At 42.0% G+C, this 72,089-nt stretch overlaps 1 protein-coding gene across 1 annotated transcript; it reads right to left on the bottom strand.

Annotated features, from left to right (window-relative positions):
* Positions 1-14,740: 14,740 nt before the first annotated feature.
* On the bottom strand, positions 14,741-48,577 carry T265_00467 (hypothetical protein; the record flags this gene model as incomplete). Its single annotated transcript, XM_009164240.1, has 3 exons — positions 14,741-16,895; positions 33,686-33,860; positions 46,692-48,577. The coding sequence occupies 3 exons, from the start codon at positions 48,575-48,577 to the stop codon at positions 15,459-15,461; spliced, it is 3,498 nt and encodes a 1,165-aa protein (XP_009162504.1).
* Positions 48,578-72,089: the final 23,512 nt, after the last annotated feature.

The raw sequence follows: 72,089 nt of genomic DNA, 5'->3' as shown, positions 1-72,089 counted from the left end.
TGTAGTGGTAATGTGCCACATCAATGCCAATGATGGGGCACAAAAAATATTCTCAATTGATCGCTGGTCACGCTCTGAGAACGAAGATTTCTGAATTTGCTTGCTGCAGCTGGACATCAAGCGGCTAAGGACTTCAATAATCGCCAGAATCCAGGAAGGATTAAACTGTTGAAAAAAGCTCGCTAAAAGATTGAAAGGCCCGTTTGTTTTTACCGACTGTCGAGGGATGGTCGAGAGTCAAAAGCCGTAAACGGTGCTAAGCTTCGGATGCGGCACGAAACGCCCAAAAATCTTTGAAATAGGCCGGGCGCTGACGCCGACCTAACCGAGTCAAATGGAACATCGGTGACAGGCTCGCGATCGTTTAAAGGGGAGGAGTATACTGGTGTTTACTTCTGATGAAGCGTGCAAGTATGCTCAGGTCTCATATCCACATCAATTAAAAATGAATATTACTACGTAACTCACTGAAATGCTTTTCAATGTTTGCTTGGTATTGTTCAACCGGTGTCATAAGTTCGAATTCCATTGGTTAATAGTCGGTGGATGTCTGGAAAAGTTCGAGAAAGCGTGTGCAGATGTTTACCTTTCAGAAACTGTGAGTGGATGACATGTTTGATTTTGCGTCTAATGAGTCGTGGTCGCTTAGTTTGTTTTTGCTGATAAATAACTTTGCAGTAAATAGCCTGCTTTTTTAATTGGTAGAGAGTTCGCCCGAATATTTTCACAGGCAGCCTGTATGGATGCGTGTTAAAGTTTAGCCTTGGGCTTCACGCGGTTCACTGGCATGGAACGAGCTAGGGAAACTGAGGGACCCTTTCGGGATCTTTGCATGAAAGCTGTGCGGCCACTATATGCGCGTGGCTACTGCCAGCTTGACAGCCTTCAGTAGAGCTTCAGTAATTGGGGGTATGTGGTTTGGGCCGGTGGAATGTACTCCGGCAAGAAAGAAACCCGAAAGTCTCAGGAGCAAACACTTGCTCTGAAGGCGAATGAATTTACATTGCGCCCCAGAAATTTTAGCCGCAGCCCGGTTCTTTTCGTCAACGTGAAAATACTACCTCTTGAGCTCTGATTGACATAAGAGAGCGTAGCCTTATCAGGCTCGTGGGAAGACACACTAAAACTCCTGCGTCCAGAGCTGTGGCGCCTGTTTGTGTAGCATCTAGTGAGCATGGATTTGGACTTGCCCACGCCGAAAAACAGGCTTTTCGGGACCGTGTGCGGGTGAAGTATCAATGGGTTTAAATCGTTGAACCGACAGAGGAAACAGGTTATTTACGTGGCCTTGCTTTTTTAGATGTTTATAAACATATCTTCCTTCTTTTTCTCCCTCTTCACTTTTGATTTTCGTTTTTCAACTTTCAGAGCCCGTCGTCTATCAGTGGTGTTAGAAAAAGGGATCAGATATATGGTTTGGTATTATGGAGAACAGAATCCAGAACGCTAAGTTTAGTGGTCGGAGCAATTTTACTAAAGTTTGACAAAGCCAAATGGAGGAGCGCTGTAAGAAATATTCTTCCAGTCAGTGTGTAGGCGGATTATTATGCCTCGGTAGAAAAACTATAGCCAGTGGAAAGTTTCATCCTGAGACCATTTTGATGTGGTGCGTGGAGGCATGACAGGAGACAGGCGGTGAAGCTTTGCTTGTGTGGGAGTGAATCAGTGTGCAGTGCCTGCAAGTTGAAGTGAGTTGAAGCGTCCACGCCACTCCTAGTTAATAGGATCTTACCCGGTAGCCAATGGTTCGCTCGGCTATAGATTCTGGTTGAAAAAACTTGGTAAACGCGCAGGCTCCTAACTAAGACCCAAAATAAACCGATTCTGGTAAAGAAACTTCCGTTCCAAACTAGGATTACCTGCCTCGAATACTGGTTCAGGAATGTTAGCCGCGCCTTGGACGCAAGTTTTTTAAAAAACCTTTGCAACCGAAACAAAGCTTTTCAAACCAAAAGCCTGCATTTTGGTACAAACGCGCTCAGAGCAAAAACCATCGTAATCTACCGTCATTTTTCTTTCTTTGTTTTAATTGATCTGCTTTCGGAAATTTTGTTGCTCATTCGACTGTGAACTTGCTGCATTATGCTCATGAAATTATTTCAGATGTAAAACTATCTGAAACTTCCGTCCATTGACAGTGAGTCACATTTTCCGTAATTCGCGATTTCTCATAAAATTAGGCAACACATACACAGCAAGTGGTGTCCACTGATCTTGACGAATTTCAGATGTAAAACTATCTGAAACTTCCGTCCATTGACAGTGAGTCACATTTTCCGTAATTCGCGATTTCTCATAAAATTAGGCAACACATACACAGCAAGTGGTGTCCACTGATCTTGACGATTCGCTTACTTAAACAAATCACCAATATGGATAATTTGCATAATTCCTATACGTCATACCCAGACATTATACGCTGTTTAGTGGCAACCCTTGAAATATCGTAGCTTTCGGGAAAACAATTCCATACTGCGAATACCGAGTGGTGGAATATTGTCAATGATTTAAAAAGCTTAGAAGCTGTGGACCTTAATGTAGAGCATATTTTAGGAGAGAACCTAAGCAGTCTTTACGTAAGAGGTCCTTTGTAGATTTGAAAGCAATTTGGCGGGCAGGATTCCGTAGTTCAATAATATCTGCATAAGCTACCTCGTTATGCATGTTATATAAATTTTAGACAGCTTATGGCAAAACATAGACCCTTGGGATACTTTACTCGGTACTCAGCATCAGGGACACAAATTTGCCATTATTCCTACTTAGATAGACCATGCTGTGTGATAGCTGCGAATCCACTGAGGAGGGAAAATATCTTGGCTACTATATATTTGCGAGTTCTACTGAATACAGGAAGCCACGTGTCTTTTAAAAATCTGGGTTAACTAAGGAAGCGATCGCTGGGTCAAAGATCCGAATTGAGATGCATATGTGAATATTGGCAGCTGATGAGTGGGGGACCTGCTACACATATCACATTGCTGCGCATGACTCACGACTGTTCATTAGTGCGATCGGTGATGTGCCCGCTCTTCCTGTGGAGCACCTGAGCAATGAACATTGAGGAAGACATCAAAGACTTGTGCGCAAGAACCTAGTAAGTATTCGGATGCGTTGTGTTGTCCTATATCCTGTTGAGACTTCAGCATAACTTATCTGGAATATCATAGTAATGGATGGACAAGGAAGTTAACCACCTTTTTTCCTTTGTGTTTGCAGCCATTTGCAGAAGTAAAAAGATGAAGTAAAAGTAAAAAAGAAGCTATAAAACGCTGACTTAAGACAACCCTAATTCTGAGAGGACTTCTTTTGATTACTTGGCGATCTCACACCGAAGGTTACAAAAGACGTAAAACGGAAACCGAAAAACAAGTGCAAAGTTCTCACAGTTTTTATTTTTTGTGGTTCAATTGGTTGCTCATTTATTCTGACATTCACTCTCCGTGAGAACTGATCAGTGAGCAGCGAAAAACGGCGATAATAATAACTATAGTTGATGCGCAGTCAATGCAACCGGCCTTGGTCTGGATCCTTACACCATAGCTTTATAGCTGCTTTGGGACATCATCCGTTGTATATTGCCGCCGAACAGGACTGGCTTGAAAATTATCGTGCAATAAAGATCCATGTGAAAGATATCACCAATGCTATTCCTGACAGGTCGGAAGTAATCTTTGCTTTTTTGCAGAGTCAGGCATCAGCCAGTATGTTCGAATGGGCACATAATTGTCATAAATGTGCAGGAAAATCTAGTGGCGTTTGAATTAACTAGTTTTACCGGGGAGCGTTTTGACGTCCTTTCAAAATTAAAATATTGCCTCGAAAGTTGTCGCTCGGCGGGACAAAAAAGAGCGGATATTCATTTTAAATAAGATCGCTTGGATGAATGGGGAGCCTCCAGTTCATTTTCATGCGGCATCATGTAAGTGAACACAAACAGCAAATTATATTCCGAACTTCAGAGGCAAATTTAACTGCGCCAATGTGCTGAGAAGTAGGGACCAGTCAACGGGATCAGACGCACCCTAGGTCAGGATTTCCTATAAGCCTGTCGTTATTACCACTTAAAGTGTGATAATATGGTTCACCCAACAACATCGTAGTCGAAGGTCTTCTTTGTGCATTTAAGTCCATTTTTCATGCACTAGTGACCTAGTTTAGTCGGCGCAAATGTCTGAAAATTACAAGATCAGGCTAATTCCTCTGTGACTGCAGCTACCTCCCTTAAAAAGGGCATTAGTATCGGCTCGATCTAGTTGGTTGGGAATGTATCTTGTCGTAAGGTAGATGTAAGTAAATTGGAAGAGCACGTGTAATCTTATACACTGTGGTTGAGTGTTCCTTAAGGTCTTCAGCTTGGTGTCGCATTCTGGAATCCATGTAGCTATTCCGGAACCAGCGATACATGCTCATACGCTTTATTGGTGGATCTGCAAAGAAGTAACCATGACCGATTGGTTTTGTTAGTTTACACTACACACAGAGACCTTTCGTAGTCAGCAGGTTACTAAAACATCCGTTTGCAGCTGTTCGTACGTCACGATTCTAGCACAAAGCAATCACGCAATTGAGCACCGTCAGCGCTTGAAAACCTTGGACAGGTAATTTATATTCCCGGTGACGGTAACAATATCTGAGCTATTAGGCCGCCGTAATAAAGCGTTCGGTGCATTTTAATATTCGTCTCCGAAAGTGTAGTTGCTGCAGTCTGTCTGAACGCACTTGGAGGTCCTGGACAGACAATGAATTTTAAACGCTACTAGGTGGGCTGAGAGTCCGTGTATGGCGAATGATCTCAGCGTCTCCTGTCGTGGTGTCCCTTAAAAGCACAACTAGTGCAGATTTTTCGGCCCTTAGGACTCGATCTGCGAAACCATAAATGACATTCTGGTGAATAAAGGAGAAGAATATGAAAGTATGGAAATTGCACTGAGCTAGCAGGAATCGTCATGTTCACTGTTGTATCCTGAGCTGTTAAATGACTAGTCACATCGTGATTCTTGGTACATTTATTGTCTTCTTGATTGTTTACAACCGCTTACATCCACCGCTTTAAGTCTTGAACCACCGGGCCTTCTTAAGAAATCCAATTTCGTTCCAAAGTCAGGTTGAACACTCAATGCATGCTACTGTACTTGTTGCATGTATCGCACACAATGTGTACTTTCGTATATCCCCCGTTTCAACTCTAGGTCAGATATTGTCTACTGGCAGCATTCGAAGATAATCATGTAGCACTAATTGAGCTGTGAGCATTTAGATGCATATGTTCGTATAGCTAGTAAAGTCACCAAACAAGGCGAACGACTTAGTTATCTACCATAAAGTGGACTAATTCACGCATTAAATTGCCTATATATGTTATTTTTCGGTGGTTCCCACCGGACTGTAGGTATTTTGTATTAAACTTCTGTTTATCTCAGGCACGACACTATACTTCTACGAGAAACTCTGTTTTGTATACACACTTTCCTAACCAACACAAGTAACACAGTGGCATATTTATCAACGAATACGTACACCCATTCGACTGGAATACCAAAAACAGTTAATGAAAAAATTTTCAAATGAAATGGTATCTGCCAATTTAAATTTACTCTTCAAATTTCGCAAGTATTCAAATGCACCCATTAAGTTAATTCGACGGTACAACGAATTGCAAACTACTAGTTACAATAAATACACACTGCCGGCAACTTACTTTACCTTCATTTGACTTGAAAAACTTCAGAGTCACTTGGAATTCTTTGACAGCCCACGACCGATTTTATTAGCATTATCATCAGCAGCAGCAACATTACCATGATGACCATCAGGCAGGTAAGGTCTCTAAGTTTCCGTCAACTTTAGGTCATACTGGGGCATAGACAGTATGAACTTCACCAAACCCACTCACTTTCAAACCGAGTAGAAGACTCAGCGCAATATCAAGTGAACCTCCAGCTTGAAGGTTACCACAAAAAAGAAATTCAGTTGGGATTCGTCTAAGTCGCCGGTAAGACCTAATCGGTGAACAAATCAGCGTTAAATTCTTCCCTTAGATTAGCAAAATGTAGAGTTGGACTTTAATTATCGTATAATATTACTTCACTGACGGCACGCGTCATGACATATATCACCAATCAACCGTACCGCGGCTGAGAGCTTGCTTTGAACAGTACTAGATTACTTCTATTGCAGCAGTTGCCCAGATGCGCTGGGTACCAGCTGGCCCGGTTGAACTCTGGAAGGACTAAGATTAACTGAAGTTTTGTGCTACCATCCAGTTGAACGGAGGTTATCTACACGATCACTCACCCACTGCAGTTTTTGTCCGAGTTCTGGGCTTGAAAGTGTTACTTGAACCTGGGTACGGACTACAGCTGTGTGTCCATCACAAAACGTCCAATACCGTTGGCTTTATTCCAGCGATTCCCTGTTAGATATTTGTAAATGCAGGTATTTCCTCAGCATTCTCAGGGAACAAATCAATTACTCTCCAACTATGGCCGGAATACTTGGCCTCTAGCATTTCCAGCTATGAGCCCTAATAGAACTTCGAAAATCACGGATTAGCTACGGTCGTAATATTTCACAGGAGTTAAACCGAAGGAGGACTGTGTGATCCTTTCCAACCAAGAACCGCACAATAGTATTGGCAGCCCTGAAACTATAAAACGGGAGTCTAAAGCAAGTCATGAATTCCATTCTAGGATATTTGAATGCATACGAAACCCCGTTCCTTTGTGATCAATCGAGGCAAGAGTGCCTGTAATAATTAGTCACACTGTGATTGCCTGTGGTCATTTCCGACCACGCAACTTTGTTAAAAAAATTTATTCTGTTTATAGAGACCTAAATGAAGAGCTTTATGCTCTTGTAAACTGTTGCAAACAGCTAACTCCAAAAAAGCAGCGAGAAGTTTCGGTGGAAAATAGCAACAAGACTGTTCTTTTCTGTTGAAATATGCTTACTCATTGGCTACAGTTTTAGCGATTTATAAGATTACCTTTGCAATGCAGCAACACATGGGAAATCAGGTGAAGTACAAACAATCTAACGAAATTAAGGTCTTCATTATGCATATGTGTAATCAGAACGTATCTGAATTTTGTAGCACCATCAGGACAATAAAGTGGGTAGGTAGTACGGTATATATAGTTCGGTCGGCTGCAATCATTCCTGCTCGTATCAGTGTCGAGANTCGTATCAGTTCGAGCAGGCGCTACTCATCGATACACGAGCTGAGAGGTCTACCGCTCAGAGCCAATCACGGGTTCTGTGCTGTTGAGGAAATCTGCTCGTAAAATTGTCTGCTCTGTGTCTGGGTTTAACAGCAACTCCTGCTGCACCGACTTGCCGCCTAGGCGCATTAATTGCATTGACAATCCGTCATTTTTCAGTTGGTATCCACCCAGTGCCCTTATGGCTAGCGTGCACGGTTTGCATTCAGCTTCGTTCCCTCCAGCCTCAGCGATATCCCTGCTCATGTATCACTCAGGGACGGTTTAAAATTGGGACTGTTCTAATGTGAAGGAGCATCAGTAACTGTTATTCACAGACCGCTGGTCACATGTGGCACACGCAGACAGAGGCTATGACAAAACTACTCCAAAGCAATTCGAATCAGTCCAAGAAGATCGATGTCGTTCCGGTTTGACCAAGTAAAAGCTGTTGTGTTTAGCGCCTGTGGTGATTGATATTCGATTGCTGTTCTAATGAGGTCCTGTGTAAATAAGTCACACTAATGGCTGAAGGGTTTCGTAACCAATATCACTGTTGGAAATAGAAACATCAAAACTTTTTTATTCGGTAAACCTAATGCGTGACATCATATTCATGCTAGCCATGTGGCACTGTCGTAAATTACCACTTAGCGAGAACCATACACGAATTTTCACCCTTTAGCAAATTTAAATTCATTTTTGAACCTGTCAAATTGATGAGGCAGCACTCAGGCTAACAGGATCTTAGCCTGATAATTAACTGGGAGTTTCACGGTATACAGTCAGCCACTCACATTTTGAAATGCAACACGTACAGGTGATAATCAGTTTGGCATCGGATTTTCCCTTCTAAAGGGCCGCTAACAAGCGCTGGGAAACGTTGGAAGCGTGTAAATGAGTTTTCCAAGTAAGCCCAGTGTGGTAGATAACACGATACACCGAGTGAATTGCTGTCGAACTTAAGACCCCTGCCGTCCACCACCTAAACGTTGGTGACCGCTTCATTGTATTGCTCCAGAACCTCCTGACCTTAGTACTGTGACATTCATGAACTACCGTAATATAGCTACGTTCGGCTGGATTCAGTTGCTCCTTCTATTTACTAAATCACCCTGAAAATGAGTGCATTCCCCATATAAGAACACAAGTTTTCGTGATTTTTGCTTTCCCCAGAAGGTTGACTACTTGTTAGAATGTACTACCTGACCCTTCGTGAGTAGTCAATTAGAACCAGAAAATCGCGTCTTGACGGGACAAGCGCTGCCCACTCAAAGATCTGTTCATCAAAGTGAAAAGTATTGTCAAGTGTTGAAGTTCCCGATACGAAACTTCCAGTCACACGTAGGTCTGACGATCTTGAATAATACATTAAAGAAATGGATTCGTAAGTTGACGGTACTATTTACACAAAAGTAACCGAAACCAGACAACAAATCTCAATTGCTCACGTTAGTGGCATGAACAAATCTGTGAATCTGTCACTGAACAGCACAGTACGGTGTCAAGGCTCGCAGACCGGACAACGGCGAGCGGAATTTCGGCTCGCTAGTCTGGGTTATGGTCCTCCCTTCCGCTGCCAGCCTCGTGACTCATGCCCAGCATATGGGGCGTGAACACGTGTGGGTAAGTAGGTATGCTACGCCCACCCATTTGCACAGTGTTGAACCGTGTGGTCTTTGGAGTAAGGTGAATGACGGATAGGGTTTAGCAGAACATGTGAAAATAAAAATGGCATGAGTGCAGTTTGCAAATGAATGAGGAACTCATCACGATATCATGTAATACTCAAACCGAGTGGGTCGTTGTTACGTTAAAACCCGAAACTTTGTTCCCATGCCAATGCTAAATGCGGTTTCGTTAGCAAGAGTATTTTTGTTCAGTTATGCATTCTGGTGCAAAAGGATTCTGTTCACTATTATGAAAAATATCCTTCATATAAAAACGCTGTACGATAAAATTAAGGTCCTCCCATAGTTCCCCTCCTTATCAATTTAGAGGCAACTTTTTCGGCCACTAAGCAACGAATACAAATCCTCAGGTTGATTGAATAATACTCAAACCAAATTACACAACGAAAAACTAAAACCCGCTGTAATCCCGCTACAATCCCTTCAAGGAGTATCAGGTCACCATGTTTCCATCATCTGATCTTAGGATCTTCATGCGAAGCCTTGTTATACTTTGTCCCATTCGCGTTTGAAGACGTCCACGAACCCGTTTCTGGAGTCATTTACCTTAACTGTACTCTTTACGTGATCAGCTAATATGATCTTCATTAATCGGTGCGGTTAATATCCGAATTCTAATCTGGAAAACGCAATATTTAGGACTGTAAACTGGAGCGTTTTCTTGTTGAAATATGACCTTGTTTCTGTCTACTTCTGGAGATAAGGCAGAGCACGTATCCATCCGATATCATGCTGTAGTCACCGGAATCCGGTTTACCGTCAAGTCTTGTCAATTTACTCAGCCCTCAGAATGAAGAGGCATTCCGAAATAATACATAGCATGAGTTCCTGTTTCATTGATTGAAACCACTGTTTTCCTGAACAGATGTTTTGGCACTAGTCTCATATATCTGATTCAGCCAAATCGAACTCCTATTCAGTAATAAAAATAGCATTATTGGAAAGATTCTAGCTGACACAAGCCTCATCCCATTGACGAATATTTTGAAATTCAGAAGCCGTAACCTCGTTGTATTTTGTGCTTTTCTGTACTCCGGAAATTAGCGGACAATTTATCTATGACCCGGTGTGTACTATCTTCAGATGAGGGGCGAGCAGTGAGTCAGCTCACACTGAAGCACATGGTTCTGTACGTAAAGTTTGGATGCGAAGAGTAGGACTCCAATGGCCTCGGTAGTCGGAAGATTAAGTCATCTGGTTTCGTTGCACCTGATATACGATTCGAAATTCTGTATCGCGATCAAAGATGTGTCACGTATTGACCAGATGGACTGGGATAGAAATGTAGAATTCACCTGCGCCTCCCTAGGCAGACACTTTTTGGCAGTATTCTGTAATCCTTGTGTACAAGTGCCGCGCCTTGGGACCCATATAAGTGGCATTAATTGAGCGCTTCAATTTGCAAACAACTATCGTTGAGGTCAATACTAGCTATTTGGTAAACTGTTTGGTCATTTAACACCTCTGTGGTCAAAACTCAACCAATGAGAAGTGGATTATCTTTCATCTCGTAGAAATGCGTACCGGCAAACTGGACAGTCCATAGGGGAAAATAGGTGCAACTAGCCTAAGTTGCCGCCTCTTCGTGATTTGTCAAGTTTTCAATACGACAATAAGTTTAGTGCTTTTACGTTCAAAACAGAACCCACTTGATAACCCTTCTACGTATGGAAAGCCTCCGCAAGCGGCGACTCCTTAGGTGGAAGTTTCATTCATCTTGTGAAAATATTCTTCCTCTGGTCCACTAATAGCGTGAGCATATTGAGTTATTTTTGGTCAAGATTGAGTCCTGAAAGTAAATTCTATCTATTCTAAAAGGCTGAGACGCACTGTACAGTTGTTCTATTCTTATTTGGAATCATCTCTGCTGATGCGCACTGAAAGGTTTGATTTTCGAAACTCCATAGAGTACCATGAAGTATGCATTGGTGATGTTTCCAAAATAGAGGTTAAATAGCCGAACAAAACTCCTAAGCTTTTCAGCATAGACTTGTTCCCCTGACAGGACAAAATCTTGATTGAAAACTAATATTTCGTTACACAAATAAATAATTTCGGATGTCACTGCAACTCCGACCTTGATGAGGCCTCAAAGCATCTCTTTGAAGAACCTGAACAGTCTTTAATTCACGTTCAACCGGACCTTTCGTTTCTAATGAGGCGATCATCTGAAAGCTGGGCTACTCAGTTAGATTTTCAACCACATGAGTGCATTTGTATCGGGTAACTGACGCCTCATCAATATATTCTTAGTGCTAACAAACGTAGAACTCACACTCAGTTGCGTATCTCATTTTCCATACAACATAACAGTCATGCTCTAAATCTCTTGTACAGCCTAGTTGTCAACGTCGGTAGGCGCTGTCAAGATCCTGGACTGCGCGTCACCGGCAGAACTGAACTTAGTTTTTGAACACTGTACTTCATTACAGTCGAACGGACAACTGAACAGATAGTATACACATTTCCTATTAATGACAAAAGTGGTTCTTTTTTGTGGAAAAATAAACTCGAAGCGTCCAAGATTCTGCGGTCCTCAACCCAGTGGTAAAGTTATTGAAAGAAGGTCCAATTCGGAAGAAATAAATATGGCAGTAGATCAGTTTACACTAGTTGCAATCCACGTATTTCCTACTTGTGTTTGCACTAACCGCACCGCTGGATAATATATGCTTCGAAACTTCCAACCACTCTTCCGGAATTTTACCTGGGTGTGTTCATCTTAGTTCTCAGTCACACAAACATGATGTTGCCCTCGGACCTGTTCTTCCAAGTGCCTATTTACCTGGGTATCCAGAGAATCTGGCTTCGGATTCTCTTTTATTCCACTCTCCTGATCTCCTCCCATCCCATCCTCTCAAAACTTATTTCCGATTCTTGCATTCAATGAAACGAGCTTCACAAGCCCCGCGTCTATTTAACAATGGAACGACAGCCGTTTTTCATCTACGCAAATGATTGAGTTGAAAATTTGTCACGAAGCTGTGGATACGCTAAGTAGACAGCTCATTTTTAACAACGAAACGAGATTCAGTACACAATGCACGTGAACTGCTCAATGCAACGCTCGAAGACATCAAATTTACAATTGAATTGGAGAGGAACACCCGACCACCATTCTGGGGCTCTTAGTGAACAGAAAGGTGGATGGAACTTTTGAAACCTGTGTATTTCGTAAAGAGACAGATACGGATCAACTGCTGAAATACGATAACCATCAGCCAACCACAAGAAAAGCTGCACTCAAACCCTGTTCAAGAGAGTGGAGAAGCATTGCAGCACCACCGAACTAAGAAAGAATGAAGCAACCCATCCAGCTTGAGCATTCCGGAACAATGGATATCCAAGGAGTTTTATTGATAGAATCATTCAGAAGATATCTCAGCGGCAGCAAAAGCAGGAACAGGCGATCATACAGGTAGTTCCACCTTACATCAAGAATATATCTGATCTTATAACCAGATTATTATTTCAAAAGTAACCCGCGTGACCCATGAACCGGCAGCCAATTTACCGCCAACCAAGACAAAACCAGGAGAAGTAGCATGCTATATCGAATTAATCACAACAAATGCAACAAGTTCTACGTTGGATACACTGGGAGGAAATTATGCGCATAAGTAAAAGAACGCACTCAGCCATCAGGAGACATTATCCCGATCCTTGATATACACACATGAAGACAAATAAGGCCATAAACTTAATCTGAAAATCGTAAAACTCTTGTCACACGTAGATACGAAATATGGAAATGAGTTTCTGAAGACATGGCACTCCACAACGGATTCGATCAACCGACACACTGAACTAGATCCAATTTACGCAGCACTACGTGCAGAAGACCAATATACCAACCGGGATACTCAAACTGAGAAACGTGAAGGTGTTTGGGGTTAGATCAACAAAAGTCACAAACAGGAACCCAGGAAGGTCAAGAACAGGGGTCACTCCAGCACTGACTAGAGTGCGAGAGCAGGGAAGGACATGTTCAGAGGTCACATGTTCATCGACCTTTCAGAACACAGGTAACGGACTAACCAAGGAAGCCACCTGACTGAAGAACCAATCTTGGGCGAATGTCAGCCCCTGCCAGCAGCATGTATATTGACACACGCAACACTACTCAACGCACGATCGATCGACCTATTGCTACGCCCCACTACGCACTCCAACAACACATTGACGATGTCCTACCAATTGGTGATGAAAGGTTTGCCCAACTCTGCGAACCAACCAACGACCATCTATGATACCAGAGACTATCCTTCACGTGTACTCATTTTAATTGAGAGCAATCACATATACTGTTCCCTAAATTCACGCGGGTTTATTTAAATGGAGTGTGAAATCAGTGCCCAATGTTGTTTGAGGCTATGTTAACACAAATGACATGCCAACAACGACCAATAGTTGCATGTCTGCTGAGACCAAATAAACAACTCATCATAGCGCCCTGTCATGTCAGTATTGGGGGAGCTGCAAGCACAATTACTCAATGGGTAAAGACGAAAAATAAGTAACCGTTAAAAGTGGCCTAAACAGAATTATTTCATGAAAGGATTCACCGATACAAATGCATGCTGTAGGCAAGGGAAGGTGAACAGATGGCGGGTTATTGGCCCCGGGTGCAAACAAACGGCCAATCACGACATCATGATTTACTTGAACTTAAGATCTTTTCTGTACTGAGACTCGTTTTAGGTGCACCACTGAAATTCTACTGTATCGGAGTATAACACAGGGTCAGACTGGAAAACTTGTTCTCAAACTGTTCTCAGTCATTCGTGTTGTGGGTGACTGCAGTAGATTTACTCTGGGTCACATGGAAAATATGGTCTACTGTGAGCTCTCCTGTCAGGCCAGAGGTGAAAACTAGGCCATTTCAGTTGGAGGGTCTGGTTTTCGTGTTTTCGTGTGTGTTTTGTTTTCGTCTTATGTCTCGGTGTGATAAACCAGGCGACAACGGTAGAGGCAGTCAAAAGATTAAATAATATGACTGCGTTGGATCGAGTTCTTGGTACTTGGAGCGCGATCCAAAATCCCATGCTTCAATGAACGACTTGCATGTATCAACTAGATAAACCAAATTGTAACCATGATCTTTTAGTCTATCTCCGAGAACAAGCCACTTCTTGCGTTGTTCTCCATTCCCTTTTTACAAGCGCTGAACCGTAGGACCTACGTAAGTCACACCTGAATTACTGTTTATCTTGAGAGCAGTGATTTTTCCGGTGTGTTATGAAGCAGTTTCAAATGGTGAATATTCGTCGTGGTGAGATTCCGCTGGCATAGTCTGAATAATGTCCACTGAAATTCCTCGGACTCCTCGATGTGTCAATGCAATAGTTATCGGCGTACAAGTGCAAAGCGATCTTTTACGAATTGTGTATGCCTTTAGTACGAAAAATAGTTCACTAACATTAACATGTTGGCGTAGTAGTTATTAACTACGGGAGAATAACACGCAACTAGTCATTACTGTTAAAGTTGTCTCCTTACAACACCCAGTAGATTGCTGAATAACCCTCACTCAGATATCACTTGATCCATGGAGTGATAGTCTACTTCGATACATGGACTCACTCGCGATCCCCAGATTTCTTACTCAGGGGGGAATCAGAACTTCCTGAAACTCTAATTATGGCCAGTTTGTAGTAATATGCCTGCTCTTTCGTAAAATGAGACAAGATTTTTCCATTTATCCGGCATTCCGAACTCCGTTTTAATGCTTGAACTTTTGCGGCAAGTTATCAGATACCACGTTTCCGACGTCAGAGAATAATCTTGACTAAATTTTTCCCTCGGAACCTAGAAAAGTGGGCAAGTGAACACATAGATAAAATTATATGCATGCACAAAATACACTCAGTGAGTAGAGGCACAACTTGACAGCGGTGAAAAAGGAAACAGGGAGTGAAACATCACTATACTGACGTCAGTGGACAAAACACTGATGAGTGCATTTGAAAGGGCTGTGGATATGATGTACATATATTAATTATACACGGATGGGACCACGTATAAAGCCGTAGTGCTATTGTGACAGACTCTGCTGCTGAAAATGCTGGAAACATGTCCGGGAGTCTCTCTGCAAGTTCCATGTTGATCAAGTAAAGAAATAGGCTGTTGGGAATATGCACACAGACACATGTGACAGTTCGTCTCACACGGCAGAAATCAAGGATACCTAGTTGAATGGTCTCTGCGGACCATCTTGTGTACGGTTACACACCGGGTTGAAAGATTTGTTCAACAAATCCAACGGGAAATTACATATTGGAATGTGCACCGAGAACGAAAATGAGTGACCAAAAACACAAAGGATATGTGGCACATTAAACCGAGGTTGGGTTGATTTGTACAAGTCGACTCACAAAACGCCGGGTGTGTACTATAGAATTGTGAATATGAAACGACCAGTCTGTTTCGTATTGTTGTACCATGTACTGTTTATCTCGTGTTGTGATTTCACTCTTGAATACAGTAAGCGAGTAGGGGCATCTGTTACATTCGGTTGCGAAGATAAGTCTCTTGATGAATACATCAAAATGACTGGATAGACAATCTAACTCATTTTTGGCACACACGTTAGTATATTTTCCGTCGTTATAGCTGGCCGTAAGGTCAAATTGATTGGTACCTCATTCTGTTGCTGCGAGCAGAACATGAAGTCATCTTCATCTAACTGATTCTGTTTTGTTATAGTTCGTGCTCGGCGCTCTTCAGCAGTTGCCATCGATAGCTTTTCAAAATGTTTTTTCAACCGATTCTCGGTATATTTGAAATCATCCGTCTGGAAAGGTAGCCAACTGCTGGCCGGTAAGGAGGCTTCATCAAAGTCAATGTCTCGTGAGAAACAGTTCCAATAGGTTGAGTGCAGATGTGCTAAGTGTATGAGGCAGTCTATGGCATCGGGGTGAGGAATGCGTTTTAGCTCAGATTCAGGAAGTGCGAATAATTCCGGTTTGAAGTCACAGTCCTCTGAGCTGGTTCGCTGTTCGTAGGTCGACATTAAGAGTGACCGAACACATGCCTCGGTACATTCACATAGACTATTTAACTCATAACCTCCTTCCAGAGCCAACACAATGCGTGCTCTGGCTATCTTCTGGTTGCACAACAGCCTTGTCATCCAGCCAAATGCTGCAGGGCTTACGTTATATCCACCAAGGCTAGCTGGATGTCCAGGTGCTGCATCAAAACCGGCTGAAACAATGACTAAATCCGGTTGAAATTCTAAGGCTACTGGGAGAACAATAAGTCTAAATGCGGCCAGGTACTCTGCATCAGCCATCACCACTCCAGTTGGCCAGGCAATATTGATAGTATAGCCTATTCCTGGACCACTGCCTATCTCCTCAGGAGCACCTGTACCGGGAAAAAAGCCACCGCCGTCGTATCGGTGAAGTGAAATGTAGAGAACGGACGGATCGGAATAGAACACTGTTTGGGTACCATTTCCATGATGTATATCCCAGTCAACAATGAGAACTCGCCTAGCTTGTAATGAAGTTGTGCTTGGTTGGATAGGTATATCCGAGTGGATTCCGAAGCGTTTGAGTGCCTCAACGTCTGCAGAAATTGGTGAAGGATGGAAGTATTGAGCCTGTCGGGCAGCAATTGCTACTGAATTGAAATAACAAAAACCCATTGCTTGACCCGGTTCAGCGTGATGTCCAGGTGGTCGAACCAATGCAAAACCATTTGGACACTGGCCAGCCAGAACGCGACAAGCCAAATCAATTACACATCCGGCGGCAAGCCTAGCTGCGTGGGCTGTCTGTCCGGCCGTGTTCCATGTCGTATCCGAATCTACGCCGACCCCTCCACAGTCCAGGCGACACAAACGTACGGTGGCCAGTAATGACGGCGCAATACGACATCGATTAGCAGGATCACTGCCAAAAAGAATGGTGTAAATGTCGTGATGTGCCCACTGCAATTCTCTTAGAGTTGCACGACGTCCAGGTTGGTGGTGGCACTTTGAAGCCAATCCGCTGGCCTGTGAGGAATGAAAAGTGTAAAAAAACCTCTGATAACGAAAGAAAACCTTATTTTGTGGTTGTATGTACTTTCCAAAGCAATGAAGCGTCTTCAGGGAGAAGCTGAGAGGCTTCCATATCTACGCAGCAGAACTACCGGAAAATTTTATATTTCCCACCAGGGCAGGCATTGAAGCATTCCTGGCAGAACTAACAGAGACATTCCTTCCTTCGGTAATGCGGCCTTACGAAACTTATAATAGAACTCCACTCGCTACTCCCAATGTAATTGCTTCATCAGTACGCCTTTGACATTCAGGCTTGGACTACACAAAATATTCTGCAACAGTCTCCTGTCCAGTATCACGATTTTATACTATGCGAATTAAGGTTGGACAAGGCCAACCTATGCTTAAAAGCTAATTACCGTGAAGCAGCTTCCGCTTCCTTATGAGGAGGTCAAACCCGAATGATACAAACCTCTTAGCTAGTAGCTGAGTGCTAGCAGTTAAATGCAGATCATTAGTAAGATTACGTAAAACGAATTGAACGAACGTTCTCGTGTCGTGTTTTAGCCATAATCATACGCCTGTCTGATTTCCAACGGCATTTAATGACTACTCTAGCCGAATGCAAACTACAGTGAATACATATTCTACCTGTCTTATTAAACTATACTTTATCTTATACATAATCGGTTTTCACCAATCGGAAGCAATGTAAGGCTGAAATGGGTCTAGGAAAAAATTGGCAACCGTATAAAGATTTAGACGACAAACGGTCCATTTTTGTACTCACAACAAAGTAAGAGTGAAATTCTAAGGAGAAACTGAGGGTTGATACTTCTCACAATTATAGTGAGTGGGAAAATAGCGGAGACAACCGTCTGAAATTCGCGCTACTCTTGCAAGGCTCTGAACATTCCATACCCGAATACTTGTGGTTGGTCTCGGGACCTACTTAATCGTATAGACATGTATGTGCGTTGTTGTGTGGTGGCACATCAGCCATTGTACTTTCCAAGCAATCAAGCGTCTTCAGGGAGAAGCTGAGAGGCTTCCATATCTACGCAGCAGAACTACCGGAAAATTTTATATTTCCCACCAGGGCAGGCATTGAAGCATTCCTGGCAGAACTAACAGAGACATTCCTTCCTTCGGTAATGCGGCCTTACGAAACTTATAATAGAACTCCACTCGCTACTCCCAATGTAATTGCTTCATCAGTACGCCTTTGACATTCAGGCTTGGACTACACAAAATATTCTGCAGCAGTCTCCTGTCCAGTATCACGATTTTATACTATGCGAATTAAGGTTGGACAAGGCCAACCTATGCTTAAAAGCTAATTACCGTGAAGCAGCTTCCGCTTCCTTATGAGGAGGTCAAACCCGAATGATACAAACCTCTTAGCTAGTAGCTGAGTGCTAGCAGTTAAATGCAGATCATTAGTAAGATTACGTAAAACGAATTGAACGAACGTTCTCGTGTCGTGTTTTAGCCATAATCATACGCCTGTTTGATTTCCAACGGCATTTAATGACTACTCTAGCCGAATGCAAACTACAGTGAATACATATTCTACCTGTCTTATTAAACTATACTTTATCTTATACATAATCGGTTTTCACCAATCGGAAGCAATGTAAGGCTGAAATGGGTCTAGGAAAAAATTGGCAACCGTATAAAGATTTAGACGACAAACGGTCCATTTTTGTACTCACAACAAAGTAAGAGTGAAATTCTAAGGAGAAACTGAGGGTTGATACTTCTCACAATTATAGTGAGTGGGAAAATAGCGGAGACAACCGTCTGAAATTCGCGCTACTCTTGCAAGGCTCTGAACATTCCATACCCGAATACTTGTGGTTGGTCTCGGGACCTACTTAATCGTATAGACATGTATGTGCGTTGTTGTGTGGTGGCACATCAGCCATATGTTCGGGTGTGCCGACACCAGTGAGGGAAAGAACGCAGTGCCTATTTTTAGCCACGAGAAAATCGACAGCTGTCCTTAGCTAGACTGTTTGGGTTGAATGAATGGATGGACGGGAAATACTTGACAATGCAAATCCCTTCCTCCAATTGGATGGGGTTATCTACCAGCTCAACTAAAAATAGAGTATTCCACCGGGGTCGCGTAGGTCCGCGTGGCCAGGAACAGGCATTCACAAACACGCATGATGTTGTTTCACGACTGTCGGTCTGGTGATGAAACTATTTTTAACTTCCGGGCATAATGCAATCGGATCGGGATTGGTGGACACACAGGCAATGGCTGTGAAAAACGTTAAACGGACAGACGAGGCAGCGTCAACTAGTGCCCAACTGTGGCTGGTGTTGCTATGAGACTGGAACACACGCACAGAAGAGAGAAGCGGACCGCGGCATGCAAACCGCTGTAGAACACTCATACTAAAAGACAGGGACGAAAATGACAACTAAATTTATCGCACACAAGACTGCACCAACGAGCAGCTATTTATGGAACCTAAACAGCATGTGGAAGTCAGTGGAATGCAAGATTTTCGGGATAAAAATTCACACCTCAATGAGACCAGCGGTCGTAACAGTACGCCATGTATTATAATCAACATGGAAACGGAATTTAACAGGGTATGAGTGGAAACTTCATCTTTGTTACAAACCAGCCTGCAAACTTAATTTTTGATTGGTGTTTAAAAACCAGAGCACCATTTAACCATCCTACTAGTTTGCTTCAAATAAATTTCAGACTGACCACCTCTTCACTAAACATTTGACTAGATCTTCTACGCGGTCAAGAATGATCCCGGAAAACACAGTTACACCTGTCAGTTTAGCAACAACGTTTGTGTAGAATGCAGATGGCAAGATCGACCCCATAAGACGATTGGCTACAGCTGGCTTTCTCGAGGTCACGACAGAGAAGGAGTGCGGCTGCACAAGACAAGTGATTGACAAAATGCCCAATATCTACCTACCCCTGATCACTAAGCCAAATGTCTATCAGAGCTAGGCAGGAGTGAGGAAAATACTTGTCACCAGAGAAGAGTGAATAAATGGCGGCTTAACAGCTTGGCTCGGAAGATAAAACAGCCTGTCTCACTTTGGTCGACAGAAACTGACACAAGCCGCAGCGATTAGGATAGTCGGTGCAAAACAACATCGTGTAAAGGTAAGTATACACAGATGTGGCTGAGAAAACGAAACTGAGAAGTTTATCTGGCTACACGAGAAATCGTGGAGAGGAGCATGCTCCAGAAATTTGGTCCCTTGCTGAAATGTAGCCTCGCAAAGTACAATTCATTATGCGGGCGTGAAGAGCTTTGATGCGCGGTGACAGCATTTTACATTCTTTATCATATTATTCTTGAATTAATATGTACCCAAAAGGTTAGTGTTGACGCCCTAAGACTTAGGAGTTCACGTTTTCCTATCAAAAGCTGCTGGTTTGTTGTTAGTGTAAACAAATTTATGCTCAAAATCTTCTGATTTCATGAATGATTCCCACGCTAAACCTTTCCTGCTGGTGGGTAAAAAGAGAAGTATTCGGTCTTAAAGTCTACTGCCTATGAATGCGCCAAAACCAGTAGTGGTTAACAAGTATCAACTTAATGGTGTGCGTCAACAGCATGCTTGAGTCACTGTCGTGGGAACAAGGTGCTAGCAAGTTAATTCAGTCAACAGTTCGTATGACTTGCATTAAAGTGGGAATATAAGCACAAATTAGGCACGTTCGAATGTCTCAAGGTAAACTGCTCACTCTATTCCCAAATGCTCACTTGCAAATGCTTCCAGATTGAAGTCAGGCGTCGTGGGTTCTCCGGATGCTTTGAATCATTCTGACACGTGCAGTGGTGATTCAACATTCCGATGTTATAAGCCAGTACCGTAGTAAAACGATCATGCTACACAGTAAAAGAGCGATAGTGAAGCAATCAATGGGAAGATGTAAGAAACCGAGTGAAAAATTATTGTTTCAGAGATATAGTAAACAACCAGTGAATTAATTGTTGGGCAACGTTTCGCTTTTGATACCAAAGCTTCAACAAAACAAGTGGATCGGTTATAGGGTTGACAAAGCTTCAAAACAGTCAGAGGAATGATCACTAGGACTTCTTACGACTAGCCGACTTGTCCACTGCTGAACGGCAGTCCAAAGTTCTTGTTTGTTGGCTAGTGTGGGTGACTATCAGCTAAGATAGATTGGTTGGGAGGTGGTCACCGACTTGAATCAGAATTTGGGGCCTTACTTTACGGTCAAGAGAACCTTGTTGGAATATTTCTCTAGGGAGTTGTTCACAGACTATTTTGGTCGGTGTTTTGAGAGTCCTAGGACAAGTGGACCAGGGCTGAGGGGATTAGGTAGATTTTACTCCGCTTGGGCTTTTGTACTTTGGATCCCAAACCGCAAATCTGCTCTTGTTATCTCGACTGATCTAAGAACACTCTTTCCATGCTTGACCGTTCTATACCTGTCGCTGTGATGTGAATCTTAGTCCTTGTCTCAAAACACTCACACTTTCCCAATCTATTCTGCTCAACGTTGATGCAGGACCCGCCATTGCCGGGACTTCAGCTGCCGCCTTATATTTACCTATGTTTCCTAGTGGTTTGTTTATGCACCACTTATGCCCACCGACTTTTGTGTGCAACCTCCTGGCTATTTGACTCATGAAAGCCTTTGTGCAGTTGCTACACTTTATTTTGTATATACAGTTACTAGTCCTATCACCCGGCAGTCTATCCTTCAATAGTATCAGTAGTGAAGGTAAAAATTCTTCCTTCCAGAATGCTACCCTAATGTTAACCCTTCTAATGACTTCAGATTTCTTCCTTTTGTGAGAGAGCCTGCTGTTCCAATCCGCACCTGAGTGTAAGGCCGAAAGCCGTCTTAGTTGCCAACTAGTCAAACCGATTTGGTATACACTAGCTTCAAGTCTCTTTTTACTTTAGTCTGTGTTATTGTTCAGTCAACCTCTTCTGTTCACAGTACTCTTACTCTACTAGACTGTGCTGGAACTATACAAAATACACTGCTTTGAATGTGCTGGTGATAATTTTAAGACCGAACCAGCTTCTGCGCACCAGTGGGTACGCAAATCCAGCCAGAGTTTTCTGTTCACAGTCTCCCATATGCACATTAACCAACATAGGGAATGTCATGGATCTCATCGTCAGAGCTTCTTGAAAGTACATAACTCATTCGAAAAGAAAGTGAACGAGGTTTGAGCATATTTTGATGCTTTTGATGCTCTCATTTACGGAGAGCTGCCTTCCTCCTTTCAGCGTTGTGTTTACCAGTAGCAGCCACTTCTCTACTTCCACAGCGTTGTTTGGAACATTTGTATACATCGAGGTGACAACAAAACAAGTAAAACTTCGTCCACCTTCGAAGAAGACGCGACTACTTTTTCACGGCAAAATCATACGATTTTTTATTTTGGAATAAGTAGTGCACTCGGAACTTCACAAAACAGTTTTATCATAATCTTTAAAATGGGCTTCCAAGATTGTTTGTTATTGAGGAATGTAAAAGTGATCAAAATCCCAAAATGTAGGCGGCGATGGCAGAAATTATGGTCACTGCTTAAGGAAGCTCCACTGTTTACCAAAATAATCACGTAGGCGGACATCTTCCGATAGGGAATAGGGACTGAGTTACACATTGGTACATGACTTTGAACCGTAAACTCCTCGTTCTTTTAATTCGTCATCTTCATCTCCTACCAAGAGACTTTTACTTTTGGATATCGGTCCTTCAGACACACTGTGATAAGCCCATCAAACTAAAAGAGTTCACTGTAAGTTAACATAAGTTATTTCATCACACCAACTAAGTAGACTTCAGTGTTTAGGAACATACCGTAAATGGATGTGGAACTGATAACGTAGTTACTCGTGTTGCCCAATCCATTGGTACTCTAAATGACTGTATGGACTGAGTCTTGATGAAGACTCCGATTGAATGTAATGTTGAACTGATCCGTGGAGGGCTTTTGAATGCCCCGAAAAAATACCTTGACGTTAACTTTTCAAAGCCATTAGTTCTCATGTTGTCTTTTGCGGTCGCTTAAAATACACGAGGTTTTTTCCCATCAGATCTCCCATCTCATTCGGATAATTCCTCTTACCTGTTTACACTTAGTCTAAGTATCTGGCCACAAAATCACCCCAAAACCAGTAAGGTGAATTATTGAAAAGCAATAATTACGCAGTATGATCGACAAAAATGTGGCTCCAAAGAGAATCTTTCAGGCCATGAGACAGAATGATGCCGGTGATAAAGTCGGTCTGAGACTATGGACTACTTAGTAAATGATTGGTGGACATACAAACCTAGCCGTGCCTAAAATGCACACACAGTTGCTCATTCTGCGTCGCGGTACGTAAATAATGAATAGCTGGGCTTCCGTTTGGAAAATCTAATGCAGGATTGCAAACTTAACTCACATAAGCAATTGTAATGGTGACTAAAAACTAATGGTGACCAAAACGGTTGATCTCACTGGTCTATATCAGTTTGTACTCGACGAGACGATTTGGTTGAAAAAATGACTGCAACTCCAACCAGCTGGATACAATGTTTCTGATCGATAGGTACAAAGGTTGTAATGGTTTAATTCGTTGTCTCATTTATCCAACTTGATAATACAAGGTCACAGATTGTTCTTTGGTTTCTTTTGTTGCCTGTAGAAAATGCGCTACAACTTATACGGGGTTGGCATTTCAGACAATAAACAAGACACTATTGAGTTTTGTCCATGTAAGCGTGTGGTTCACAGACCAACCAACTCTGTTTTCTGTTCACAACTAACCGCCTGTGGATGCCCGTTCGTTATTATGTTCCCGAATGATCCACTATTTTTCGATAACTCAGACATAGCCACATGGTATTCTAACTGACAATCTTGTTTACTAGTCTGAAAAAATGGTGCGTAACAAAGGTTGTTCTAAATTCCAAACCAATCAACAAAGCAAGTCTACTTTTAGACGAAAAGCGTGTGTGTGGTTTTCCGAGGAATGGTTCTGAAAGAGAGAAATCGCGACTTTTTGGTAAGTATGCGCTAAATTTATTTGTCTCTTTTCAGCCAGTCAGATTTTGGGTCTCAAAATCGATGAACCTTAATCAATACTACACAATTCACACACATGTTTGGCCGTGCGATTTCATTCTCATGAAAGCCCCCTCCTGAATACGGGAAAGGTCATTAGAATCAACAATCAAGATGCACTTCTCTTGTACCTGAACTCGAAAATCCATGAACATCCTTCAAGACGCAAAATGTATCACCTAGCTCCGCTTTTCGTTGCACGTAGAAAAGGACTACAAGGAGGGACCATCAGGAAGTTAACTTTCTTGGCCAGAATTTTGTCTGTTGTTTAGAGGGATTTCTGCAGTAACAAGACTGTAAAGTTACTGAAGAGCAATGGTAAAACATCCTCGGTGAGTAACGAAAGAAGTCTCCTAGCTTCAACGTCCGAACTGTCACAGTAGATCGTAAGAAAAATTTCACATGACTCTTGCATTTTCAGGAGTTTATTTCACTCTGAAGCGGGTTTCCTGAAACTCCTTTAGTTAAAAACCCGGTTATGTCAAGCGGATGTTACTCATTACATATCAGTATCCAACTGAGAGATTTCAGCAAACTTTTTGCATATAGAATTTTATTTGATTATGCTCAGTAATCCATGTGCAATCACAATCGTTGCTCGAATACCATTATTTGGGCTATTATCAGCATCAGGCTGTAGGAAGAGAAATTGGAATGTGGGCTTGGTGCCGTCCGCTTGAGTGGTGCTTGGAAAACGCACAACCGAAGGCGTAATAAGCATGAATCCTATCCCGTGGATTACCATATGGCCAATATATTGCGACTTAGAAGACTGGAAGAACTCTGTAGGTATACCGTCTTAATAATTAACTAGATGATGTTTTCACGGAGAACAGCAGAGTTCTTCTCAATACCACATTTTCAAAAACACCTAGAAGAATTCGGATGAAGATGGTCAAATGAATAAACGGTTGAACAAAATTTGGTTTTCCAAGCATGTATGTAAACCGTGGTCCATTCTCACAAACAAGAAATTACTGTTATCCACTAGAAACTGTGTCTTTCGGTGCAGTCATAAAGAGTTGGTTCAAGAACATCAAAGTTATCAAAGTTGATAAGTAAATTACTTGAATTTAGTTTTTTACTGCTTTAATCAACTAGTCTGCACTACGATAGCTATATCATGGTGGTGGTAGAACAGAAATGAGCATAAAAATGTTTGATGTAGCAGTTGTTTGTTTGAACTAATTATGCGTTTCATTTTTGAGTAACAGAGGTCGATTCGGTTCAAATTACGCCCACCAGCTGCTCGAAATCTTAGCTAAACTGCATATCCCTTTCGACCCATAGTTGTTTCACTGTAGTATTTACTTAGCGTCTAATAAGGCGTGGGCGAATGAAATTTCGTAAAGAGTATTTTTGTATAATTTTCTGTGTGTTCACCACAGAAGAATACATCGACAAAATAGTTACTGAGGGTGAGGAAGTTGACAGCAAATAAGATGGATCTATGTAACCTTTGTGCGTGGAAACAGATCTAAATGTAGCAAAGCATACTAGCCACTGATAGTATGTCAAACCTCTTTGAAAGACTGTGCACACATGGGCTATTTTAAAATATAGTAATTTGGTTATACTTATAGTCTAATGCGCTCTTGAATAGACTTTGTTGCTGTTCTTCAAAAACAGTGAACAGATAACAGAGAAAAGTTTGACAGGTTTGTCCGTTTTGTCCATCAGTACTTTCTGCAACGGAGTAAACACTATCTGCGACCAAATGCACCGAAGTGGTTTCAGAAATTTTGAACAATGCTCACTCGCATGGTTTTGGCTTGTCCAAGTTTTACAGTCAGAAGTGTAAGCACAAACGCATGAATGACGGGAACTAACAGTGAGCCGTGAAGAATCCAGGCAATACATTTAACACACAAATGCCAGTAATTCAATCAGGATACAAGAAGCTCCCATTTTCAAGAACTGACATATAGCGATAACGCATTCCAAGACTGTCGCCATCAATTCTGTTACGAAACTCATTGACAGGTAACGGAAGTGAGCCACTTTTCAAATTGCAGGTGAGTGCACAGCACACCAAGTAAGCGTTATGCTTGTTCCTCAATGAAGAAACACTCTACCCATTTGTCAAGTTCTGTTTCTTTTAAGAAGCCTTACAGTCGCTTAGTGCTTCTTTATGCAGGAATACTTTGTATAATCTTTTATTTTCGTGTAATATTTGGGCCTATATGTTATCATAATGTCTGAATCCAATATACTGAATGCGTTTTGACTGAGGACATTGGTTCACTTGTTTTGAGTTGTTTACTTGACGTAATGAAATGGTGACTTTGAATGAGTTCAGCTAAGTGTGAATGGTCCACGTCTCACCACAGTTCACGTGTGTAAGTGGTCCACTGATGCAACAAGAGACACCACATTAACTAGAAAGTAGAAAAGAATGTGGCAGGTCTTGATGTGAAATACCCATTTAAGCTCAGCTCGGTAGCATATTCTGAAGATCACCCACACGAAAATGTGGGAGGTCGGTGGTTGAAGTGTACTGTTGCTCATGCTGCGGGTATCTAGATACCTCAAATTATATTGAACTGGTTGCACAGGGTGTTTCTGGTGGATGCCCTTTGTTATTCCATGCAATTTTTATGTTAGGGTTGCAGTTCTCCATTGAACTGCCCGGCATTTTGCTTGCCTGAAGTTTTCGGTTGGCGAACAGAAATTGCAAAACGTTCTTGGTAGTGTGGAAAGATTTTGTAATTTTAATAAATATCTCACCCGGTAAATATAGTTTATCTATAATAAAAAGCCGGGGAGCAGTATACGGCTGTTACATCCTTACTGATAATCATAAGCAGTGCAAATCTCACGAAACTTCATGGAGTTCGGAACCCGACATCTCTAGGCTTGTAGTTTGAACACTTAGCCGTTCTGCTACAGGAGCTAGCTTTTCAGATTTTTCTTCAGTCATCCCAAGCACAGCTTTGCTGGTTAGCAGGAAGTTCGGTTCTTGGAAGTCCGTTCAGTGGGCAGAACTCTACACACTACTAACATCCTATAGGAACCTCAGAAGAAGAATACTTTCACAAGATGAATGAAACCTCCATCTGTGAGGTCATAATTCAAGGAGCAAGTCAACGGGCGGCCACATGCTGGAGCCCACGTGATTATCGGATGAGTGAGCCTATAGCCTGCCTCGGATCGAGTTAGTTTAAGTGTTCAGACTGCCGGCTGAGGGGTAGCAGCTTCAAAACCCCCTGGTGTTTCGTGAAAGGTGCACTACTGATTATTTCTCAACACGATGAAACAGCTGTACAGTGGTTCTAAGCTTTTTTGGTACAAAAATGTATCTTACTGGAAAACATCTTTCAGTGGGAATTGCTGGTCAGGAATAAATTTCGGAAAAAATCCCTGAAGTTTTCCGCAGCGAACTTTCACTGTATGGGAAGCAGTCTTCCTCAAGTAATTCAACAAAGCAAATTTTTTCGTTATGGTTTCTCTGTGGAAGTTCTCAAATCAAGGGAGAATTAAAACATACCAAATGGAGGTGCTACCCAGAACATGAAAACATGGAAAGGCCATGGATTGCTTTTGAGTTGGACTGAATTCGATTCTTAGAGATAATAGTAGCGGGTAAAACTCGTAAGCGCGTAACAAAAACGTCAAGAAAGCAGACAGACCAGGCCAAAACTTTACCACTGCGTCAGCTGTCCATTCAACATAATACTTCCTGGTGTTTACACTCTGAGATCCACGTGATCCCCACTGTCTGACTAGAGACGCTGCAAGATAAGTCTGCTAATCGATGTCAATGGCGTTCTTGTTGTCAAATTCAGTCTGGATTAGCAGAATGAGCGTCTTGAGATGTAGACGACTGGGAATGATTGTTGTAGGCTAGCACTAAGTCTCTTCTCCATCCAATGAATTATGGTTGTCATGCAGAGAGACTGATATTATGCAGTCTGTACTGCTGATGATGATGATGATGATGATGAATATTTACGCTCAGTCCAGTGTGCTGAATGATTCCGCTTAAAACAATCCAAACAAAATGAACAGACCGACCAGAATTACCGTCTTTAGACAACAGTCGGTTTGCTTAAATGGTGCAGGTTTTAATACGAATTTGCCGGACGCATGACTATCCGTGTCATTTATGCTGATCCGGATGACGATTCCCTGTCAAGTGTTTCACTTAGCCGTTTGTCGGACAAGCAAACGCCCTCGAGAGGGAATTCTCCCCTACCTCTCTGAGAAAGCGATTAGTTTTATTTCTTCCAAAGAGGGACATATCTTCTACCGTCAATGACTGCACATCGATTTCTTCGAATAGATCAGATCAGGGATGAGACACTTCCTTTATTATTTATCATTATTTCTGTCCTACCACTGTATCAAGTGTGGGTCTATAGACCCCCCAGAACGACATATCCACACAACAGTATAGATGACGACCACTCACCGCTTACAAGCCTGATGAGCCCTCCCATAAAATTGCACGACCAAGCGGTAACGTCCTGCAACAACTAGTGATTACCTGTTACCTTACTTTTAGGACACTGAGTCTTGGAACTGTGAAGTTAGCCTAAAAACCCACGAGTTTACCTGGCGTCGTCAATTTGATCTGACCTATGTGAAATTAAGGGTCACTTACTACATTCTGCTCCCAAACGATCGAATTGAATTTGACCCCAGTTTGTTGTACAAGGTTAAATATCTCTCGGCTGATTCCCAAGGTCGCACGGTAAGATAGAGCAAACGATATTCAACGAATAACTTGAGGACAAACAAACGAGAAGGGTTACGAATTTCTCTTTGTATAAAAGCAGAGATTCCGAAGATGATTCATTCTATATTTCGACTTTAGGAAATAGCCGACCTGATGTTAACCAAAAACTTGCATTAGTTCCTGTTGTCCTAAGGCACAGGTTACCCTTCAACACAGATAATCTCATACAATAGATGTAAAGCCAGTCCGCAGTTCACAGCTCAGCGGAGGCAGTTAAAGCTTATCGAGAAAGATTTGTTAGCTGCACCAGTTACTGACAACCAATCAGAAGACGCCGTCTCGTGGACAGCGGGGGTTGGACATTTCTCCATCCAACTGAATAGCAGAAATTACGGGAGGCAGAAATCAAACCGTGGGTCTACAGCCTTGAAAAATAATCTTTTTCACTTGGGTAAACTTTCAATAAAATTGTGGTCACATCCCTTTTTTCTGTGCTCGAGCATTGGAGCATTGTCTTGCCCAGTAAACTTTCCCTTTATCTGATTTGCGGAATAAAATTGGGCAATTCTCAAATAAATGGTTCAGATACAACGAAATGTTTACACTCCGTTACTCTGGACACTTGTGGGACCGATATATCAACGAGAGTATGTATGGGCTGCAAGCCAGGTACGCGAAATTATACAGCCTTTTGGTAGGGAACCGAGCATTCTACCAGAGAAAGGCATATCTGTCAGAGAACGTTGTATTAATTAAAATGCACGAAGATATTGTGGCGACCATACCTAACAAGCAGAGCTGAGCTTTGCATTGACGGTGTTATAGTCCGGTTCATACCTACGAATAACAGGGTCTTTTAAGTTGTATCGCGAGCTTCAGCTCGGTAAGACGCTATTTCTTCATGATGACAAACTGCATCGTCACCAAATAAGATGACCGCTACTACTAATCTTTCAAAAATTCAAAAAAGACCACATTACTCGATCTTTCCAAAGAAACTTTGTGGTAAAATCTCCAATATTTTGTGGCCTTATAGCTTTATCTGAATCCTACGAAAGGAAAGCCGTAAATTTTTCGGGAACCTTGTTAAGTTTTACACTCTACCAGTACTAGGAAATTTGCTTTTTCGAAGAATTTTGCCAGGGAACAGATGTTTTTTTTTCACACCCAAGGCGCACTACTGTTTTGCTCTCCGATTGCAGGGGGCGTGTGTACACGTCAAGAAAGCTGAAGTTTTTTATTAGCCATTTTTAACCATATTTTGCTCTAGACTTGTTGACCTTAAGTAACCAGACAATAAAAATTTCACTGGCCTCTGTTCATAAGTATACCGAAGTGGTTGCTTATCAGAAGAAGTTTTGGAAATAAAGCGTAGTAAGATGAAATGAAAACAAATAGGTGTGTTGGTTTAAGAGGGAGCTTTCGTTCAGCGATGGTTTGTTAAATGCTCTCCTGTACATCCTATAGACATAGTTACCTTGTTAGTTGGATCTACAAACAAGCACCACTTAGAATAAATCAGAAATCCAATTCGCATCACTCTTGTTTGAACAGTCCTCCTGTCTCGAAACAATCAATCAGGTACATTCACATCAAACAGAGGAATCACTGGATTCGATTTGCTCCCCAGTAATCCCGCAACTACCTTCAACTAATCGAAAATTGCCCAGAAGATTTGTCGTGCATTTAGTGCTACCTGAGTGCGGATTCCTAATAGATGTATTGTTCGACTGACCAGGTCATCGTTTGAAGCTTCAAGTAAACAAATCACATCGAACATGTTTGCACATTCACATGTGGCAATTCAGCTTGCGCTGGTAGTGTTGGTAAGACGCTCGTCCCGTATTTCAAATGTCCAAAGTTCGGATCTCTGCACGGCCAAAGGATGTGAAGTGCTAATGAAGTCAAATCAAAGCAAAACTCGAGCCTCCCCTACTTTGGTATGAACTCACGGGAATAACTGCACCAGGACATAGGAGAACTACTCAAACGAGAATGATGGGAATTTCAATCCATTAACCCCAAAGCCACCTAAAATTGGTCAGAGTTTAAGTACTCAAAACTCCTGTGAAGCCAGTGAATCATCGGGACCCGAAGGCAGCTGAGAAGAGATGTTTGAAGAAAGTTATCTGGAATGAGATACCTACGTTGCCTACACCGGATAGTGGAATAATTGTTAAACATTTTTAGGCACCCTCAACATTTTGATTGGTACATTTATGCTGACAGAATAACAATATGAAGGATTATTTCGGGTTTGTCGATCAACTTTGTGTATGGATGGTTTTTCCGAACTGGATGTATGATGTGTTGGGTGATTAGACAATTGCAAGGACCCTAATGGTAAAATTTTGGCAGTTACCTGACCAATAAAATGTATTCCCCAAAGAAAGCAAACTAGGATCAACTTTATTCCTTTGTTCCAAATCATATTGTTGTGCAATCTTTCGCGTATGGCTGTGTTTAAAACTCCTGTTTCAAACTGAAATGGCCAGCGTGTTAACTGTTCAATAACCAGAACAGTGAAATTTTACTGTTTTATATTTTACGGCCACTTATTAGACACTGGGAGCTATCCTCCACACTGATGAGTCGGTTCGCGAAACCCCATATCTCGCAATCCCTCACTGCAAGTTGTATGGGTTTCAAGGCATACATCTGCGAATGTGTGCAACTTAAGAATGCGTCACCGCAGTCCCCTGACAGGCGTGCACCGTTTGGGGTTTATCCGTTAAAATCAACATAAGGCTTCGAAAAGATCGCAGTAAAAAGAGTCTGAAATAAGATGTCTCGTCTCTCAGGACTCTCGGAGGATTCGTACTGTCAGCGAAGGGTCCATGGTTCGGGTCTGTCACCGTAAAAGTGAACTGTGCATTCGAAAAAATACGCTAAGAGTTGAAGTATGTCCTGACTGACGTTGCGGTTTTGAATTTCTACATCCTCGTTATTGGCTGGAAGAGAAATTGTGTCTGCTTGTACGATCCAAATGGGATAAAACAAAGCCCGAGCATACCATTCTGTCGTCATCCGTTTGTCTCATGGCCACTTAAAATAAAGCACTAGCGAACTGTCGCTTTTTCTGCAACCCAGACCATTTTGTTTGACAAAGTCAAGCGTACTAACTCAAGGACAAGTCAGGGCTTGATAAAGACTCTGTCTAGGAGTTTCTGGGAGCACAACCGAAAAGAAAGCGAAACTATAAATGATAATATTAAGGGCCCTTTTCGAGTTATGAACCTCAAAGGGTTCGTTTTTGGGAGATGAATGTTGTTTTTCAATAAGGCTACCAGCCTTAGACTTAACGGTTGTCTGGTGATTTTTGGCCAAAAGCGTTCGCCAAGAGTTGAAAGTTTGGATGTTTACTCTGGACTCTAACTTAATATTCTGATGCCTCAGAATGTTGTTATTGCCGAGTCGTAAAGTTCGAAATAATCTCAGTCTAATAATTTCTGTGGGACGTTCAAGGTGATACCCCTGCATACGAGATTCCTTTGAGATCCAATTTTCTTGTGGTCCCTGGTGTTTGCAGAAGAGGGGGGAATACTTCTGTAACTTGTAAAAGGCCCGCTTCTCCTGAGACTAAGTTCAAACATGAATGGCGACTTAATCAGCGCCAAAACTGATTAACCTACTCGTTGGTGTTGCAGTTTACTCAGACTTTACCTCATTTTAATCACTGAAACATCAACACTGAGCTAACGGGTAAATAAAGCCCACGGATCTAGGTTCACCATCTATACTGAACCATTCAGTCGACCCCTCCGGAATCCACGTCCTATTAGTTGCCGAAAAAAATTATACGCTATCCAGTTTACATTTTCGGGTTACACTCTCACCGTTGTGTCACAACCATCGTACACGCTAATGTCCCTCAACCACTCACGCATTGGCCACCTTGCCGATAACTGAGGATACGTCCAATCCATATAACATTTTGGCCGGATTTTAAAATACACGAGCGATTTGCATGCTGTCACCCTCACCGTTATTCGAATGGATATCCAAACCACATAAATTGATTTGTAAAGAAATCACTCTTTAAAAATGTTGCGCTGGAGTACTTATTTGTGGTATAAATAGAGGCATCAGGACAAATTCATTGATGGAATTTACGTTTTGTTGCGCTGCGCACGTGCGATGTCGCAGAATGACCATTGGATTTTTTTAGACACATGTCTCTCTCTAGTGGGATACGATCAACAACTTGAGCCGGAAGCTACCTCGAATAAAATACAGCGGGATGAACAGCAGGTGATTCAGCTTCCAAATCTGGAACCTAGTAATAAGTTTGTGAGTAATATGTCCGGATTCTAAATATTTTGACTCTTTGTAAGAATTCGGCAATCCGGAAAATTACAATATATGTTGCAGCCGTTTCCAACGACAAATCAGAGTTGTTCCTATCTCTCTGACCGGGCCACAAAAACCTTATGAAACCCACAGGTCAAATGTTGGTAACTTTTCAAGAGTTTTGGATGTGAGACTGGTCTGGCCACCTATTCGAAATTTACTTTCATATGTTTTCGTAATTGTTCTGAATCAACGAATTGGACAATCCCACACTAACAAAGCAGAACTAGTAATGGGTCCTGAGTAATTTGCCTTACTAGAAACAGAGAAAATAATACAGCAAAACCGTTGATCGTACCGTAAAGTCTTCACCCAAACTTATCATTCAAAAAAGCCACGTCAGCCTGAACTGAACCTGATTGCCTTCGGTGAGAAGACATCTATTTAGACCAGTTGCTTGCCATGTGACATCTTTTGGCCGGCTACGAAAATTTCCTCTGTTCATCCGCTGTCAAATCAACCTGATTTATTCGGAACAAATTTATTTTGAGGTTAGATGGTTTGCAATGGGTTTTGATCTGTCAGCTTTTGATCGACCTCAATGACGTACCGGGAATTGGAGTCGATAAGGGTGTACGACATATGCAAATATCCTATGAGATTTTGTACCTTCTACCGATTTATTGTCACTTAATTTTATTGTTGGTTTTCCGAAACAAACAAATGTGGAGTCAACTGAGACTTACCGCTCTGCCTTCTTGGCGAACTGTTGATACCATGTTCACCACGGGACTAGAGGAGGTTCGCTCAAGTATCGGATTACTACTCGCACCCGACGCGCTGGGGTTATGTCCGTTGAGCAAATTATTAGGTGTCCGATTGCTTCCAATGCCGGATCGATCCGACACCACAAATTCCGATCTGTCCGTAACAAAAGAAAATAAATTTTTTCCATCAATAGTGACGATTTTCTCATTTAGTAAAGCGTCTGGTCAACATAATTACGCCAAATACAAATCAATATAATCGTTTCTCTAGATGTACAGACCCTGTCTGCGAAATCATCACTCAAGGAACTGATCACTACTGGATTTTGTGGCATAAGCTGATCTGTCTAAATGTTGGGTATGCAATTATTACGCGATCCCATTAAAACCACAGTACTGATGACTCGCAGAAAATATGTACTTATGTACACATGAAAACTGTGCATGATCTTTTCAGGTACCTCGGAATATAAACATCAGGAAGAGAAAACTAAAAATTGGATGCGCAGCTTGACGCCTAACGAGGTAATGTTAAAATTCCCCGTCTAAGGTTCTGCTGGAAGTTTAGGAGATGCTTGTGATAAGTGCAATGCGTTTTTATCTTCTGACACCTGTAAAGCCCAAACAACTTCCATACTAAAATTGCTCCGAAAGACAAATCACTGCAGTCTCGTCGCTTTAACCGTGCTTCGTTTCCGGAGGACATGAGATGAGCTGAATACACAAAAGTAAGAACACGTTGATTGATTTGTGCCGGTAGAATGCCACGTTCTGGATTTGACTTCAACCCAACTACGCGTGATTCTGTCATGTATACTCACTTTTATTCTCACGCTTAAGTCAACTTTTGCTTGTTATTACGATATTTTCTTTCTCGCTCCTCCACATTGGAGAAGCTCTATTCTTATCTTCACATTTACGAATAGAACGGCAGCTGACACCGTGTCAGGAATTGTTGCTTGAAACTTACACAACAGAATAAGTGGTAAGATCAGGTTTCAAGTAGAAAATATTTCGGTGCTCTATCAGAATTTGAACAGTATGCAAAAACGTACTGCAGATGTTGCCCAATTCTTTCATACCAGAGGCCTCCATTCCTAAAGTGAAGGTTCCTAGGTATAATGCTACTCAGCTTGTGTCTCTTCTGCCCGAATCACAGCATCCTGCCAGATGTGTTTCCTTTTAAATTAAGGGCTGCGGATTCGTTTGGACATCGGGCAAGTTGTAAACGAAGGAATATACCGCATCCATTCAGTCTCGTTTCCAGTTACCCAAAGATTATGTCTAATCATTTCCGTTTTATGCAAAATGATCAAAGCCTCTGATATGCCTAGCTTATGAAAGGGTGACAACAATCTCACACTGGAACTAGCATAGACCCAGAACAGTTGACTGCTGAAAGGGTAAAGAGTATGTTTTGACGCAGCGCTAAGGGTTGAATGTTGCATGAGAATCAAGAGTAAGAATAAACTACTGAGACGACGAGTCCGTTACACACTGATGTATCGTTCTGAAGTAAGAAGTTTGCAAACATATCCAGTACGTCAGCTGATGCAAACCGTTTACTAAATCTGCTGCGGGGGATGAATCTAGCATGTATTACATACGCACACACATACCTACATACATACATGCATACATGCATACATACATACATACATACATACATACATACATACATACATACATACATACATACATACATACATACATACATACATACCATACAACATACATACATACATACATACATACATACATACATACATACATACATACATACATACATACATACATACATACATACATACATACATACATACATACATACATACATACATACATACATACATACATACATACATACATACATACATACATACATACATACATACATACATACATACATACATACATACATACATACATACATACATACATACATACATACATATCCTAAGTACTGCACCTGATTCAGCATGAAAAATTTGGCTCTTTAAAAAGCGAAATTCCAAAAGTCATATGAGATGGACACTAAAGTCACCTTTTTTCAGGCATTTTATTTTATGTCTGAATGTGTTTTACGAATCCAAATGCATCGTAAACGCCCGTTCCGCTTCTAATTAGTTTGGCAGGCGAGTAGACTAATTGCCCACATTTTCTCATATAGGAAGACGTTATCAATATGAAACAATTAGTGTATATTTCATTGAATATAAACGCCACAGTAAGTTCGATTCTACCCGGATTCCGAAGTGATAAAGCTGGGTAATCAGAAATGCCACACCCTTATCATCTGAGATTAATTAGGCTCAAAAATTCGCACTCATACGGCTCATCACATTGCCAACGAGAATGCACAACAGTCTATAGACTGTAACGGTAACAAACCGAGCCCGTTTGTGCAGCAAAGTAGTGTAAGAGCAGTCCATGTGCGTCAGCTGGAATACATGTACCAACTGTGACTTTAGGACATCAAAAGCACCCATAATGTACCTTTGGTCACACGTTTCATCAACACAACTGAGGTTTTAAAGTATATAGCTTATTAGTTCGCTAGAACCGTACACATCCCCAATGTTTGCAGAAGTACTTGAGCACTGAAGTCACTGTTCGTCCATGTCCGTTGTGATGGTGATTATGGGGATACGCCTGGTGGTGATTATTGGGATATGTTCACTCTGGTAAATTAGCTTCTTAATTCTATCCAATCCACTGTGCTTATTGAAACACCAGACGTACAGTAAACAAGTGGTTAATAATAGCGCTAAGTATAAGTTTATTGGCTAGAGTAGCAAAGTATAATAGGAGTGGGGAGATAGACTTCAATCACGGTGCATAACCAGCTGTCCATGTTGCATCTACACTTAGATGACGCTTCTCCTTGGTTGTCTAAACTCTTCAGGCGAAGTCATGAGTGTCTAGCTTGCCATGCAAAGACTGCTTTAGTTGTTGTATGCTATATCTTGTTTCCTACTTGTCTCCAACTAATTGGCACTTGGTTTTAGATCTCCCCTTAAATAGTGGAGGCTTCTGATTATCATGACATTTCAGTGATCAAAAGCTCGAACTTCTTGTTAGTGGTAGAAATATTGTTGTGGTACTCGGGTGATAAGGAGGGCGAACAGATTGTCATTTGGAAGTTGCAAACGATGAATAATTTTAATTCGCGAGCAGCATATCATCCGTTACTCTGTTTGTGGATCATCATGAGAAAGTACTTAAGAATTGTAGCCCATACTCTTTTGGTGTGCGATTTTTTTCTTTCATCTTTAATGCCGAGCTGACTATTCATGCGGGTCTACTTTGTGACTTCATTGAGTCCGACCTACGCCAAGTTGGCATGCAAGAATACGTTTTGAGACGTTTGATTTATTCGCAATCTATCGATGCAAAGGACATACCGAAACTTGCAACTCTCAGCTTCGTCCAGGCTCGTAAGACTAGCGTATTTGCTGAACTGCAACTGAACTTCTAAGCAGTATTTGCGTCTATCTGTATGTAGCCTATAGGAGAAATATTACTTACTTCAGTGCCACGGCAAACTCCATTGTACCTCAACTATGCACCAGCCAAGCACTGACATGCATCCAAGAAGCTACTATGCTGGAACGAACTGCCTAAACTTTCTAGGCCCAGTTTGCTTGTGTCAGTGACTATTTAAAAGGAAGGAAATCTTCATCCAACAAACAGCTGCTTTTAAGAATCCTTTTAAGCATTAACCCGTCAATGAAAAATACCTTGCGTAATCTGTTCTAAAACTTCGCTTTCCAAAAGCGGCTCATCAGCGCGAAGAATCTCCATGGTCAAACCAGAATCAGCCACATTTTTGAGGATTTTTAGACAAACAACTGTTTCCTGGCTTTCTTACACAAATATTATTTCAATAAATTAAGCGAATTAACCAATCAACAGTTACATGTCACCCAGCCAAAAAGCTTTAGCATTTGTTTGCATTTCACTAGGATTCGTTTCTTCGTGAGGATATGTAATTAGCCAAATGTGGGCTCCGGGTTCCAAAAAAGGGCTTGTCCCATCAGCATGTTTTACAGCAGACATCTGATAGGTCATTAAAGCGGGAACTGAGCAGGCCTAATAAATAGTGCAAGGAAACAAAACTGATATCTCAACACTTTGTCCAGTGAATGTAACTAGGCAAAAAGTATAGACGTCCCCACGAAAATGTTTTGGGACCTTCTTTTAAATATGCACAATATGCGCGGCTTTGTTCCAAAATCACTTTTTTGTTTGTTTAACAGTAAGGCCTCACAATGGGCCAAGAGAGGAAAGTTTTCTCAGTCGTTTGCCCTGAGCTTCGTCTTCGCTTCAATTTATATCGAATATCAGTAAAAATAGGAAGGCGCCGAAAATTCCCCTCCAAAAGAGTGAACGGACAGAGGAAGATATGTATTTAAAGGAACACGTATGTCATTCTGATCTCGAAAAGCATTTAAATCAACATGTTCATGTCTAATGTCCTAGCGATGCGGCATTGTCCAACATCACTTGAACTGCCCACGAAATCTAGCCGTCCTAACGGAGGTGACTGTACCGTTTTGCACGTTAGCCCGCAAACGAGAGGACACGCTTGAGAATAGTATCATGCCGAATCAGCCTGTGGCTTGCTTTACCACCGAAGAAATTAATGGGAACTTTCGAATCGGACGTCAGTTGGCTTGGTATGCAGCCTGAGTACGTTGTCTGATGTTGGAAACGATTCTAGCTCGCCATTTTTGGAGCTCCTGGTTCAGATCGTCATAAAGCGGCAGCGGCATTATCTAGTGTTCACTACCAACCACAAATCGTGCAAGTAGGTTGATCGTTTGTAATGGAAGGCCACTGTTTACTTATCGAAATGAACGCTCGGGGATTGTCTTGAAACAATTAGCTGTGAGGATGTCTGCTTTCGCATGTCTTGGTAGTTACGCTATCATCAGACAGGCTCATCTACAGTTGAATACTCTAGGTAGCATTTGTTGTTCTATCTAAACGTCTTAGTAACGGATATGATTAAATAAGGATGTGAGAAACAGATTGGCAATCTTAGATAACCCAGTTATGCTCAGCCTAGACGCTAGGCGAACACACTGTTTAATGCAGATGAATCTGCAAAATGGAAGCGTGTGATTCCTGTCTCACGTGAGATGGCTTCAGATAACGCAAGATGCTTGGTGGGTGGGTGAGATGCTACCAGACAATGGAATGGATGAATGAGCCGATCTAATTTAGACCCATTCTTCTCACTTCAATCCACCTTTCTAACACATGGCTTGTCGAGATTCAGTTATAATATGTTCCTCAGTTCCAGGTCAACTTTTTGACTGAGGATTACTGATGTTGTACTGAATGTCTGTTACAGTTTCCAGGCAAAGGGTAGACCAAAACTTAAACTGTGAGGTCCCTGTGAGTTCTGAAACAACCCCTGACTTTGTCCTTTTGTTGTAAATATCTGGCAACGCAGCGTTGTATTGAACTTAGTGCCTCCTTTGGGTCGCGTAATGGTTTTGAACTTGAAAAATATAGTGTCCATACCTCACAAAAATTCAGGGTCGTCAGCCTAAGAAACTGTTAGCTTTTACACCTACTCTCATTTATTTAGTCCAATTATTTTAGTCCAGTAAACGTTCAGGTTTCTGCATCTCTCTAACGTTTACTTTTGGTACCATGACATCCCCAGCACATTCAGGTCTCCTAAAAGGGCCTCAAGTGCAAATGCACAGGTTTTTATGATCCAGTCTGCATGCCCCTTTTTAGAAAAGTTGATCTTTGTGTGCATCTCTTTGAATAACCGGTTGCCCTAAATGTGCTTGTAATAATCTGTAGTTCTGAGGTGAGTCAAATCTGAGTGGGTCTTTCAGACGGTAATGCAGAGATCAAGCACCGAATTTCACTTTCTTGGACGCGGTGCAAAATCACCACGTGAGTTTGGCGAGAATATTGTTTTGCATGCCCTGCATTTGTCCCTCTTGGTTGTACGGGATGGTTCAGTGCTTAGAGCGCGAATTTACTGACCGGAAGGTCTGTGGTTCGGACCCTACATCTGCCTCTCGGTTTGCCCTGTTTGGGCTTGAGCAACCTGTCAGTACTCCAGCCCTCGTGCAACCTTCTGGTGGCATGACGGTTATTCACCAAAATGGTGTTACAGCGGAACAATTATTTTCTTTATTATTATCTTGGAGGTACGTCAGAAAAAAGCTGTTTTTATTCGACTCGAACCCACAAGACGTTAGGTGTTCGTACTCTGGGGAAATTTCCGTAGTCTGTTGGCGGCAACGCAACACACATGTGACATTAAATTTAAGGCTACCTTCTCCAGTGGTCAGAGACAAAATTCGGATACAAATTAGGTTTACAAAATCTAGGCCAGCCTGAGATCACCCTCCAAACAGAAATACTACAGCAGTCTGGTTCGTCCAATGAATCTGCGGGACAATTTTAATTATGCCACCTACTGGTAGCACAGGTTTTTATATAGTTGCATAGACTGAAATTATAATTTTTGATAAAACTTCCCGTCCGGAGTTGGTTTCGCTGGTGAAATCAGGACATATGTTTGCACTGTCAGCCTCCAATGATATACCAATAGGATCACCTCAGTCCAGTTCATTTCGGTAATAAAGACCTTCTGGATAATAAAGTGAAGCCCTTCTTCCACAATAGTGTGAAGAAGTTCGCTGATCCAGAAGGAAAATTCAGGAGGATTCAAGTTATGGGGCTCTTGCGTTTTGGACAACCGAGGGTTGGACTCTGTATAGTCGCATATGTTTCTCAAGAAAGCCTCATTGCAGTTGTAGGTACCCGTCTTAGAGGGTGACTAAAGGCGTTTTCCTTACTCTGAATGGTACTCACAACAAACCTACTTCTTTGTAGCCCCTGTTGAAGGTTCCCTTTCCTCAACATTTCCGTACCCAAACTGTAGTCATCAAGGCGAAGGACCGAGGTTACTTGTTGGCTGTTGAAGCTTAGCTGTTGTCCATCTTGAGAAAGATAGTAAGCTGTTCAATCAGTTAGATTAACAGAATGAACAAAACTAAGCTGCGCTGAAGAGATAACCTTAAAACTACAGAATGAAAAACTAAGCTGCGCTGAAGAGATAACCTTAAAACTTCGTCTGCAACGACTGAAACGGGTTTTATGTTTCTCTACAAATTCCATGGGTCTATGCTGATCTCCCTCGAGTGTGTACCGGCTAGATTTATGCCCCGAAACAAACCCCCAATGACAATAAATGCGTCAGATGTAGCACACTTATCATAACTCTATGAAGAGTAATTATTCCTTGAATCTGAACGACGCTACGACGTTCGTCAGAAGTGGAGCACCTGTGCTGGCATAGCGGACGTGATTATCATTGGACACTGTAAACTGCAGCGGCTGGAATATCTTCCACATGTTAGGCAATCGTTTTGGGAGGTTCTTGTGTGCAGACTCTATAGTCTACCCATTATAAACCAGAATATAAAGAGTTTCACTAGGAATGGCCGCTTACATTCGGCTGCACTACGAAGGTCTGTTGCACAACATAGATCTTCGTAAAATATCCTTTGGTTTGAGAAACTACATCCGTAACACAGTGGTATCCTTAAATGCAACTCTTCACACACCTGTAGTAATTAGCCCAATAAATTAAGTTAAAAGTGTGGCACTTCAGCTCACCTGTTCATGGGCTTCACCTTCAAGGAATCGTCTGTATCGAGCTCGAATAACCGTTCATTTGGATTCCTCGGTGCATGAACACCGAACAATTTCTCTCACAACACCCCGGACAATTTCTGTTCAAGGTAAAGCTAGAGAAGGACAACTAGCCTGCAGAATTCATTGAAGCTGACGACTTACCACGAACGCCGCGAAAGACATGTGTTACGTGATGTCTAAATAAGTTCGCAATGATTTTATCGTAGCGATTGCAAAGCGAAGGTCTTATTGAAGGTCCAGAATGGAAAACATGGAAGGACTGTACTATGTCGTTTTCTCTTGTTCTTTTTCCTCATATGTTTCACCTAGGATATACCGAAACTGGTCAGGTCTACGCTATGGAACAGGTAATAAATTATATACAACATCAGGAAGGTGAACGTGATTAGAACGGATTGTTTCACTGCCTAGCAACCCTGATTGCCAACAAGCCTGAAAAAGCTGATACAACAGCACTCCAAATCAGCCATCAGCCGCGATGTTAGCTGTCAGTCACTTCAAAGCTTAATAGCTAAGGACATGATTTCAGGAGCTCTGGCATCGGTTATTGACAGTAAAAACGTCATCTGCAATGAGACACAAGGAAACCATTTGTCGCTTTTTTTTATTTGGCCTCACAATTAAGTGCAATTCAACGGACACTGAGTGATATCGAGACTCGCAACTACGACAAGTTCTGATACTGAATACTTTGAATAAACTAATAACGTTGTTGAAAGCATAGAAGACACCAAAGCAGTTGCTGATCCGGTTACTTACTGGTCAGGAGCTATCTGTTCGGTGACTAATGGCAGTAAGTCAGAATTCCCCTCACAAGCACACTTTAACGGGAGACTCCTAAATCGGAGACATCCCTGCGTCAAGATACTTGGGTTTGATCATCTGGCACGGCATATTTTCCCGCAAACACACAGGTCTTATGGAGGCGAAACAAAATCAGCTGGCAGACAACACTTCACGTAATTAAAGCGGTAACCCAACTGGTCTTTATCCACATTGTTAAACTTATCGGCTGTGTATAAGGGAAATTACAAACTCAGATTTTTATTCAATGGTGTCCAAGTCTTTCTTTGAGGACTTGGCCACAAGGTACAATAAACGATTAAGTATTTAGAAGGTGTTATAAGCACTATCTGTGGGAGTCCTGCTGTAAGGACAGTAGTCGCTTGCCCAGACACAAACCTTGAGTCTAGAAACGAGCCTGGGATTCCCTTACTGGCCTCTTCGCTATGTGGCACAACTATCCTGGGCGGTGCCTAGAGGTCTGGATTGGCGCCTTCAAGTTTGAGTGAGCTTCGCTTCAAGTATCGTAAATTATTGAAATCAGGTTTCTTCTGGTAAATTCGAAAACGAGGCAGTGTATCCTAATAAGGCTGATGGGAAGTGCCCTTTTGATTTCTTACGGTAATTAGGATTGTCTTCCGAGTTCTACACCAGAACTTTACTCTGCCGTATAAGGAAACTCAGAATTTTGATATCATATCAGCTTCCCTGAATGAATTTGGTTATCTCAGACCTGATTACATCTTCAGTGTAAAGGTGCCAAATAATCAAACTCTAAAAGAGGAAAATGTTTAATGAAAAATTGGAAAACAGTTACTTTTTAAAAGAGTACAGAATAGTAGACACGAAATACGAATAAAAGATGTAAACTTGAGAAAATCAAGCACAAGACAGTTCACGACACTAATTAAACGCAGTCTGTGATTATTGTTCAGATGGCATAGTTGCATGATTCTCTCGTGTGCACAGGAACGTTGCCTACCCACTGACCAATCGTTTACAACCCAGTCACGTGATGGGAGGAGGAAAAATCTACGAAAAATAGAGTTTAGTGAATTGAACACGGACGGGTGTTTTAACCAACATTCACAAATCGATACAACCGATGATTCTCGCCCCACAATCTTTGTTCGCCCTTGTAAAATTTTCGGCATGAATTGGTCGTTGAAATTTAACCACTACCAGATGGTTTGGGATTATGTATTCTGTATTTTAAGCCATAGATACATTATGCAACTCGACATTTCACTTGAACTACAGCGATTTTGCACATTACCTTGTCTTCAAGTGACACTAGACCCTTTAAAACTTATCTGTCCAAAAATTGCATTTCACAAGAGATGATTTTTTGCTTGAATTTTACCGCGCCCCATTTCGACCCAAGCAAGTTATTGAGAAACAGATTATTAAACTCATGTTAAAAGTTAATGGGGCCCAAGACTGATTCTTATAGATTTATTGATTTATAGGTTTTGAAAGATTCTAGTATGCAAACATCGATTATTTACTTCCAAAATATGCCCGAGCTTTTGGTCAGTTGGAATCTGTGCCCAGTTCATAACCACCAACGTTTTCGCGAAGCTGAACTTCGACCGTAATTTTATTGATTTGAAAAGTTCGAAAACCAATATGAAAGATTCATTGAACGCAATAATAACTTTTATACCGTATGCAGGCTTTGTATATCCGAGGTCTAAAGTGACCGCCTGCCAAATATGCCACGCAGGTGTGTTCACCATTCTAACCCTCAACCCTCAGCAATCTTGCAGTTATTTGAACATGCGAACGACTTTTTACCTGAGTAACGGGTGTGGCTCAGCTCAGGACTTGGTCAAAGACACTCACTAGCTTGCTGATGCACAAAGGGTTATGCAAGCGGAGCACACTATGATGAAGTATTTATCATCTGAACTTGTTTTGGTGGAAGCCATATTTCAGGTCATCGAGAAAACACAACAGTCTCCACAGATATAATCCACGCGTGAGTAACGGCCAAAATTTTTTATATTGGGGGGCGACCTCCCTTAGACAAAAAAGGTCACCAGACAACCACACGAGCAAATAACAACATACGTGTCTCAAATTTGAATATTCATAAAAATGTACAATGAAGTTAGTGACAACATTGAGGCCAGTCTTCACAGCCCCTCCCATATAACCAGCATCCCACTGTTCTGCCCAGTAACGCTAAAACCATGACACATGCTGACCAAACTCCAATAGGTTTCCGTCTTTTCGGTAAGTCTGAGTGAAGTTGCAATAGAGACCACCGACTGGGTCCTTACTTGTGCATGGTCTCACTGTAGCCACCCTCGCTCAACTGTGAACATTCTGAGGAATTAATCTTTTATCGAAACCGTTTAAGGCTATGGAGAGTCTACGGAAGTGTAATAAGTGCTTGTCTGTTTGTGGAACTGACTTGCTTGGTGTGGCATCATCAACCGGTATTCTACTCCTATATTCTGTGTTACGGCAACCTTCAGATTTTGAAGTCAGTTTTACAACATTTTGGCTGTCCACTCACGAAAAAATATCAGAAGAGACCATGCTCCAATAGAGTCACTTTGAATTATGAAGCGTATAGTTCAGTAGCAAGCTCTTTTCCGAAATAGACCAGTTGTTTATGTGTGCCTTTTTGTACTGCATTTAACCTGTGAATTGTTGTTACCTGCGTGTAATCAAGCCGGAATTGTCTAGTTTATCCTAATACTTACCGACCTGCGCTGCTATTCGATCATGCTTATTTGTCTTTAAAGTTTTTGGAGTGTGTGACCGCACTCAAGCAGATGGTGTAAATTTGTATGGGGTCATGGTCAGTACCTGGTAAGACCCTTATTGTGGCATAATGAACGTTAGTTGACCCATATCATTGTGCGTTCGCAACACCCTACCCCCATACCTGATAACGAGTGGTGTTAATAAGGGATACAGATCATAGCGAATGATTATCAAAGAACAATTTATTGTGTATTCAGACCATCTCTGGACAGCGTACTTTGCTTTTGTAAACGAATTCCCTATTCATATCCCACAATGGTGCGTTCGTTGCATTGTAGATCCACCCGACAGTGATCTCCTTATTACAGAAAGTATAATATGGATGCCGTCATTACCGAAAATGCGTCATCAGCGGCATATGCAATATTGGAATTCTGAATTTCCACCCTTTTGTGAAAATTAGACTTATGTGGCGAAAACGACCACTTGGAGACAAATATGTTTGTGATACTATTAGTCATGTGTTTGTTTGTTTTTTGCTTGTTCTGGGAGAAGTCAAACCATAAATTTTGCAACCTGGTCTTGGTTGGGAGGAAGCAGCCCAGCTTTGAGACATCCCAAGTGGTCCATTCTGAAAATCTGGAGTGATACTTTAAATGATGTCGCTTCATACCAAACCCCAAGAGACTGTACTGAAATATTTCCAGCTGAGGGGCTGGACTCTCTTTTTGGACGTTATCCGGGAAACCACTGTAGATGCATTGTTCTAAGCATACTAAACCTCAAACTAACCCAATTGCCAGTGAAAACCCGATAGGTTTTAGGGCTCCTACTAAAAACTTTTCAACACAGTAGATCTCTAGTTCGACCTTATGGTCTCAACACATAAACCAATTTTAGATGCCGACCGTCAATTCGGAAACCTGTCCTCGGTGATTGAGAAGAACATCGAAGTTTTTATACTTCGTCCACCCTTTATTCACTTTGTTGCTGAGTTTGCCTTTCCCGAATCACTGTGATTAAACTAGGTATCAGACGCAAAAATTGAGTCCAGAATAATTTAGAGGTAATTCGTCCCTTCATTTTCAGTTAACAATGGCACTGAGATACAAGATTAGATTCTAAAAGACCAGATTGCAAAGCATACGGAACTACTAAAAATATGGTCGTTTACGGCATGATCTGCAATCAGTAAAATGTTGACCTTTAAGAGAATGAAGTGTATGCTCGTAGCCGGCTACATTGACCCCATAGCCCCTTAAGAGATAACTATGAAGGGAACCATAGATTGAATCACGTTTTCTAGGCAAGTGTAACCCAAGCTGCCCAAACGTGTAGTCCGACAAAGGCTTGTTTGGATATTGGCAGGTTGTACTGACCTGTGCTCACCACCCGAGGGGAGTGACTTTAGATTACATATTCAGATTAGTTTGATGATTTTTGTCACACAGCAGCTAGACTACATCCGACTGACTTCTCTCGGTTCATAACAGTGGACAATCTCTTACTATCATATATCCTTCTGTCCATCATTTCCTCAAAAAAAACGTCTGGGCAGACAGGACATTTGTTTGTAAATTTTGAAGGAAAACTACGCCATATATTTGGACCCTAACTCACTCCATAAATATACCCTACTCAGTAAAGTACAAGCCTGGATTGGCCAGGCTCAGTAGAACAACTGTCCAGAGAGGACACAACTAGTCAATTTAAGACTTAACGCCAGCAAATTTATGGCAATACCATACTACTTAAAGGAATGTCTTATGAATATGGTTAAAAGAATTACCTTTCCAAAAGTTTCTTCCTTAACTGCATCACAGCTTTACTTCTTTGTGGTTCCTCAGTGCCTTGCTGCGCTGCATTAGATGTCTGTTCTTGGTCCATACTATTCTGTGACAAAACCTCACCGTCTTCTTTACTCGACCTATTCGGCTCAAAGTTGGAAGTGACAGCCTCCATCGCCAACACATTGGCGGCAGAGGTCGCAGAGGAGTTGCATGTTAGTGACCCCAGAAGATTAGCGATGTTTCCATAACCAGGAAGACACCTCATAGCATTACCGCTGCCAGCAAGTCCCAGTGGGGCGGACCGAGTTCGACTTATCAAACCCAGTGTATGATGCTTCCTTTGGAACGCCTGATGGCTTGGTTTACTACCATCAGCTTCCGAACTCTTATGACTCACAGCTGGTTGTAGGCTTTCTGTGCGTGAGACTGCCGATGACGATGACCGTGCTCTGGCTTCATTTGGCTTTTGTGGCTGTGTTCTCAACTTAGCATCAGAATAGTCTGCTTGGAAACTCGTTTGATCTACCCGAAGTGGCGTGGCGTTTGTCAGATTTGGTAGACTTGCACGAAAATCACTAGGTTCCGCGGGGAAAATACCCGGTGGGGAAATGGCATTTGTAGTATTGTTTGAGGCGCGACCCTTGGTTACATCGCTTTCAGGTTTGGAGTCAATGGCATTAGTAAACAGATTAGAAACCAGACCACCAGAGCTGGTGTTCAGCATTCCAGAGGCTGCAGCGAGGAGTTCTAGTAAGGCATTTGGAGAGACAGTCTCTCCGCCTGCTTCGACCGATGTGTTTACGTTTACCTCCTCCGAGTTTATGTTAGCCTCTTCAGACGTATCCATGCGCACATCCGAATCGATCGGTTGCGACTCTGTTTTCTGCAATAAATGTATTTGTCTCTGCCTCGCATTGGATGTAAGCTGCTGATAAAGGCTTGTGCTGAACTCCGTACCAGCATTCATTCCAACCGAAGCAGCCATCGCAGCGGCCACAGCAGTGGCTGAAGATGCATTTAAATGCCTACGTTCAATGCGGCTGCGGTGTCGGTAAACTGCGGTTCCGCGCGGTTTTAGACTTGGTTCAGACATGGTCTTTCGTAGATGATCACCAGACTTAGGATTACATGAGTGCCTCTGAGGAGTATTGTGCGTTCTGTCATATGGGAACGATCCCAAACAATGTGACTGTAGACTTCCATAGTTTAGGCTGGAGTGGGTTATATCTGTAAATAAACTTTCATTTGGTAAACTCTTTGTGTTGCCCTCGGTATTTTTTAACTCTAACCGAGTTCCTGTTTTCTGGTTTTGCGAACTGGGTGACAGCTGCCCGAAAGTTGGATCGGCGGGATTGGTCGAACAACTAATCTTGAGAGGAGTGTTTTGTACATCCAGCCCTTTCGCTTCCGTTCTTAATGAGTCCCCATTCAAAATTCGAATTTCTTGTTCCTGGCTTTTTAGCTTATTCAAGACACACGTTTTTAGCCGTTCTCTAACTTCCGAACTTATGGAAGACGAATGACCCGATTGAGAATGCGTTCCAGTTGCATTCCATCCACGATCTTTTCCTGGTTTTCCTGATGAATTTTCTTTCTTTGATACGGATTTAATGGATCCAGTTGACGACGCTTGAGAGTGCGTTGAAGATGTGTGCCCAGCAGTCGTCACGATGAATGCTGTGGGTAGAGCCTGTGAATCAGAACCTTCAGGGAAGCTACTGCACAGAGCTTGCTTGCTTTTGCTTCGGAATGTATTCTTCCTGGTAATCGAAAGGGCGGACTCAAATGAGTTAAACTTTGTAAGCTGAGCCTCGCTGGTTGTCACGCATGCGGATTTTTCCATATATCGGTCACACTGCATCTTTGAGGTCGATGACAGGTCCATAGCAATGGTGCTTGTTTGAGCTGCTTGGTCTGATCACTGTCTTGTACACAGCTGTGACAGGATTTTTGCTAATATCCGACGGCAGATATTCATGTTTTATGTAAAGGTATCACAATTCAGTCATTAGTTATTTCTTAAATGAAAATTCACACGTGAGGTAATCCGTTTGACTGCATCACTGAACACCAGTTTAGGGAATGTTGATAAAATAATGGGCAAGGTTTACAATAGCCTTGCTTCCATACACATACGACGCTTCTTTCATGTGATTGGCCAACTCGCGCTCGATCGAGCAGGCAGCGACAGTGGAAATGGAAATACAGACAGACAAGCAGCACGACTGACAATGTTCACTTCCCATAAGCTTTCACGTTCCTTGTAAGACCATGTTAACTGACCAAACAGAGACATTACACAAATGCACTAGGTAGCTTATAAAAAAGCAAACCTCCGTTCATAAACCCGAATGTTAGTCCGTAAGTGAAAGACAGAAAAGTAAGCGGCTCACCAAAACCAGCCTCATTTTTGGGTATGTGGAAGGACGGACCCCTTAGCCGCCGTTCCATAAAGCCTGAATTAACTGAATAACCCTAAAGTTTCGTCGCCAACATGCATTCACGTGACTTTTACTCACGGATAATTAGATAATGTTAAATTGGCTGGGAAATATGTGCAATTATGGCCTGTTTGACTCTAACTTAACTGCGCCATCTAAAAATTTCTTCTTCGATTCTCAAAGTCAATGGGAACATGGGTTCTAAATGTGGCTTTCTACCTGTATAGCTTGGTCATCCCTAATGAAACATAGACCAGAAATTTTGTGAAGGGTAGTCACCAAAATTGTATTGTTCCCAATAAACTGAAAAGGGTTGTAGTAATAACTCAGCAAACTCATTAGACTCATCGTCTATCTGATATATGTAGAATACATAAAATCCCTCTTCTGAGTATACTGGAATGAGGACGAGTGGTTTTCTATTTTCTAAATTTACGAAGGAATTCGAGGACGATAATCAAAGTCATCTCATCAATTTAAAGTAGGAATTCTCCCAAACACCTTATTATATGTGGAAACAATGAAAGCTAATTATCCTGGGAGGGCTTTAAACTCACCTAGACTGAAACTCAAGATAAAAGGTAGCTTGTATTAATGCGGATAAAAAAGCATTTTGCAGCATTGTTACTTTGATGGCCAGTGACCCGAGACAACTTAGATTGTGAGCATTAAAAGGGCCCTTTTTATTCTGGTGTTCTGTAGCCGGTCCGTCAATAAATTGAAATAGAAATGAAGGAAGTGGTTTAGAGGACAACTCATCTGATCGTTCAAAGTAATACTTAGTTTCTCCCCTCTTGACTCTGCACTGACCCAGAGGTCGTCTTTCAAATCTGACATTTTTCTCTAGGTACGTGGCTCAGTTTAGGAGGTAGAATATGCTAATCGCCAAAAGTAAGAGGGACTTCCTTACTTTGACGAAGACCCAGTATCCTCGAGATCGTTCTAAATCATGATGCCATAAAAGAACAATCCCATAGTGGTTTGAATTAAACGTTTTATCCCGTAGATTCAACAAACAAACCCAAACTCTGAATAAATGCAATTGCGTCAATTTTGCTTACAGATTATGAACTTACCAGAATGGATAAGCCAACGGATCTAACGTATTTGGAGTTGTTTCTTTGTTTGCAGATGCATGTTCCCACTTGCATGTATTGCAAAAGGAAACTACGATGGTCGACTTAGTCAAAACTAGCAGGTGAGGATGGCCGGGGATGTTATTTTGTCAAATCTTACTACTGCGGACCTCGAAATCCAGTAACAGTGTTCGTGTGTCTGTCAAGGTTTTGCAGATGAAGCGACTACCGACGGTGAAACCATTTATGTGGCCTTCGTTTTTTAGTGTAGCGACAAAGCTTCACCACCAATGGGATGAACTGCCTTTGCTCCTTTACATTATAACAACTGTTAGGCCAGGTTTAAAAAGGACTTGAAAATGCACTCAGCTGGGTTTGTGAAACATTGAGACCCGGCAGGGGCGGGGGAGCGAGGACTGGCCATAAGGTATATTTATGTGAAAATTTGTGACTTTGAGGGTCCGAGTCAATACTGGACCATTCTCTTTGTTCGCGTCACCAGTAGCCAGATTTATGTCATTCAATATTTCGTGTTTACTCAAGATATTTGCTAGCTTGTTGAATGTCATCAGTGGATGAAAATTTTTCCGCATAGAAAAAGTCAAATATATACTCGAAATTTTCCATGAGATGATGTTCAGTAGTAAAATACCTCTGTTAGTAGAAACTGACCCAAAAGCATAGCGTGTGCTTCTGATAGTTCGTTGCTTCATACATTTGTGGAGTTGGCCGCACCGCATAGGAAAAAACAACATAGAGCGTTGATGCTCAACGTTCTTCATCGTTGATTTTTCAAATGAATCACACAATAAACCAATCACACTGTGGTAATTGCAATGACGCAACCCATTTGATGTTGTTAAGAACATTAAGTCTATCCGTTTGCTAATGGCCTGGCTAACGGAACTTGGCTGCAACTTGGTGAGTACTACTGAAGATGTAATTCCACTGCGAAATTATGGTTTCACCCACCCTCACATTTGGCGGGGGATTCTTTTTAAAAACTGTCATATCTTTTGGAAGGCCACTTCAGAATTTTTAGGAACTTTAATCTCGCTGATCGACGTGAACTCTGTACATCTTGGAGGACGAATTCGACAAAACTGTGGGTGAAATTCAGAAGGTCATGCATCAATCAAATACGTTGGGAACTAAAAAAGATTTTGTCACAGGCTTGATAGTTGATTGGGTGATGTCTTGACTAACGCTTCTCCATCATCACTTTTGAACATCTAGGAAATCAGTTTGAGCCTTTTAAATCTCAATATCCCAGCATATTTTGTAGACCGCCATTTGGGATACAATGAATTCGATTTGGGAGTCTTAATACTTCCACAACTAGTGCTACTATGCTTATGTAATTCTGTGCGTTCTCCTTTTGTTCCTGGACACATACCAAAAAAGTCGCGTTCCACCGTCTATGTAGCATCATCAGAGTATTTAGATCCACGCGGATTTTCTATCTGACTATGGAACATAAAAATGCACCTAAGTTCAATTGAGAGGGTTTCACGCCTGAGAGAATATGGCTTAGCATCACTGCGATCAGCAAGCGCACTGTCAAAATGAACAGAGCGGGGCAGGTTGAGTGCAGTTGAGAGATAAGATGGGTTTCAGCGGGCTGTTCCTGACCTATAGTAAGCAACGGCACTATGCAATGTTTGACGGTCGAAAGATGCACAAACTTTTCACAGGCTCGACATACGTATGGACGAAACTTGCCTTAATCAGAGTGCTAGTTCAGCTGATGAGCGAAATCATACTATCGGAAATCCAAAAGCTTGCATAAGTCCGTACAATAGGACACCTGTTGGTCGGACTGTCTGCGACAAGTTGAGAGACTGACGAGGACACAGCATTTCGCAGTTCGAGATTTTGCATCATCGGTCATCATCCATTAACCGGACGATAAAGTTCGTGAGGCTGAGATAACAAGGACCCCGAAGTGGGATCATCCGCGCCCGGAGGCACTTGGTTGTGAACTCGAGAAGGGAGTCAACCTCAGTACATGCGAATATTGCAAAAAAATGTTGTTTTTTTTTGTTTAGCAAACAAATAAGCTGGAACTGAAACTAGATGGACTTTAAACAAAGGTTTCCAGTGCATTGAAGCTCAGCTGTCAAACTAGTCTATAGTTTTCTCGATCCCGAAAGATGAGATAAAAAAATTCCATCGAAATGCAGGTTATCCGAGTCGATCCGATGATCTTCAGTCAATGCTCCAGTTTGTTCAGCTTGCTCGCGTTTGTCGGAGTGGTTCAACAGTATTGTTTGTGTTCGTCGATTCGATCCTTCAAATGCCTGCTGGTCTGCCCAATATAGACGCAGTTGCAATAGGTACGATCAACCTTCTGGATACAGTTGATACGGTCACCGGGTTTAAGCTGATCTTTCGAGTAAACCAGTTGTCTGGGCAGTCTGCTGTCCATTTGGAAAGTTGTACGGGTGATGAAGCTGAAGAGTACGCAGCAAATACTTTCAAGTTTGCGCTGCCGGTACCTGGTGCGCAGCGTGTCAGTTGGCTCAATACAGGATCTCTCGACTGTGTTTGGGTTCGGTGGATGAAGAGCTCTTTCGACGAAGTCTGTTGGATGATAATTGTTTATCAACTCTTGTTTAAAATAGCTAAAGTCGCTCTTGGACAAAGCGCCTGTGAGCTTCCGGATACAGCAGGATAACTTTAAGGGAATTCACAGTATCCTGGTGCTCAGATTTTCACAACACTTCTTGAGGGTAAACGCCTTACCCCACATAAATCTTCCTCCTTATGTACCACAGAGAATAATTTCTGTCATTGCGAAGGGAATCCCTCTGTTTGTTTTTGCTGCTCAGTAAGCTTCCCGTTTATGGGGCCCACTCTTGTTTAAATGGCTAAAGTCGCTCTTGGACAAAGCGTCTGTGAGCTTCCGGATACAGCAGGATAACTTTAAGGGAATTCACAGTATCCTGGTGCTCAGATTTTCACAACACTTCTTGAGGGTAAACGCCTTACCCCACATAAATCTTCCTCCTTATGTACCACAGAGAATAATTTCTGTCATTGCGAAGGGAATCCCTCTGTTTGTTTTTGCTGCTCAGTAAGCTTCCCGTTTATGGGGCCCATGGCACTAACTGGGCGAACAATTTCAAAGATAAGGCACCGTGAATACGCTACAAAAGCGCCCGAAGCTGCAGTGCGAGGACGAGAAAAAGATGGCTGCTTACAACAACACAATGAATAAAAATGTCTCCATAAACTCGGATATCGAAAGCGATTCAATTTCCTTGGTCTCTGCTTCTTTTCCTCTGATTGCACCTTAGCTACTCACAGTGTAAGTGGGAATAGGGTCGTAGGGTGCCGTGCTACCCTGAAGAACTTTTCGGTAATTGTAACAGCAGTCATTTAGGAAACTCTATGGCTATAATGGTGGCACCATTCTGCTCTGTTACACGCAAGAGGAAATGAAATCCACTTGCACGACAAATTGGTGGGCGATTCATCCTGGTTCAACTTTGCGTAGCTGTTAACCAGCAGGTTACAAAACCGATCTATATACGACCACACATCTCCCTAACAAAGTGTGGGGCCTTGTTTTTCTGAGCTTTTTGCCATCTTGCAGCATCGTTCCAACCTTCTGATTAGTGCTCACCACTTGACAACTTATTATTCTGGTCCAATCAGTAAAAACCAGGAAAGTAACAATTTTCTTTGTGTAGTAATGCTCTCCGGGCCAGGAGACCTAGTTCTCTGACTTGCGTACAGCGGACTTCAGACACATCCTCCAAAAGTACTACTCGGGAATAAAAGTAGAAATACACCTGAAACGTACGCCGTCATTAAAAACCCCAACAACCTCGTGAAATCCAGTGCACTCAACTTTTGTTTGGGGGATATTTTCAAGCAGTCATTTTGTCTGCTTGAAAGTGAGGGCTGTCTACCTACTCGTCAAAGCAACAGGCGTCAACGAAATTACTGATCTGTATCCGAGGGGCCAAAGCAAGTCCACATTTAACCCAGGTAATGTAACAAAAAAATAGACTAGAATGTTAGACTACAAGAGGGCTTTTTAAGACAAATTCCAGCCAATGATATCTTATCAATTCAAATAACCCGCAGAAACGTTAAGTGAATGTGCGACTCCTAATGGTCTAAAGATGTAAATTTTGAACTTGCCGTTTTTTCGATTATCTGTTCCGCGGAGCTTGCTACTTTACAACGATTCCTAAGATGGTTATAGAACTAAATCACCATCTAGTGACAACTGTTGCTGGTGCCGTTACAAGATGGGTTAGGCTACGAAGGCTATTTTCACCCTCAGCTATGAGTTGGATTTACAATATCAAACAAAAGGTCCTCCTGACGAATCCTTCCAAATTCCCATCGGTACTGATCTCGGCTCAAAGCACCAAGCATATCGAAGATTGGAGTCGGTGTTCAGCAAAGGTGCTTTGCAGTCTGAAAATGTCTTTCATCAATTAACCATCAAGAGCCACATTTGACGGCACTGGTTGGCGTGAAGACGAACAAATATTCTCCCAATTCGATGTCATTGATCTATTAGCTATCTCAGGCTTGGTGTAGCACCTTTTCAATTAAACAGGATCAGCACTACGGTGGAGCTGCAGGATGGGTCGCATGTGACAGCCAATGAACCTATATTTGTAAAGGGCCTAACAATGGCTCAAGCTTACATTATAGTAAAACCCTTCAGGCAGCATGAGAATAGCTTCATGTTTTGCTGTTTGTAGGACTGCGCGTTCGTGGTTGCTCGCTGTGGTAGCACGCGTATTCGCACGAGACAGCAGTGTCAATTTGGATTCGAATAGCGCAAAATGTACGTTTCTAGACATAGTATTGGTAATGAAACGTCCAATTTTCATCCAATTTTTGGACTATGCTACGCAATTCACTCTAACATCCAGGTAAAAATAGCTAAATATGGTAACTTCAACAAGGCTGACGTCACTTTCCGAATCTGTTGTTTGCATTGTGAAGTCCAACAGATCGCGTTTTGGTCCCTTTTTGGGGCAAGATATGAGCTTTTCTGTGAGCCGTTTGGTGAGAATTGGGTTCATACAATTCAATTGCATGTCCGGTAAATTCCATCTGAGTTCTATGTGAGTTGTGACCAGGCATGGCTGTATAAATGCAGGTTGCCTTTCACTCGTGATCTCCGCAGTACCATGTGGTAAAAAGTTCATTTTGATCATTTCTCATTCATAACCCTACTTAGGGAAGCATTCTGAAATTTCTGGCGTTTTTTATAAAACCGCAACAGTATCACGTACAAATATCATTCCGAAATTCGCACGTCATGAGTGACGAGAAGTTTTTGGCCGCAGCTGATTTTAACATAAGTTTTTGTAGAGTGATTTCTACTGTCAACTGAACAGTGACTTGGTAGAACGACACACATTTATATCAGGAATCTAAAGTAAATTAACCTTATACAGTTATTCTCCCTGGATTTACTTAAACCTGACGTATAATGAAACGCAGTGTGTTTCTAGAGGATTCAAAGCATTCCAAGTGCTCGACTTTCATTGCACATCTTTGTCTATATCCATCTCAGAGAACCTCATTGACCAACATGAAGGAATATGAGAAATTAACTGACCATTTTACCATGACAAATCCTTCAGTGGATGTAGAATGACTGGCAACTGACGTACAGGGCTGATCCTGGAAATTGAGGATGCTTCGATCGTTACTTTGAAAGTTTGAGTTCCCCTAATCCAAAAATATCACCTTCCTGACCTAAAAGTTTTAGCCATGATATTACCTTATCAACGTACATGACACACTTCTCGATACAAATAAAACTATCTTAAGGGGAACGTTGAACTCGACAGGCGACGCTTCCCAAGATGTAAGCAAGACGTCCACTAGGTGGGCTGAAATATCGGTATGCTTTTCATTTTAGTGTACGTTAATGCAAGTTTTCGCTGGAATGAAGTTATAGCTACAATGTTCACCACCACTCCCAGACAGTAAATGCTTTGGTGGCTTTTACGTTTGCTTGATGCAAAGCTCACTCTTGGTGGTTGTTACTATTGGAAACCGTCAGTGAAATCTGTCTGCTGCGGCAAGGTTGTATGGATATTTTCACCCCGGGACTTAAGCGTAGGCCGCCAGTCAGTTTAGCAAAATTATACAGTTATTTCCGCTACCTTCTTGTGAAAGTAACAAGGTCAGCTGATACAGTTAACTGATAGAACTGATTTCATGCTTTTTAAGTCGCAATTCAGGTGGTCTTTTGCATGGTTAGGAACACAACAGCACGCTTCATCAAGCGATTCGCCACACTTTATCTTGTGGGATCTAGCAAAAGCTCTTTTTCGCGTATTCGAGATCACACGGTTGGCACAAGTTATCGCGTACAATTTGGTTGCAGATTATCTCCTGCACTTGGGTGGAAAGTGTGTCATCTGAAGTTATGGTTTCGACCCTGGTAATTTCGATATTTTTACCAATGAGGCTTCACATATTGCAGATGTTCAGCGGTAGATACATACATCTCAAGATTCGATTAATGGCGACGTCGGATGCTGATGTGTAGACAAATCTTTCAGATCAGCATGCACTCAACGGCGATCCAGCACTCAGTCCCGTTGGGTATGTTATTCGGAAGCCTCGAAATGCTGATGATAAGGGGTTTAAAATGGTGTCCGAAAAGTAAATAAGCCGCACCAAAACAGTCTGGATAGTATGACGCATCAACCTTGGCTAATGTACTTCGGCTGCTCTCCTAAATTCACAGCTGGCTCACTCCTTGATGCTGTAACCGAAGTAGTGCTATTAACCAAAAGGCAAGAATGGTAGGATAGAGAGGAATTAGCTTGAGGGAAAGAACTTGTGAACAGGGCTGGGCTGGCTTTCTCATGAGGATTTGTGAATTCATTTAACCCAGGAGAAATGATTAGCGCACGTTAAATTGAAGGATGTAAATAGTGCGAGTCCAAGTTCCCAGATGTATCTCTCTTAAAAGGGATGATAGCTTGCATTGGACGAAAGTTTTACCGAATGCTTTGTGCTGGCTTTGGGTTTTTTATGTGTGACAAGATTGCCAAAAGCAGCATAAAGGAGCACTTTGAGGTAAATTGGCACGTGAAATAATCTTCTCGTACACAAGTCCGTCGCAATAAACATATAAAAATCAGCGTAATTCCGTATCGCCGACAGTTGAATGGGTCGAGAACATTCAAACAAACTATAGAAAAAGTCATAGTAAGTGGGTTCTACGACGTAAGGTGACAAGGGTAACATCCTCGCTATTCACAATATCATCATCACTGTGAAGTGGAACAAATTTTCGTCACATGGATGTATGACAATAGAAACTCCTCAAAAAACTTAAAATAATGGCACATTGCATTGTTAAAAACGTGACTACAGCTATCGGAAACTGGACATTGCACAATTACAAGACTACCAAAGGCTTTTATCACATACATGGAGGTTTCCGTGAATTTATCTACACTTTACGCCTTGAAACGTTTAGGGAGCTCTTTATTATGCCTTGACTGAGCAGCTGATTTGAGAGTTCTATCGCCTTTAATCTACTGTTCCACGTCAGCTACGAACAAAGAATTGCGTAATAGACATTCTTACCATTGTGTAAGACGTGTGTAAGTATGCCCCACTTATACTTAACCGGTTTGATGTAAAGACGATTATTTGGCCAGTTTCGTACCTTCATATAATGGACTACGGATCACCACTTGTCCAAGTACACAATAAAACTCACTGCGTTCTCTTGTTGAACTGGCTAACCCTACCTTCTTGGACAGATATAATCATGGCTGTACTGCGTAGGTTTGCGTGATAGATTCTTAGCTGCCGTTTGGTGTTGCTACTTAACTCGGTCCACAGTTTCAGGCAAAACCTCAAACTAGCAATCCACAAACAAAACGGCGGTTTGCTGTATACCTGCACTATTATGTGTTCAATCGATCCACAATATTTTTTCAGCATTAGAGATAACTCAGGCCGCTAATGACTTTAAATGGGAAAAAATCCCGTTCAGCACAACAAATCCATATTTTCCTTCCCCCAAACTCAATTATTTTCGCGGATTTTGCGTCCTTACAACTTGACAGGTGATGTATTACGTCACCGTTTTTTTTGTTGGCTCAGTCGTTCGTCTGTTGTTGTCAAACCTGCGCACTGTTATTTGGGAACGACAATATTATCCGAAATATATTTTGCCCTGGACTGATGACGAAGATACAAACTCCGTGGAATTAGCCTCTTGTGGCTTGCAAGGGTAGCGCCCCTATTTTAGTATACATAACAATAAAGAGAATTTCCACAAGTCCACGGAAATGGATCATAAGCACGCCCAACTCTGTTATAAATTTTCTCAGGGCATAGAAGTGAGCAAACTAGCACGGCCGTCTATGCAGACTGCAGACTTTATTCTAATAACGATATCTTGGGAACTACTTAACGAGTTTCGTGAACCATTCTGAGTTTTCTCACAGCACATTAAGCTGCATAATTCGTTGTGGTCCACGGAACTTTACAGATACATCCCTAATTCAAACGTACTGCTGTGACAACCAGTGGTAAAGACTGTGGCTAATAAACATGTGTATTGATGTGCCTTTGGTGAAAGAAAGAATTCGCAAGTATTTGACACTCGCAGTGTGGCAAACAGTACCTGAAAATGGAAATCTCATAAATGAGTTTGATTCGCGGAGGCTGTCTTCTAAAGAGAATGTCAACCTTACCAGAAATGTGTGTAGTTCAAGCCCACTTATGTGTCCTGTGCATTTATTTTTCAACCTAGAAAATAATTTGGGCTTAATGAAGTGAAAGACAGCAAATCACATCAGGACCATGAATTCACTCATTCTACTGATGACCGTGTTCGACGAAATCTACTCTACTGGTACGGTTCATAGTTTGGGACGTCTTCATATACATCGGAACAGCATCGTTTGCATAAATGATTAGAAATGGCTTTTACGTCCTTTGTTCCAGCAGCTCACTTGAGCAAATTTTAATTTTCAACAAGCAGATTTAGCATTGTAGTTGCAGACGTATCAGTTTTTGCCAGTTGCGGTTTCCCCACCGTCAACGCATGGATCGGAATTGTCTTGGCGCTAATGTACCCTTGAAGGACGTCTGAAGTCCATAAAGTCTAAAAAGTCCAAGGCTGACTCATAAGTTACCGTTGTCCAAACCATTCATTGCTTGATTACTTCCTAGTTGGGAGTAATCACCGAAACTTAAAACTCTTCAGCAACCTTGTGAATAGTTTCCTTGATGAAAATATGCTGCGATATCTCGAATATCATACCAAGTGAAACAGGGGGCAGCACACACAGTTGAAGAGAAAGAGATTCAGTTGAGTCCCCTGCGATAACCAAATTAATTTACAAATGAATGAATGAATTTGTCAAAGTGAAAAATAAACAAGCTTTTAGCACATTACTATGCACGTGGGTTAACTGTGACGGCTACAAACAATGCGCTATTCTGGACACCAGCTGATCTACTTTAGAAGAGCTTGAAATTCTCCATTGAACTACTCGCTTTGCACGTGATATCGAGGACTTATTGCTAAATTTCATTCAGGCCAGAGCTAATGGGAAACTATCGTTCAACTGGCGTCGGAGCTCAATTTCACACTGGCATTTTGGTCGAAAAATTTGGGCTATGAAATTGTTTTTACTACGATAGAGTAAACGAGGAAACGTAACTCCTGAGACCAGAAGAAATGCGCTTTCCGACACAACTCTGCAGTAGATGACAACGGAGTTAGAAATTTAGATGAGGCGCCCTGATGGCTGGCTCCTAAGTTGCAAACTTTTGTAACATTTGTGTTCACATGACACATAGTGGAACGAATAAAATTTTTTTACTTTACAAGAACAAGTTGAATTTTAAGCTAAATCTTTTATCCAGTGCGGTGCTGACTGTGTAGGAAGCATCCCATGTTCTAATATCAAAAGGTAAAACGGTATTCAAGAGCTCTAAAATTTCTCGGAATAGCACCTCCAACACTTCCGTTAAAGTGCATAGAACTCTCAGTCATTATCGTGCAAACGTGACGTAGACTACAAATTGACCGTTCTAAAGTTGGTTAAACGCAAACGTCTTCCATGTTACTCTAAAAATCTATAAACTTTCTTCCTAGATCTTTGTAGTTATAGGTTTCTAGGACGCACTGCTTCCTGTGTGATATGTAGACGTAAATTGGTGAAAACCCTAAAAACCTGTCAGCCAACTCAGTAGGGGGTTCTTATTTAGAGCATTCCTCGTTATTCAATCAGCTTTAATGAAACAAATGTACCCACAAGCAGATACGTCATCAGTATAACTCAAAAATTGTACAAACCTTCAGTTTGGATCTGAAAATTGGAGTAATGACCCTAACCACCGTCACATCCAGAGACAAATGAAGATTTATTCCATTCATTTGACCACCTAAGTATCATGAGCAGTGTTTAGATAATTTGTGGTATTTTCGGTGACATCCGTACTTAGAAATTTTGCCTCCAAGCGTAAGAAATTCCCGCTTTCGATGGGCTACCATCTTTTAAAGACACAAATATTTTTGGGCACATACAGACTCATCCAGTCACTTACTAAAATATTGGAATGCACCACCAGAATGTGCACATCAGAAGTCTTTTTAGATACACCTATTATGAGAAATGCACGGGAACGACAAGTGGCTTACACAGAATTTGCACAAACGTGAATAGCAACCAACTCGCCACTACTATGAATCAAACTCAAAGGTCTACATTTTGTAGGACAGTCTCACGATTAATACTGAAGACACCACGGGAGTATCTAACTACCTGCCAACTCGTGGCGAGAATAAATGATCATTATCAAGCGGATGGAACTAGCTCTTTCGAAACCGTAGCATACACGAAGACTCCATCGGAAAATCAGTCTTTGGTCCTGGCGTACTTAATGGTACATTGTTTCACTTTAACACCTTACGACGTTTAGGTCGTCCTCCTCATTCTTGTCAACAACGGTAAATTCTTGTACCCATACGTCATACAATCCACTTAGCTGCTCTGTTTTATCTCTGTCTTTAGGTTAATTTTGACACCCGCGATTTTTTGATCCTTTGTACAGCAATGTCAAAAAGTTAGAATCCGACTCATCAACTTTGAATTCCGGATAGTTCGTACCTAACTTTATCTAATGGATGCCTCCAGACATTTGCAGATCTTTCATAAAATCCCCAATTATCGAATCATTGATTTTTGTATATAACTAGCATTTTGAGCCGCTACAACGAAGACGATTTTCTCGCCAAACAGGCTTATTTAAGAGCACAATTCTACAAAGTCATCAAATGCCCTGTCTGAGTACCGTTTTTCAATCAAGCGCTGATGTTAAAAGAAATAAACTAAGGAGCTAAAAGGTAATATCTCAGTCTAGGCTATGAGAAATTCCATTGGGTCTTTCATTAATGCATATTTATTCATCACATCGTGTACATGTCTATATATTTTATGTTTTGCCACGGTTTACAAGGTTACACTTGGCAACCGTAGTGTAGAAACACATCAACTTGCCGAAAGAAGGGTAACCTTGATTCGCGGTTCTCGTAAGAACAAATTCAATTTCCGGGTGAAGCAGGTGATCGCACCTGCCACTTATTTTTCTGCATTCCAAAACCGTGAAAAAATGACTACCCTATCCAGTGTACCCAGAGCAACATTGTCATAAAAACCCATGACATCTTAAAATAAAGTCAAATTCGGGGCTCCTCAAAGGATCCCGGATCAGAATGTCATAAAAATAACACAGCGCGAATCGATACAGCTTTTGAGATAATTGCATACCATCCAGTCATCAACTACGAGTTTACTGATATCACAGTGAGCAGCGCGGGTGTCAAGAATAGCCTGTGGCTGTTTGAACTCCTTAGCAATTGCTTGGTTGCTCAAAGTATTATTACATTCGCTAACACTTTTCACCAGTACACCAATTTATCGAGAGAAACGTTTCCAGAAACGCTACAGGGTAGATTCACAATAAAGGGGGGGGGTCAAATGTTTGACGAGGTAGTCCGTTAGCGGAGGCAGATCAAGACTTAATGAATAACATGAAAAATAGTTGAATCGTAAATCCCGGACTGCACTGAACTGTAGGCATTGCTTAAAGAGTACCATGGACAAGCCAGTGTGAAACCTATACTTGGTAGTTTTGTGTATTGATAGCAAGATTCCGTGCTTGTTCAAATATTTCGATCTACGCTGCCTAGCAGCACTTTGTTCTGATGGCCCTGCATAAAATCCATCTGGAATTAGCATCACAGTAAAATGAATCTCACCTAAATGCTGGACTAAACAGCCGCAAAACCTGATACACATTCAACAATGTGCGATATTTTGGATGTGGTGCACGGCTCTGAAGGATACTACGAAGAATACAGTTTTCTATTTCTTTACATACGTTGTAAAGGAAGTAATTTCCTGATGAAAATTTTGCCCCTCCCTGCAGTTCCTGCCAAAATTTACATGATGGAAACAAGGCCACTGAAGCACTTTCAGTAGGCAGATTTTGGAGCGGCGAAACTGGTCAGAGTTTGCACTCAAATTCATGAAGAAAATCAGAATAAACACGGTTGACCACTGGTTCTCCGAATACATCATAACATAATGTAACCTCAATTATCAACTGGGTATCCAAATTCGATATTACCTCATCGCCAGAATCTCCACCCAAACTACTGCGCAACCTGTCATTACTCTAGAATCCCGCGTTCTACCCATCACGCTCAGTGAAGAACTATTTAGGAGTTACTTTCCGCAGCTTTATCGAGTAAGCAGACTTGCTACTTGATATTATCGGCCACAATATATTTACTCCCTTCAAATAAGGAATTCCGAATTCAATTTGCGAGTGAGGAGTACGCCTAGGGTGAGTTTCAAGCAAGACATTTGGGTGTAGTTGTCCTGTTGTGAACCTCACTTGAGGCAATTTAGTCGCGTTTAAAAGACCGTGTTGCAAAAACTGCAATTAAAATATAGGTACTTTTCTTCAGCCTTTGATTGTATAGAGGCTTTGCGCTAGAAGAATTCTATGCATCGAGTGATTTTTCCAACTATCCCATCTTCTGCAGTAACCTTTCATCAAACCCATGGTCATCTGACTGCGCTTGCCAAGAATTGACTTTTGATTAAGTTCGTTCTCTACTCGTGCACTTAGTAATCACTCGTAGAGCATTTGTCGCCTTCTACCATGACGCGAAATTAGACCGTTGTAAGACTTTACCATTGTTCAAGTCGTTAGACATTTTTTATCCATGCGTAAACGGTCCATAGTCCATTACAATCGAACTTTTAATTAACGGGACTGATGAATCGCACTGATCCGTCCAATGGGACTCACTGTGGTGCCAATCGTGTACATGAATATATTTTTTATGTTTTATATCCACACAGTAACGGATACGCTAAAAAGACTCAGCTGGCGGTCTGTTTATTCCTTCATACTTCTTGTCACTAGAATTCGTCTCCTATTAAAACGTTGCAAGAGATCTTATGGATTGCATGGAAGGGAAAACTTGCTACTAAAAAGTTAGCTATTGAAAAAAATTATTTTTCGTGGAAAGTTCCTAATGAGTGGCCCCTAAAGCGGGAAAAACTCTGCAAATTTGCGTAACCTATAGGATTACAGGTCATAAATATCCCTTTCAAAGAATATGTACAAGTAAATAACCTAACATTGCCCGAATACGTTCAAATTTTGCTGGAAAATTGCTCCCAATCGATGGAACCTGAGAATCCCCTTGTACAAGCCTCCCAGTAGAATAGCCAAGTCCAATAATGCTTTTGCACTCCATCGCTATTACCCGTTGCGATTTGAGTAGTCTGACTGTTTCGCGCATCTTTCATAGTTCAGTACAGAAGTTATTTATCAAGGGCGTATTTATTTCTGCAAACTAAAGCGGAACTCCCACTATAGTAGGCGGTGGTCTTTCTTTGAGCATTCCATCGTGGTGCCGTTCAACCCTCCTAAACTTCACATTCTTGCTGGCCTTGTCTCCTCCTCCAGCTATTTGTGGACTTTTTAGGATTTAAATCCGATATCCGCTACTTGTCACAGTTACCAAATGTTTCCTCTTAAATAGGTCCAACTAAACAGTGTTCTATACGAGTTGTCCTGAAACGCCCATTTGAGCTCGATTCCCAATTTTTAACCATCACAGAGTTCCTGTCGCGCAAGCCTTTAAAATCCATTTGGACCGTAAACACAACAAAGCATACAAAAATTACCTCCATTTCTTATTAAAATGCTGCTTTAGATTCATTTTTTTATGTGAAGATATTCCAACGGTTATTATAGTTGCATCACTGGTGGGGATCGTTACCATGGTCCTCGTCACATGCCTACTCAGAAAACTTTCTACAACCAAAATGCCTTTTTCACAAACTCAATGGACATCGGAAATTATTTTGAGGATACAGCCACACCCTAAAAATCCGCTGAGATTAAATTTCAATACAGCAGCTGGAATGAGGTTTTGACCTTCGTTCACAGAGCTCGGTTCTCGCTCGATGTAATCAAGTTGTAGCTTGGCGATTGGTTCTTGTGGCTACGACATTCACTGCGCACCGGCAAGGTGCATTAAAAATGCATTTCCACGATGCGGTGGTATGTAGTTCCGTCCACTTATTTGGACTGTGTATTGTTACAACTATTGCAAGTTAAAGGAGATAAGGTGACCCTCTTCCCAACTAGCCAGTATTTTGATGCGATTTTCTCAGTTTTTCGTCAAGGCTAAAGTTTCAATTTGATACGGCGTTTTCTATTAGTATGTTCAAAGAGAAGCATTGTCGGAGGCTCTCTATAGACTACTCTGACCCAGTGATCCCGCGTTTCTCTTTCTTGTGGCAGCTGAAACCTCACCACTAACATGCACGCAACGGCCGTGTGCTCGAATTGAACACCATTGATGTATATTCTTGTGATTGCTCTCATGAGTGGTCTACAGCTTTGTTTGTCTATTTGTTGTTGCTGTTTTTCCTCGTAATGCCCTCACACAAACAAGCTGGCCCGAACAATGACCTTGCTTACATCCACCCATTTCCCCCATTTACTAATACTCCGCGTAGCTACTCTCAGTTTTGTCGACGCTGAGTAAGTTTACATTCTCTCTGCTTGCAAGTGAAGTCACTTTCCAGGCTTGCCCCAGTGTTTATTATCCCATCACACACCGTTCACTAGTTGTCGTATGACATTAACACTGGCATGATGTTTGTACCCGTTTCAACCGCGCGCCAGCTCTAGGCATGGTGTACCAGCTGAATCTGCAATGACGTCTTAGCGTTGAGCGGATATGTTATGAAGAATCTAGTCCGGTGTGTAGTGCTTATGTTTACTGCTTTCAATGCACAGTTCACAAGGTCATGTTCATATTTGAATGATGCATGTTGGTACAAGCACTATGTCTTGGTTTGCTATGGGATCCTTTCGCTTATAAGAACTCGGAAGTTTCCAGCAGATCAAAATGCGATCAAAAGTAGGGCCGCCCGCCTAATCCGAAATGCTTCAATCTTTAGAAAGCCCTCTGAAACTTTGTCAGTTTCTGTCAACCATACGAGCGGCATGTGTTTGGTATCTTGTTTGACACATGCAGCTTACTGAATCCAACTCACACCTCTGTTGCTAGATGTGAGGTAGGCAGCCAGTTAAACAGTGTGTCCCAGAGTTCGCAGCCACTTACGCAGTACGAAAACCAATCTTGATGGGTATAGACGTGGACCATTGTTAAACCGTCACATATAGGATACAAAACACACATTTGTGGTTACCAAATCAATGAAAACGGATTCGATGGAGGTAGCCATACACACACAATATACAAAATGTGCACGAAAAGTCATATAAGGATCACAAATAGTTCAGGGTTACTGAAACAGGGATACACTGATGGGGTTCCTGACTGTGGATCTTTGCACTCCTCTAGCGGACCTCCAACGTAGATAGAGTTACACCCATCACATCCGCCATGTTAACATTTAAAATCTATGTTCTGTTAGGTTACAGAAACCAGAACTTAATCATGCGCCATCAGTCGATGCGCCTGGTTAATTTTAAACAAATTTTAGCGAGTTTCCAGCTTCTTCTTGGTGTAGAGCTGGAGAGAGACACTCGCTACATTTCTACTTGAACGTTCTGCCCCAATGCATTTTGTGAATACTGCATGTCGTGACTAAGCGGAGAAGTGATAGCATTACAATTCGGTCTTCCCATGAAGCCAAAACATTAAGCGTTCATAACCAGTTTAATCTTGAAGCGAGCAGCTCCTCTGTGTTTATAGCATGCTCCAACAACTTATTTTCCAGCACACCACAGATGTATTTCTTTTGTTTCAACCTTAAACACTGATTCCTAAAATAGTTCCTGAGATTTTCGGACACAAACAAATAACGATATATCTGGATTACTGAAATCTCGGTTGAATAGGGAAAAGGGTGGAGATGTGAATTTGAAATCTGATAAAAGCACCATTGTGAATAACCTTTTCCGAGACGCCTTTAAATTACACAGCGCTAAACTAGAAAGACTCCTTTCTGGAAGTGGTGATTTGGTAATTTACTGGAAACAGAAAAATACTGAATCGATGATAGTGTGAGGAGATTTTGCAAAGTTCGTCCTGTCAGTAAAGACCATCTGTGCTGGAAAGCTGGAGAGCACTCTATAGCTGTTTCATCCTTTTTGGTAATAATCAGCGGTATTCCTCTGACAAAACTCGAAGTTTCGACGGCGCGATCACACACAACCGTTTGACCGTAAGCTGCTGAACAACAACTGAATTAGCCTTCACTTAGAAAAGACAGCGCCGCTCAACCTGCAGTCACGGCTAATGCTTAACAATAGGGATAAGAGAGATGTACATTTCTTTCTGGCCTTTCAGCAGACTGGCCTTATTGACAGGATGACATCTCTATAGAAAAGTATTGGATCTTTTATGTTGACCTAGCTTCCCTCAAACCTGTCCACTTACTATTTACAGCGCTAGGCAACTCTTCAGGTTTATACTGATGGTTACCTCTATGATTGTTCCCATTGAAATCGGCGACATCACTACATCAGCGAAATATGCATATAAGAGGACCCTCATGCTCTGACCTGGAAGTGTATGGTTGGAAACCCCCATTTGCCTCGTTATAACGCCTAGTGAGTTACGCTTCGTGGTCTTCTTTAAAAGTTCGAAATGTCTCAAGTTTTTCTCGTTGAGGTTCGCATGAGCTTTCCGCATCCCAGTCATGCCAGCAAACAGGCATAATCTGAAACGGTAAATTTCAACAAAAACGTTATTTTATTCTACCAAATAAAAATTCATCACAAACGTTCATTTAGTGTGCGGTATGCTATCAAGTGCGTCAGGGAATCTGACTTTTCCAGTCCCTATTCAGTCTTGGGGTATTGAATTCAAACGCGTCACTCAGCGTAGACCTTCGCCAAATTTGGTTGGTATTTCGTTCATGTTTGCACATAGTATAGTAAATACTGTTTGGAGCATTGACTTGGCCCATAACTGTATTGAGGCCCTCCACGGATTCCATTGTACGCAGATGTATGTTTTACCCGGCCACTGTATTAACTCATGTTTGCATCCATACACAAGCGATTCATTTGAGTGACGCGTGTTTCAAGTTCAAATGGGCTGAACAGCTTTTTGCACATAATCTTTCTAAAATGCAAAAAAAGTCTGAACAGAAATCATCCCGCCTGCATCAAGTAACGCCAGACCATCTCCAGCAATCGCGCAGCAACTAGCCGACGTGAACCGCTGTCTATTGGAACCTGTACCGTTTCCTCGACCAATCGCATCTATGGAAATCACATATGAAACCTGAATAACATCTGACACTTTCGTGTGACTGATGCCTTATCAGCACTCACAGCACACGACTCACCCTTCATATTCATGTTAACAGATTTTACCTGAAATGGTGACTTCGTTTCTTGTGAAGTGAACATATATAGAATGAAGGCTAGAGCTAAGGTGGAGCTTTCGTGGTGATGAACCATTTCCGAGAAGACTTTGTGTTCTCTAATGATCAAAGCTATTAACATCTTTGTCCGTCAAACTTGAGGTTTTCCGCACTTGTACCAAACTTTTGTAAGCACCAATTAGTTTCTCGGTGTACATCAGGTTGAAACGCTTGCTGTGTTGTATTATGTTTCCTCTGCCTTTCATTCACGTCTGCAATCCCAGTAAGTGTTTTCTTTGATATGGTTTTGGCGTTGTTATATCTAATCGCTGTTTCGCCCCACTGCCTTTGTGCCGGAAAAAAGACTCGTCAACAAGAACCGCAACAGGTTTAGTGCAAACAAGCAAGTACAATAGTTGCAATGCCCTCGCGCTATTTAGAAGGCACTGTTTGACATTGATCTAGGCTGTCCGATCGGCGTTCATTGAACACCCATTAATATCAACCGTGCTTTTATGAAATGCTTAAACACTTATCATAGTCAGTCGTGCTTCTATGGCGTACCTGAACACTCATCGGCTTTTTCCGAATTGATTGAGTGATAGACTGGCCCGCATACTTGTCGGCTTCCTCAGTGAGATTTTGGTGGGGTTTTAGGACATTATTAGGTTCCGGGCATTCTGGGGTTATTTTCAGGAATTTAACCTTCCTGAGAGGTGTGCCCCTCGCTATGGCACGTCTGTCCCATAACATTAATAAATTCTTATTCTCGGTTACCACTAGATGACTTCTAGAGTCTTATCCGGGGTGCATCTTTCGGTAGCCCATTTTGAACTTGAATGGCCACTCTGTAGTTCAATATAGCGATCATGTATGGCTGTAGTAGTGGAAGTGAGGCTGTTGAGGCCAGAATTCAGACAGGAAACTACATGTTGAATCTAACTTGATCTTATGATAATTCCCCCATTCATCTGCTTACTCCGCCTATGTACTTTTGTTCTCCGGTTGTTTTGCTTATTCGTACCCGCCACTCACCTTGCCACAGAGGCCGTCCTTTCTGACACCTGTACATTGACATGTGTGTCTGTGCGTGAATGTGCGCCGCTGACCTACTTATCCAAGTGCGTTCGTGTCTCGCTTGCTGGGCCTGCCTTGACATGTTTTCACATGGGCTCCGCGTGATCGCACGTCCAGTGAGAATCACGCGACCGTCGTCGGAAGGAACGGCTACAACCCACGCTTCCGAGCCGTCATTCCGCTCGCCGTTGTTTGGTGTGCGGACGTTGACACTGCGCTGTGCCGGTCAGTGATAGACTTGTGAACGTGTTGACGCCACGAACGTTAACAATTGAGGTTTGTTGTACACATTTGCTTGCCCTTTGTGTAATAGTACCGTAGAATTACGAACCCAATTCTTCCTTTTGATATTCGGGATTGTTGAACCTACGCGTCACTCAAAGTTCTGTATCGGGATACTTAACACTACAAGTGTTCCTGGCTTGCAAACGTTTTGTCACCGTACGAGGAGACATCATCAGCGCACAGTTGGGTGGGTAATTCTCTCTGTCCGAGTGCGTTTACATAGCATATGAAGTCTATTTGTGACCTTCCAACGTGGTTGACCACTTAGGGGTAACAACTTTTCTCAAATCTACTGGTCTGTTTTTTATCTTTGTTGAGTTTCGGTTTGCGTTCCCTTGTTTTGTTTCGTCATCCCAGCGCCTTCTACTTTACTTCTTTGTTCACTGGCCTTGATTGGCAATGCGTTGTGGTTTGAACTTCTCGAGCTTGACTGGTTGGTTGCACCGCTCTATTTCCTCCATTGTAACGAATGGTGTTGGTGTTGTTCAGTCGCCATACCATGAAATATTGACAACGTATATTACATAAAGAAATGGTCCAAAATAAGGACGTATGAAGTGAGCTCGAGATAAACAAGGGAAGTTCAAGTGACGCGAAGCACTGGTCTCATTAATTTAGTCTTACCTTGATCAAACAAATGAAAAGCGGTTGGCGCACAAATATAGAAATGCCACACAAATAGGTTGTCAGTGCTAAGCACCGGCCACCGAGATATGATTCATCCGAAAACTACAACAGCTGATAGGCTTAAAGAACTTGTGTCCTCACAAACAACACTGGCACTTCCTCCCTAGTCAAACACTTTAAAGCAGTTTTTCTGATTAACGAAAGCTTGAATGAACAATCTCTATTTACGCTATTCCGGGGAGAGTTTTGTCGACTCTCCCCAGATAAGATGCATTTTCTTCCTGTCAATTACACTGCTTGAATGTTAATGCTCGACGCTTTCAAAAGCTGTAAATAGCTTGTTTTTCTCATCGCGGTTCTTGTCAACGGGTCTTAGCCAATACCACACCACTATCCACGAGAGTAGAAACCATCGTCAGACGCTAGTCCCAGAGTCTTGTGATATATTGAGCAGAAATACAGAGTAGTCGCAAATGGGGATGCTGTACAATGTAAGCTGTGTAAACAGCAAGAGAATAAGCTGATTATTACGCAACGCTGATTATGAGACCTCACCCATGCACAGTCACATAATCCAATGACCAAAGACGGTCTTTCATACCCATAACCATACGCAATACCGATTATATTTGCTACTTATAGTAAACATCAAGCCAGTGTCCATGCGGGCCAGTAAAAATAAACTCCAACTATGCGTGATAGCCTAATCTGATGGCCTGTCATACCCATCGCTGTACTCGATGTCGCTTAACCTTGCTACTCATTGTGCCTGCTAGTTCCGTATCCGTGTGCGGCTTTGATTAGCCGGTAACTTAATCCAACCTAATCTGTCGTACTTGTAATTGTACGCGTTACCGCTTACCTTTGCTATTTATGATAAACACTAGGCCAGTATTTATGCGATCTGATGAACACGAGGCCTAAACTATGCACACATGCTTAGTCTAATGGCGAACGATGGACCTCATACTCAAAATTGTACGAAATATTGACTACCTTGACCACCTGTTGAAACTGCTAGGCCAGTGCCTGTATGCGACGCTGATTATTAGGCCCCAACTATGCGCGGTGTCCTAATTTGGCCGCTAACGATGGCCCGTCATACCCATAACTGTGCGCGCCCTCGCTTATGTCTGCTACCTATAGTAAACACCAGGCCACTATCAAGGCGGGCCGATGAAAATGAGGCTCCGACTATGTGTGATATCCAACGACGGTCCGTCATACTCGTAACTGTGGTCGATATCACCTACCGTGGCTACTTATTGTAATTACAGGGCTTGTGTCTATGTGCGACGCTGAGTATGAGGCTTCAACTATGCCCAGTAGCCAAGTCCAATGGACAACAGCGGCCAGGTACATTCATACCTACATTCGATGTCGCCTGCCGAGGATAATCACAGTTACTACCAGGCCCGTGCATATGCGCGTAGCTGATTATAATGTTCCAACAATACATAGTAGACTAATCCAACGACCAACGGTGGTCCTTCATATCCATGGGCCGTCCACCTGTCAACACCACATGCCTGAAAAATACACAAACACCTTTCACAGATTCACGAATTCACGGATTGATACACAGGATCGAAGCTATTGCCCAAGTTTCCCGGGTCGGTTTTGTTCTGGTCGGTCAGTGGCTGTCGTTCACCTGAAGGGCACAAGTGAAAAAAGGGTGTAGCACTGCTCTTTATGTTCTCAGCGCGGGGCAGTATGCTTGCCAGCGCGAGGATTCGCATAAATAAATGTCTAATAGTGCTTTAAATTGGGCTCTAGAAGGGGCGTGGACAACCGTCGGAGAAAGTTCATTCCACGCAGCTACTACCCGAAATGAAAAAAGTTTTGTCTAATGAATGTGTGTGGTCTGAGCTTGAAAATTTTCTTACTATGTCCCCGCCGTGTGTTTGCTGGGTCAACGGTGAAAAACCTGTTTCCAAGCTTTGTTCAAACAGGGCATAAGTAAGAATTAGGTCCCCTCGGAGGCG

Source organism: Opisthorchis viverrini, assembly GCF_000715545.1.
Source record: "Opisthorchis viverrini unplaced genomic scaffold opera_v5_4, whole genome shotgun sequence".
NCBI lineage: Eukaryota > Metazoa > Platyhelminthes > Trematoda > Opisthorchiida > Opisthorchiidae > Opisthorchis > Opisthorchis viverrini.
The sequence above is the reverse complement of the archived record's forward strand: the minus strand, read 5'-3'. Positions and strand labels throughout refer to the sequence as shown.